We start from the raw sequence: 72,089 nt of genomic DNA on the forward strand, positions 1-72,089 counted from the left end.
GTCCCCAGGCTGTGGCAATGCCACTGGGGTGTATGTTTCTGCATGTTCCTGGATGTGTATGTGTACGTGTTTGTGTGTGGCTGGGAAGCGGGGTGTGGAGAAAACTGAGTTAAAGAAAGGAGGCAGATATACTAGGTATACTAGACACATACCAGACATACTAGGTAGGTGTGCACTCCTCCTGTGTTGGCCGCTGGATCCCAGAGTCAGTACTTCAGTTTAAAGGCCGCACACAAGCTCAGGGCTGTGAGCAAAATATTAATGACAACCTTGAGAAGTCACCCAGTTCAGTCTTCTGCCTTGAAGGACGCACTTACATCCTGAGAAAATGAGACTCTATCGTTCTATTTTTCTATTTCTTCAGAAAGGAAGATTCTGGAGGCCAATTCGTTATCAAAAACACTCAATTTCCTCTACAATACCACCGCACACAGTGCATAATAAAACGTGCTAAGTACTTACGTGCTCCAATAACGCAATTACTACTTCCTGGACTATAGATTTTCCTTCGTGCTGTGCGCTGGTTCACTGTTCTGCAGCCGTAGATGCCAGCTGTGTGACAGGGACTTGCTAATTGGCCTCTTTGGACCGCAATTCCTTCTTTTTAAAAATAAAGTTTGGATTAGAGAGTCATTATGGAGTCTTCCCCTTTTAATTTTGTACCTATGATTTCTATAGATTTAATACTAGATATTTCCCCCCCACTCCAGCCAGGCACGTCTCTGTTTTCAAAAGTACCACGCTGCCCTCATGTGGTCAGACTTGAAATGACACACATTTAAGGAAACCAGTAAGTACAATTTGTTTTAATTAATGCCAAGTGAAATCCTATACTTTAAGATAAAATTCATAAATAGTAACAAAATCAATTTGGATCACCTGTCCACTAAAAACGTCAAGGATTTACTCACTCACATGGATGCAAAATTTTCCTGTAGGAATAATAATATGTATTCTAACATGAGTTAACATGAATGAGCATTAGCTAAGAGCTAGTCAAGGTAAAATTTTACATACCTAATCTCACTTAATTTTTCAAGCATTGGCTGTTTTTATATATTATTTTTCAGGTGTGGACACTAAAACACATACGGGGAAAGTGCCAGGATATCAATAAATAAATGTAAAGGCCAGTATAAACCTGATTTTTCTGACTCAGAGCTCAAACTCTTTAGCTATCATTTTCTTACCTTGTTCAATTCTTTTATATTAACAAAAGTGCATTTTCTAATATTCCATTATAAGGAGACATGCATAAGGAAAGGGACAAAGAATTCTTGAAAATGAGGTGAGATAATATATATGAAAACTATACAAATGCAATGCCTAGTATGAAAATAGGAGCTCAAAAAAATGTTGACTTCTTTCTGAATTAAGTATCCTATTGCTAACAGAATAATACTACTTTATTTAGTAACTAATATTCACTACCAACCTATTGGGATGTGAATCAAAAAAGAGATTAAGGATCTTAAATCAACCAGTGCGTACTGATCTTCTAAACAGTTCAAACTCTATCCCTGGTAAGTGAAAAAAGATCTGTTAAGAGCTTAGGAATGAAAGAGGATTTATTTCAGGTTTATATTTTTGTTGGTTGACTGCACAAGGCAGATCAGCAGTGACTGCATTTCAAGTTGCAAAAAAAGAGCTATTTTTAGTTTAAAAATGAGAGGATGTGTCTACTCAGAGAAGCAGTAGCAGCCAAAATACCATGTTAATCTCTGGCTCTTTGGGGGCTGACCATGTGAAATTTAGGAGTGTTTCATCTCATTAGAAAATTTATCATCTGCAAATTAAAGAGATTAGATTCTAGGGTTTGATCCTAGTGATTCTAAAAAGTCTTGAGCTCGGATCATCTTCATCTTTGGTCTATTTTGTTTCATAATTCTATAGTCACATGGCAGGAGGATTTGTGTTTGCTTAGACTTTATTTATCTTTTTCAATTATTTCTCAACCACCCACCTGAGATGTGAGGTTAACAGTCTCACCTTTGCCCATAATAAGTCAATGATAGAGCATGTGCTATCAGATGTTTTTAAAGTGTCATACGGACAGAGAAAGCCAGTGACTGAATTTCACATGCCAATCTCTCTCCCCAAATTCCATGCAATACTAGTGTTGCTGGCTCTGCCATTCATGTTTCCTCTGTTTTGTTTCAAACTCCAAGAACCCTATTTCCTTAAATATCTCTAAAGGAAGAAATAAAAGCTTAAACAAAAAATGGCCAGATTTGTTGGGTCAATGAAACTATCTAAGAAGGAATTATTATGGTATTTATAAAACCTAAACAAGTTAGTCATTAGTAAGTTACCATATATCCCTGATAATAATAATAGCTAGCTTTTATGATGTATGACTACTAGTCCACTGTCGAGATTAGTAAAGGTCACTAAGATGCAGAAAAGACAAAGTAAGGCTACCATCTGCAAATATGGAATGATTTTTGCATAAGGACTTAACAATAAAGAGTGAAGTCTACAGATGTTGGCTCTGCATCTTATCCCAAAGCGAAATTTTATAGCCAAACAACCATAGCTACTATTATGAATCAACAGCTATGGCTTAAGAACTCTTGATCCATTATCTCTAATCCTCATAACACCAGAACTAGGAATTATATCTAGCTTATATAGAATGTAATTGAGGCCCAAGAAAGATAAGTAATTCCTTATGGTCACACAGACAATAAGCAAACAAGTAGAAGGGTTCACGTTTACCCAAATCCAAGGTTGTGTTTGGGGCTTCCCTGGTAACTAAGACAGTAAAGAATCTGCCTGCAATGCAGGAGACTAGGGTTCTGTCCCTGGGTTGGGAAGATCCCCTGGAGAAGGAAATGGCACCCCACTCCAGTATTCTTGCCTGCAGAATTCCACGGTCAAAGGAGCCTGGCAGGCTATAGTTCATGGTGTCGCAGACAATCGGACATGACTGAGTGAGTGACTAACACACACAGAAGGCCGTGTGTTATCCACCTTTTGTCACATGCACTCTGGTATTACCCAGGGTCTTAGCTCAAGAATTATCTTAAAGACCATAATGAACAAATATAGCATTAAAAATGGTAATCATCAGGAACAAGGTAAGGATACTCTTTCTCAGCGCTGCTTTTCAACATCATACTTGAAGTCCTATCTAACGCAATAAGACAAGAAAATTAAGGCTATCCAGATTGAAAGGGAAGACATAAACTGTCTTTGTTCACAGATGACAGATCAATCAATGTGGAAAATCTGAAAAAATCAACCAAAAAACTCCTGGAACTAGTAAGTGATCACAGCAATGTTGAAAGATGTAATGTTAATATGGTTAAGTCAATCTCTTTTATGATAACAGCAATGAACAAGTGGTACATGAAATTAAAAACATAATATCATTTATATTAGGACCCCTGAAATTAAATACTTAAGAAAAATTCAAAAATATTACAAGATCTGTATGAGTAAAACTACAAAACTCTGATGAAAGATACCAAAGAACTAAATAAATGGAAAAAACATTTCATGTTCACAGATAGAAAGACTCAATATTGTCAAGATGTCAGTTCTTCCCAGTTTAATCTGTGAATCCCAAAGTCCCAGCAAATTATTTTGTAGATACTGACAAACTGATTGTAAAGTGTATATGGAGAAGAGCTAAATCAGAGAACAGACACTAACTGACTTTAAGACTTTGTATGGAGTTACAGTAATCAAGGCATCATGGTATCAGTGAAAGAACAGACAGCTTAAAGAAATAAAATAGAAACCTCAGAAGTAGATCTATATAAATATAATCAACTGGTCTCTGACAAATAAGCAAAGGCAATACAATGGACTATCTCGACAACTAATGGTTCTATAACAGCTATACTTCCACATATAAAATAATAAACCTAGTCACAGACTTACACTTTTCGCAAAATAGAGACCTGAGTGCAAAAAGCAAACTATGAAAATTCTAAAAGATAACATAGGAGAAAACCCAGACTACCTTGGGTATGGTGATGACTTTCAAAGCACAATACCAAACTCACAACCTATGAAAGAAATAAATCATAAGCTAGACTTCATTAAAATGTAAACGTTTTGTCTATGAAAGACCATGTCAAGTGTGTGAGAAGATAAGACACAGACTGGAAGAAAATAGTTGAAAAAGATACAGCTGATAAAGATTTGCTATTCAAAATATACAAAGAACTCTTAAAACTCAATGATAAGAATATATATATATATATATATATATAAACTACCCATACAGAAAATGGGCCGAAAATCTTAACAGACACCTCACCAAAGAAGATACATAGATGGCAAGTAACACATAAAAGTATTCAATATCATATGTTGTTCAGTTCAGTTTAGTTCAGTTCAGTCACTCAGTCGTGTCCAACTCTTTGCAATCCCATTAATCCCAGCACACCAGGTCTCCCTGTCCATCACCAACTCCAGTAGTTCACTCAAACTCATGTCCATCAAGTCAGTGATGCCATCCAGCCATCTCATTCTCTGTCATCCCCTTCTCCTCCTGTCCCCAATCCCTCCCAACATCAGAGTCTTTTCTAGTGAGTCAACTCTTCGCATGAGGTTGCCAAAGTATTGGAGTTTCAGCTTTAGCATCAGTCCTTCCAGGACTGATCTCCTTTAGAATGGACTGGTTGGATCTCCTTGCAGTCCAAGGGACTCTCAAGAGTCTTCTCCAACACCACAGTTCAAAAGCATCAATTCTTCAGCACTCAGCTTTCTTCACTGTCCAACTCACATATCTACCACTACACATCTATTAGAATGAATGAAATCCAAAATACTGACATCACCAAATGCTGTCAAGGCTGTGGAGCAACAGGAACTCATATATACTAATAGTAGTAAGCAAAATGGTTCAGACACTTTGAAAGACAGCTTGACAGTTTCTTACAGAAGTAAATATTCTCTTACCATACAATACAGCAATGGCCCTTTGTAGTATTCAAATGAAATTGAAAAACTTCTGTTCACAAAAAAAAAAAACCCTGCATGTGAATGTTTAGATTGTAGAAGCCTTAGTCATAATTGCCAAAACTTGGAAGCAGCCATGATATCCTTCAGTAGGTGACTGGATAAATAAGCTATGATTTATCCAAACTAAAGAATATTATTTAGCACTAAAAAGAAATGACTTATTAAGCCTTGAAAAGACATGGAGGAAACAAATACATATTACTAAGAGAAAGTTAAGTTAATTTGAAAAGGCTGAATTATGTTATGACGCCAACTGTATGACATGCTAGAAAAGGCAAAATTATGGAGAATATAAAATGATAGGCAGTAGCCAAGGGTCAGGGGTTGGGAAAGATGAATGGGAACACAGGGGATGTTTAGGGCAGTAAAACAATTCTGTATGATTCTATAATGGTGGATACATGTCGTTACACATTCATCAAAACCCATAGAATATCCAATATCAAGAGTGAACCCCAATGGAGAAAAGTGATGAGCTAATATAGATCATTGATTATAACAAACATACTATCCAGTGGAGATCCTGGGTGGGGGAGATCATACGTGTCGGGGGAGGGACAAGAAATATATGGAAATTCACTGTGCTTTTTTGTTCAATTTTGCTCCAAACCTAAAACAACCCTAAAAATACAATTTATTGATTTGAAAAAGACAGTGATCAATTAAAAAGTCATTTAAGCTGAGTAATCCTTCAAAGCCAAGAAACTGTGCCATTCTTCAGTTAACTGCTTCGGTAGTTCGGCTGCAAGTAGTTCTCTTTTTCGTATACTTCCTGGACTATAGATTTTTCTGTGACTGTTGAGTGTAAGGCTAGATTTACAGTCAGTAAGAGCCACCCTCATTTATGCAAATTCCGCCTGAGGACAGTATTTTTTATATTTTTAATGTGTGTCCCTTCCTGTAAGTCTTCCTTTTCTCTTACATCTTATCTTTGCAGCACTGTGATTTTTGCACAGGCAATAAAAGTCAAAAGGTATGTAACTGTTTCAGGCTCCATCTAACTCCAGGGAATGGAGAAGTATTAAAACAGAAAGTACGTTAGTACTAATGACATGCAGAGAATAAAGGATACCAGAATTACTTTTCTTAGATTATAAAAAGGACACATTTCTGATATTTAAAATGGTTACATGAAAAAAGGAGTTTTAGGCTCTTGCAAAGTTCTACTGTCATGTGAAATGTATTGTTGATACCTATGAGTCCTAGGTTTTTCTGAAATTCTTAAGACTATGAAATCACCCAGAGCTTCCCAGGTGGCACTAGTGGTAAAGAACCTGCCTGAAATGCAGGAGACTTAAGAGATGGGGTTTGATCCCTGAGTCGGGAAGATCCCCTGGACCCACTCTGGTATTCTTGCCTAGAGAATCCCATGGACAGAGGAGCCTGGCAGGCTACAGTTCATACGGTTGCAAAGAGTCGGACCTGACTGAATTGACTTAGCACAGCACAGCACACATGGAATCACCTTAATTCTATGAGAAGAGAACTGCTGTTATTTTGCTATGAGCAGTTAATAATGGTTTTAAGATAAACCCATTAGCTGTCACCACAGCACATGCAGTGCAGCAAAGGTAAAGCTTTTCTCTGAACACATTTACTCAAATGTCAGCCACATAGAAATGGATTGAAGTTTCTATGGAAACCACTTGCGGTTTCAGTTGTTTCTCGGGGTATTTTATTTCATTAATTGTTTGGAGAAAGGAGATATACATTAGGGCTTTTCGCTAATGACATTTTCCCGCCTGGTTAGAAGCTGGTGGGTGGGTTTACCACCTTGTCCTTTGTTTTACCACATTTTTGGCAGCCCCTAGTTGCAGTTTCCCTGTGGCTGAGAAAATGGAATGAACTACTTCTAAAGCCTACAGATCCTACCCATCAGCAGTGACTGTGCAGACAGCATCTCTCTTCTCTGGCCTGAAAGGAAATTTAAAAGTCTGGTACCGAGAGATTTTTGTAATGTATTTTCTCATTCAGGATTTATGTAGTTTCGATTCCCTGGTGGCTCAGATAGTAAAGCACCTACCTGCAGTGCGGGAGACCCAGGTTCGACCCCTGGGTTGGGAAAATCCCTGGAGAAGGAAATGGCAACTCACTCCAGTACTCTTGCCTAAAAAATTCTATGAATGGAGGAGCCTGGTGGGCTACAGTCCATGGGGTCACAAACAGTCGGACACGACTGAGCGACTTCACCTCTATGAAATGTAGCCAATGCAGGACATCAATACAGCTTCGATTACTGTATGAACCCAGTTAGCAACAACAAAAGGGGATGCGTGGTGGGAGAGGGTTTTGTGGCATTAATAAATCTTTCAGTGCAAAATTCAAGACCGAAGCAAATAAAATATTTCAATCCAGACATTAGCTAATTAATTGGCTGGAGGAATAGAATCCCCAGCTGGGGAGAGAAAAGTTAAAAAGGAGAAAAGCAGCTCTTCAACCCAGAGGTGATACAAGGACTCGAATACACTATTGAGTGTCATGCTGTCCTGTAATCATATCAAAACACATAAAACTTGTACTAGACTACAAAAATATTAATAATAAAGAAAAGTCAACACAAAATAAAACTAAGAAAAAGAAACAACCACAAATGTTCCTTGGAATAACTGAGGGCAATGTGGGCTCTGAAATAAGAGCTAATTTACATCTCATCACAACTACTGACTACCTAGCATCTTAAATAATTTTCTTTCTCACAATGCAAGTCAGTTTCTTCATCTGTGGAGGCAGGATAGGAATTCCTACCTTGCAGAGATGTTGTAAGGATCAGAGGTGTGGGTAAGGGTCCTTCTCATCAGTATATTCATTATCTGAAACCCCGAAATCATGAGGTTAGATGTTACACAATTCCCCATATCAGGAAAAACATCACTAAAGTACTAAACTCATAAAATCAATATCCATTGAAACATTTCCCCATTTAAAACTAGCAGCTTCCTCAGTTTATGCTTGACAAACTTTAGCTGATTAAAGTTTACAAAATCTCATGCATTATAGTACTCATTCAATGAGTACTGTAATGCATCTCTTAAGAATGTTCAGAATTTAATAAAGCATTCAAAAATGAGGATGAAGGACTGGAAAGGCTGCATAGCAGAGATGAGAGCCAGACTCCGCTGATTCAAATGGGCCAGTTTTCATATGCACAACCTCAAGCAAGTACCTCAACTTTTCTGTGTCTCAGTTTCCCATGTACACAGCAGAAATAATGATAATACCATCTCCTACAAGGGTTTGTATGAGGATTCAATAAAGGTAATACTTGTAAAGTACTTAGAATAATGCTTAGAATATCAAAAACATGGGTTTTTATTAAGAAAACATAAAAGCAAACAAAACAATTCCATAGCAAAGTCATTTTATTTATTTTTATTTTTTAATTGAAATATAGCTGCTTCACAATATGGTGATAATTTCTACTGTACAGCTCAGATTCAGTTATGGATATATATATATAATTTTTTCATATTTTTCCTGTATGGTTTATCACAGAATATTGAATATAGCTCCCTGTCCTACACAGAGGACCTTGCTGTTTGTCCATCCTATACATAATAGCTTGCATATGCTAATCCCAACCTCTCAATCCATCTCCCCCCCCACCCCTCCCCTTTGGCAACTGCAAATCTGTTCTCTGTGGCTATGAGCCTGTTTCTCTTTCTTGGATAAGTTCATCTGTGTCATATTTTTGATTCCACACACAAACGATATCATATGATATTTGTCTTTGTATAGCTTACTTCACTTACATAAGCAATCTCCAGGCCCATCCATGTTGTTGCAAACGGTGTTATTTCCTTCTTTGTTATGGCTGAGTGATATTACATTGTATATGTGTACCACAGCTTCTTGATCCATTCCTCTGTCAATGCACATTTGGTTGCCTCGATGTCTCAGCTATTGTAAATTGTGCTGCATAGCAAAATCATTTTAAAATAAAATGATTATAAGCTAAAGAAAGAAAACCCAGAAGATTTATGACAAGATAGTAGAAATAATAAATAACGATTTGACTATCACAGAACTTGAGAAGCATTTGTGAAGCAGGCAAAGAGCTGGATTATTGTCATGATTATTGTCATATACACACAGGTGACCATGTGGGCTGTAGGACCACTTGTATCCAGATGGGGCCTTGGCAGCTGGTTTCCCAGACACACCAGTGGGCCCAGCTCCTGGTGTTCACAGCCTGTGTCCTCTCTGCCCCCAACCTTGGACCAGGCTTGGTCTGTGTAACCCTGGGCAGCAGCATGCTGTGCGACTTCAAGGTCAGGTCCCTGAAGACACTGCTGCATCATCTTAGTCACTCCCTTGCCTGTTCTCCCCACACCTCCAATCCTCACTCTGGAGGAAAACAGCTTGCAGGCCCCATGGAGCCCTGGGGAGAGTCCAACTGGTGGGGACCTGAGGCTTTTGTCCAAAAGCCTGAGGACATCTGAGAACTCCTACCAACAGTGATGTGAGCTTGAAATCTCAACCCCAGCCCTGGAAGCTTTCAGACAACCACAGCTGCTCTCAACAGCTTGTCTGTGTCCACTAGGGAAAAAAGGCACAACCAAAAAGTTGAGAATTATGTTTTATTTGGCAGACATTCTGATGATGTAAGCCTGTTACCACCTTCTCAGATCACTCTGAGGGACTTCTTCAAAGAGGCAAGGGAGAATCCAGGGTATATAGGAGTTTTTACAACAAAGATCAGGTAGTAGGAACTTCAAAAGATTACTGTTCATCAAAGAAAACGAGATATCTCAAGTTAAGGAATTCAGAGCTTTTCTATGTTTGGGAAGATACAAGAGTCTGGGCTGACTGAAATCATTCCTCTGATGTACACCTCAGCTGTCTGGAGCCAGTGTCCTGTGTTTTCTCATCCTGAGTCTCCCTGGGGTGCTTCAATGCAGGTTGACTGCAGGACTGACTGCTGGATGGTAGGTACCCTCTTTCCATCCTGTGTTTCCTTAGGATTCACTGTCAGGGTGGCTGTAATGTGAAGGCTTGAAGGTGGCAATACCTTTGCTTAGTGATATGGCAGGCTTCTTCATTGACATCTGCAACCCCATGAGAGAGCCTGAGCCCAAAACACCCATTTAGGTCCCTCTTAGCCTCTTGCTCTACAGAGACTGTATGAGATCATAAAGATTAGCACTCTAAGCTACTAAGTTTGGGGTCACTGTTGTGTAGCAACAACTAACACAGAAGCGAAGGAAGTGCTATGTGCTATTCTGCAAAATTAATGAGAAAAATTACCTCCCACATAGATGCAATTGATAGTGTTTATTCTAAAAATTAGCAAGCCTTTGACTGCGTGGATCACAACAAACTGTGGAAAATTCTGAAAGAGATGGGAATACCAGAGCACCTGACCTGCCCCCTGAGAAATTTGTATGCAGGTCAAGAAGCAACAGTTAGAACTGGACATGGAGCAACAGACTGGTTCCAAATTGGGAAAGGAGTATGTCAAGGCTGTATACTGTCACCCAGCTTATTTGATTTATATGCAGAGTATATCATGCAAGATGCCAGGCTGGATGAAGCACAAGTTGGAATCAAGATTGCCAGGAGACATATCAATAACCTCAGATATGCAGATGACACATCCCTTATGGAAGAAAATGAAGAACTAAAGAGCCTCTTGATAAAAGTGAGAGAGGAGAATGAAAAGGTTGGCTTAAAACTCAACATTCAAAAAACTAAGATCATGGCATCCACTCCCATCACTACATGGCAAATACTTGTGGGAACAATGGAAACAGTGACAGACTTTATTTTCTTGGGCTCCAAAATCACCGCAGATGGTGACCTCAGCTGTGAAACTAAAAGACACTTGCTCCTTGGAAGCAAAGCTATGGCAAACCTAGACAGCATATTAAAAAGTAGAAATATGTATACTTGTATACTCATTGCTTTCCCTTTTTATGTAAAGTCTACTACATTTAAGGCCTCAGTGGATAATGTTTTCCATATCCCGTAGGTTTTAAGACTGTATTTTTGTTATCTTTCTGTAATGATGTGGTTTTTAAATGCCATGTACTCAGTGAGTGATATAAACACATTGTAAATTTCAGTTTTTTAATAAAAAATTTTGAAAAAAATAAAAAGTAGAGATATTACTTTGCCAACAAAGGTCTATCTGGTCATAGCTATGGTTTTTCCAGTAGTCATGTATGGATGTGAGAGTTGGACTATAAAGAAAGCTGAGCCTGGAAGAATTGATGCTTTTTGAACTGTGGTGTTGGAGAATGACTCTTGAGAGTCCCTTGGACAGCAAAGAGATCCAACCAGTCAATCCTAAAGGAAATCAATCCTGAATATTCATTGGAAGGACTGATATTGAAGCTGAAACTCCAATACTTTGGCCACCTTATACAAAGAACTGACTTACTTGAAAAGACCCTGATAGCTGGGAAAGATTGAAGGCAGGAGGAGAAGGGGACCACAGAGGATAAGATAGTTGGATGGCATCACTGACTCAATGGACATGAGTCTGAGCAAGCTCGGAAGTTGGTGATAAATAGGGATGCCTGGCATGCTGCAATCCATGGGATTGCAAAGAGTCAGTCACAACTGAGTGACTGAACTGAACTGAATGTGCAACCTTCAGTTTTCAAGATAAAAGCTTTTTCAATCACTTTTCAAAAAACCATTTGATAAGTAACTTTGATTCCCCTTTAACCCACAGAGACTTACACAGTCTGAGAGTTTCTTGCTCCTCATCTTCTGCTCTCCCCACTTTCTCTCCTCTCCATTCACGCTGTCTTTGATGTTTTGGCAAAGTGCAGTCACTGTCCCACCTCAAGGATGGGCACTGACAATTCCTTCCATCTGTTTCTCTTCCCCCAGATTCAGGAGCATCTCACTGTTACTCCTTAGTCTCTTGCTCAGGGAAGTTCATCCCAAACATCTTACTGAAAGTTGCAGCCCCACTTGCTAACACTTCTGACTCTCTGTATCCCATTTCATTGCCTTGTAACACATTTTACTGGTTTTTATGTGTATCTTTGTTCACACTGTTAACATATATTATTAACAATTTTCCATCAGAGAATAGCATGACTCACTGTACTAGGTAAAAACTAAAGATGTAAATCAGAGAGTGAGCCTAAAAAGTCTAAGAGGGCTGACCATGACATCAATTCAGAAGACTCCTGAAAGTCATTTAGAAAAGATTATAGCAGAAAGACCCAGCAAGCTGCCTGTGTGGGTGTGTGGCCTGGGTAACCACATAGGACCCTGTAGTCATCCTTGGTTTAATGTTCTACTGTTGCCATCCTAAAGTCCTTACTAACATTCTCTTTACATGGGACCCTGCAAATCACATAGCTGCCCTGAAGCCAGAGAAGACAATATTTCTCACTACTGAAACCAAAAGTGGTCCAGCTGCTCACTGCTCAAAAGTCATTAAGGAGGCTAGGCTGGTGAAAAGGAAAATTTGCTTTTGGATTCTGGCAACCTTTAGGGAGGGCGCATGCCTGTCCAAAGGCTACCCCACCCCCCAACCTACCCCCCACACACATACACCGAGTCAGGGGGCAAGAAATTTTATGGATGGAGGGAGGGGGCTACATGTAGAAACAGCACAGTTAGCTCTGACCATCATCTTGAAGTTGGTCATTGGAGGTCTGACCAGGGTCATCTTGTTTGTTTTAGGTACAGTTAATCTTCAGTTCCAGGGTCAGTTTGTTTCCATTTCTTCAGGACAGTTCTCAGAACTCTGGCAGCTACTGTCATGGCTACAGACTGGTCATCACGCAGTTAACTTCTCTCACCTGGTAGGGATTTCAATATCTATGAGACAGCTCACAGGCTATGGCTCAGAATATTATCTAAAGCCCTTGAGAAGGAACAAAATGTCCTTGACTTTGCTTACTGACTGAACTATTATTGCTTTGTCCTGTCAGACTGTTTTCCTTTGGGTCTGCATTTTCCCACTTCTCTGATTAAACTTCTTGGCTAAAGTTTCTTCACAGATAAAGGCAGACAGAGGTCATGAGGAACAGGAACCACAGGGCCCTGCTCTGTTTCAGTACTATTCACTGCACAAGGAAATGAGCAGAGATAGAATGACCAGGAAAGTATGAATTTTCCCTGGAGAAGATACCCCAGCCTTCTCCCCATGTCACTCCTGAGTTAGGGGAGTGGAGAAACAGCAGCAAGTTTGGTACACTGCTGTTCCAAACAGGAACCCTGATGCCACCAGCACAGGCCCATGAGATGGTTTGAAAAGCGGAATCAGCACCCACCCCAGAACTCCTGCATTACAATTTGCATTCAATGTGCACTTTAAATTTGAGAAACAAATCTGTGCCCTTCCAAAAGCCATCCAGGACACCAATGACAATGCACGTTACAAGTGGCCTGGTCTCCTTGTTACTACTGAATTCAGGTCGCAGCTGCTCACAGCTCAAAAGCCAAGAGGCAAGTGTGAACAGAAAGTAAAGGTGCTTTAATCAGAAAAGCCGGCAATCTGGGGAGGAGGTGGATTCATGTCCTGAGACGAACTCCAAAGATTTTGAGCAGTCATGGTATATTTTCAAGGGAAAAAATGGATGGGAGCAGAGAGTCTCAGTGAGTCAGGGAAGCAGGAGGGTGGGTTCTGCGTGGTCCTCCATAGCTGCAGGCTGGCTGACTCTTCAGATGTTATCTTGCCTGTGTGATCCACCAGCAGGACTGCTCAGGGGGCTGTTCTGGGTAAAAGGGAGCCATTCTTTAGCTGATGAATTCTTCATTCTTACTCTTTTTATCTAGAAGAATCAACACGTCAGGCCAGACATGGTGTGCATTCACGAGAGCATAAGTCAGGAGTTAGTATCAATGCCTAGGGATCTCATTCCTACAATTAGGTTTTTAAGGTTTGAAGGCATAGAAATGGGCAAAAATTAAAAAGAGCAAAAGAGCCACTTTCATCCTTAAAAGGGATCTTCCACCTTCACCAGAAAATCCTTAACCTGAAATGCTGCCAGATTAGGATGTTAACTGATTTGAACATTACTTGTGTTGTGTCTGTGGTCCATTCTCTAGGATTAAGTTGCTATGAAGTGAAATGATTTGAAAAGATAAATAAAAGAGAGAAGAAAACATGAAGAATGGGTTACTAAGAACTAAGCTGAACAGGGGAAAGCAGTGTAATGATGATAAGAGGGGGAAAGCTACTTTAAAAACAAAATTGCTATTAAACCAAGCGCTTAAAACGCGCTGAGCATCTTACAAAGCGTTTGGAATACTTTATTTAAATCTCAACACAAACATAAGAAGTGCTACCTTCAGAAACTGATTTCCAAAGATTGAACTGGCTATGATCTAAATCATCAAAACGTGGTGTATTATTTTCACAACTGTGTGTTTTGATGCGCAATTATAATCACCTGCTGAAGGAATGTCTGCGTAAATTCACAAGCATTTTGGAATTGGGTTCCTAAAGTCAGGGCCCATCACAGAGAAACAGAATCAAGGTCCTTTGGATTCCACTGTTGCCTGCATCCTTACATCTGAGATAGAGGGAAAAGAAAACAGATAAAACTTGCACTTGACGCAGGAAGTGCAGGTCACACAGCTGTCTGCACGGTCACACTTCCTTGTGAAGAGGCTCTTTTCTAGCAGAAGTGAGACTACCCCAGGGCACGTGGTCCTGGGCAGGTGCTCGCACTGAAAATAACTTAAACCCTGTAGTTTGCAGCCTGCCTGACATCCGGGCTCAGAGCCGCCAGGGCCGAGGGGGCGTCACCGTCTCAGCCCCGCGCCCCGCCCCGGATCGGCCGGCGGGGCGGAGCTCTGGACCGAAGAGGAAGCGCGGGATGGAGCTGCGGCGCCTCTGGCTGCTCTGCTGCTGCTGCTGCTGCTGGGGCCCCTGCGCCGCCCTGACCCCGCCGCTCGGCCGCCACCCGGCCGCCGCCTTCCGGGTACCGCGCGCGCCGGCGGATCCCTCCCCGCGCTTCCAGGCCCGGGCTGGGCGGGGCGGAGGGGCCGCGCGAGCCCCTGGCTTCCACCCCCGGGGTCGCCGGCCCCTTCCGGTCCCGGGGCGGAGGGCGGAGCGCGTGAGCTCCGCACGCTGGAGTCGGCCGTGTTTTCCAGCCCGGGGCTCGGCTGGGCTGCTCCGAGGTGCCCCTCGAGCCAATCCCGGCGGGTTACCTGCCCCGTCCTTTCCCGGGGCGGGAGGTGGGGCTGGCGCACCTGAGCGCCACACCGGGGCGGGGGAGTGTCTCAAGTCCAGTCCTGTCCTGGGGCTGAGGGGCCACGCGAGTGCCACCCGCGGGGGTCGCTTACCCTGTCTAGTCCCCGGGCTGGGAGAGGGGGCACCTGAGCTCCACCGCGAGCACGCCCTGCCTGTCCCCGGGCTGAGCCGGATGGAGGGACCACGCGAGCACCCCTAGAGAATAGCTGCGCCGTCCTTTTCAGGGGTGGGGGCGAGGGGGGTGGTACTCGAGCTCCATCCCCGGGGGATCGCCTAAACTCAGTCCGGTGACGCCCCCGGGTTCCAGACCCGGACTCCGTCCCAGGGTTTCTCAGGGCATGCTGACCCATAGATTGGCCCTCCAGGAAGGATGTGTGCCTGAGGGTTTATATGATACGTCCCAGGTTGCCCACTGATTTTGTCCAAGGTGGTCATAATTGAAAGGCATAGCCCCCGGGCGTTCTCTCAGCCTCCCCAGACTGTGCATTTCAGGGACTGGAACCAGAATTAGGCGGAAGAAACCTGGCCGTTTTCCGAAGGGGGACACTGATCACCTCCTCCTCAAATCAGAATTTTAACGGCAAAGAGCTAGCTTTCAGAACTCAGGGAATCCTGCCCAGTTTATCATTTTCCTGAACCCGGGCTCCTTGAACTAGCGCACACCCTACAAGTTCACCTGACTTGGTGGAGACTGATTTAGAGAAGGGTGTAGTGTTTAATTTCAGATTATTTTGAAAAGGCTTCATAATCTCAGATTGCACCCCAGCGTTAAAACTCAGGAGCACACCAGTTAGCTATCAATAAGGTTTTTCCTGAAACCAAGGAAGCTTCAAGAGAGAATGATTTAGAGTGGACCTCTGTGTGTTGTATTAATAATATCTGATACTATCTAATAGTTTTAAATTGTGAGAGGTCATTATCATGGTTTAATTTTGCTGTGAAAGAAAGTTCATTCCTAATCGGGAAGTATGAAGTCAGTAATCCTGCTGCTTATTGGAGTTGTATTTATTCTTTTTCCTGGTATTTTCTTGAGGTTTGCCAGGGATTCTGAGGCTGTGCTCCCTTCTACCCCTCCTGCTGGTCTTGAAGCCGCAGTGTGTGGGAAGTGCCAACCTCACCTGAGTCTATTTGTATTTTTGCCCAAACTAAGATACATATTTTTTATCTCCTACTTACTGCTCTAGCTTTCAAAACCGGAAGCTTGAGAACAAAGTTTTTGTGCTGCATTCTCTTCCTGCCCTGAGCTTAGTGACCTGTGATGGTGAAGTAAACCCCTTCGGGGGAAAATAATCAGTCCTAACTATCCTGGTGATGTGTTCATTGACTGAAGAAATAAAAGCACTGCCGTACTCCTCAAAAATATGTTTGAGGATTGGAATCACAAGGAGGCCAGAGTAATGAATATATCTTAAATATGTGTTATTTGTATAATTTATAAATACATGTGCATTTGTTCATATTATATAGTTACTCATACTAGAGGCCCTACCCAGACAATGGCAGCTAGGAAATACAGCTAGCTCGTGTCAGAAGTACAAGATTGCTTGTTGGAAGATAGAATTTCTGTTTTAGGTGGAGGAGGGCAGAGTGATATTCTCAGCGCATTTTAAAAATCTTGAGTGGAGAGAGCCTGAAAAATTGCCAAACCTGCCCCTCGTGGGACTTGACTTCATGAGATGTTGGTGACTCCTTTCCACACTTGCTGGAAACTGTGTTTGAACATTGATGGCTGTTTGAACCTGGGGCAGACTGAACATGAGCAGGTAGAAAGGGCCTTGCTTGAGCGTTAGGAAGTCTCCCTCTGCCCCAACAAGAGGGACTAATGTGTTGTGACTGATGCACGGTATAACTCTGGAAAACTTTACTCCTTAAAATTATGTCAGATTAGGAGTTGGTTAAGTTGAAATTCTCTGTTTACCTATCTGGGGTGAATCACGTACAGATTCTAGAAAATTCCCTGACTCCATAATCAAGTTAATTCTTTTTAAATGTTTAAAAATTAAAATAGAGTTATAAAGTACTCTCTGTGTTGTGCTGCTGCTGCTGCTAAGTCGCTTCAGTCATGTCCGACTGTGCGACCCCATAGACAGCGGCCCACCAGTCTCCCCTGTCCCTGGGATTCTCCAGGCAAGAACACTCTCTGTGTTGTGCTAGGGAGAACCAATAGGTTTTAGGGTGAAAAGTAAACAAATATGGAGGGCCAGGAGCTGTAGTTTTTGGCTCTTTATATCTTATTTAGGGAGACCAAAGAGGTCTCATGTCTACAAAGGCATTGATGCACAGTGGCTCCTGAAACAGCGTGGAAAGATATTCAGGGAACTGTTGACACAGTTGGAGAAAGGGTCTAGTTGATTCGTAATTTTTTCACGGTCTTCGGTTCATGGTGAAAGGTTTTGTCATCCCTGCCTTACCTGTTTTCCTAAATTCACTGCAAATATTCCATGAGTGGAAGTTGGGTGGCATCTGTGATCCTTGCTCACAAACTTATTCAGTTACTGTTGGGTGAAGACCAGACCCCTCCTGGGATGATTACGGGATGCCTCTCAGGATAACTGACCAGGAAAAGGGGAAACAGCACTCACCCCCGACCTTTTCACTCCGTAGAAGCTTCTGGTGCTCAGGAAGCCCCTGCTCTTGTTTCGGCCTGTTCCTCATGCTGGAACCCAGCTGTGCACTGACCTTTACTCATGCTCCCTATTTGACCAAGAGCAGCTGGTCTCCTGACCACTTGGGGCTACAAACCCATTAAGGGAATTAATGATAGTTATATGTACTCACTTCAGAATAATGTTTATATGCCAGTGCACATACAATTTTGCCTAAAATTTCAGAAGCTTGACGTTTAAAATGCTTACCTTAATGGTACATGTGCCAGTTTTTAAAAAATTATGCATACTTGGAGGCATGTTTCTTTAAATATAAATAGATCGTTTTATGGTGAATGATCCTAAAGAATGAGCCACAGACGTTTGCTATTAACAGCCCCTGAAGATCTGGATTATTTCCTCCAAATAAACTTTATCCAGAACACTTTAAACCACAATTTTCATCTAACTGAAACATTAAGAGGTGAAATTGATGTAAGAGACTCTTGCTCAGGTGGTAATTTCTAATAGTTCTAGCTTAATGCATATACTGCCAAAAATAAAATATACCAGAAACTTGAAATCTTGGGTCAAAATTTATTCATTCATTTGTTCATCTGTCTATCTATTTATCTAGTACTTTAACATTTACTATGTATAATGTAGGCTTCCCTGGTGGCTCAAATGGTAAAGTGTCTGCCCACAGTGCAGGAGACCCGGGTTTGATCCCTGGATTGGGAGGATCCCCTGGAGAAGGAAATGGCAACACACTCGAGTATTCTTGCCTGGAGAATCCCATGGAGAGAGGACCCTAGTAGGCTACAGGCCATGGAGTTGCAAAGAGTCGGACATGACTGACACGTGTAATGTGCTGACTTTAAAAAAAAGCACAATGTGAGAGTTGCAAGTTAAGTTTTGTTTGGGGCAAAATGAGAACTATAGCACGTTAGACTGCATCTTAGATAGCTCTGAGAATCTGCTCTGAAGAGGTAGCAGGGGAGTTCAGTAAATGTGTAATTTTAGTGAAAAGGGAGTACATGCAATCAAGCACGTATTTTTTGCAGAAGGTTTCTGCTGATCATGAGGAGCAGATGTCATCATGTAGGAGATGCAAGAATTGGGCTCATAAAATCATGAAGATAGCTGTCTGAAGAGCTTTCCTGCCAACTTTTCCTTGAGCACAGGGCACGTCATTTCTGATCTTCACACAAAACTTCTTTCAGGGGGTATTGAAGGTCAGCAGCTGCAATGGCACATGATTTAATCCTTGTAGAGGAAGATGGCAAGCACCTGTGGCAGGTGCCAATTTGTAGTTGATAATGAGGTGGTCTAGGTTTTCTGATTGATTCAGTGGGGAATAAGACGCAAATGGATTCTGTTAGAAGTTGGCCTCTGGTCAAATGAGGCATTTCATCAATTCCTTCTGTCAGATTGATCAAGTTTCATTTCATTCACTGCTGAGAGTCCTTATGAAAGGATTATGAATTATGTCAAGTGCTTTTTCCTCATCTGTTGAAAATATCATATGGTTTTCCTGTTTTTATTCCATGAGTAGGGTGTATTATGTTGATTGATATTCAGATACTAAACCAATGTCTCTCTTAATGAACCTCACTTGGTCATGATCTATTGTCTTATAAATTTTTTAATTTGATTTGCTGTTTGTTTTTTTTTAAGGATTTTACATCTATAGTCATGAGGACTATTGGTGTATATTTCTCTTGCCATGAGGTGTTTCTGTCTGGTTTTGGAATCAGGCCTTATATAACCAGTTGCAAGGGGTTCCCATGAATGTGTGTGTACAATTGGTATTGGCATTTCTTCTTTAGTTATATGGAATTCACCAGTGAAGTCATCTGGGCCTGGAGTTTTCTTTGTTGGATGATTTTCAGTTAGGAATTTAATGACTTTAGTTGATAAAAAGTTGTTCAAATTCTCTATTTTTGTTGTATCCAGATTTGGTGATTTTCCTTGGGGGTTGTCCATTTTGCATAGGTTATCAAACTTGTTGGCCTCAAGTGCTCAAAATATGATTCTTCTAGTGCCTGAAGCATCTTTGTGGCCCTTCTTTCATTCCCAATAGTGGTGATTTATGTGTCTTCTCTTTCTTCTTTTTTCTCTATCACAGGAGTCAGAACTGAGAAAGTGCAGGGGAGGGGCTCAGGGAGAGCATTTGACTAGAACAGAGCTATTAGCTGAGAGAAGGGAGAGAGAGGGCCTGGGGGATGTGCCCTGGACACCTTGCAGGCCAGGGCAGGGTCAGGAAGCCGTGGGGATGCATTAATCACAAACCAACCTGCAGGGGAGCCCCTTCCCCTAGTAGGACACCTGAGTGCTTGGTCGTGGGCCAGGTTGTGGGAACCTGGGCTTTCTCGCTGCAGTCTGTCTGAGAGGCCCACCCTCGTGGCTGCCATGTACTTTCCTGTGCGTCCGTAAAGGTCCTACACCCTCAGGATCTCCATCATCCCTCCAACTCACAGTGAAGTCCAGGAGATGCCTTTAGGACCAAGTAACCCTCTGAACTGCTCAGCAGTTTACAGTCACTGGCTTATCTTTGTCACACACTCGCTTTGTAGTTCAGTTCTATTTTTAGATGTATACATCTTCTTCCCAAATTATATTCAAAGCCTTGCTTCATCAAGATTATCTTTTGAATGCCTGAAACTCGATAACTGTTGATAATTTCATAGATTAGCAATCCTTCCACGTATGCTCAGTAAGGAAAATACGATCATGATAAATCCCAGGAATAATTTGCTTAAAAATAATCAGCTTATGCCATTTGCAGCAACAGGAGTGACCCTAGAGATTATCATACTAAGTGAAGAAAGTCAGACATTGAAAGACAAATACCCATATCACTTATACGTGAAACCTAAAAAATGGTACAAATAAACTTATATATAACCAGAAATAGACTCACAGACATAGGAACCAAATTTATGGTTTCCAAAGGGTAATGGGGTTGGGGGAGGTGTAAATTAGGAATTTTGAATTAATGATATACACTACTATATAAAATTGATAACCAAAAAGGTCCTACTGTATAGCACAGGGAACTATATTCATTATAATGTAATAACCCATAATGGAAAACAATCTGAAAAATAATTATATATACATGTGTAAAAAAAGTAGCTTAGAGCTATGAAGGGCATGATGTATATAAAATATGATTATGCGTCATTCAACAAAAAATGCTAATTAAGCATCTGTTGTGTGCCAGACATGTGCTCAGTGAGGCGGAAACAGAGATGAATAAGACAGACCAGCCTGGCCCTCATTTTGCTTATAGGTTTATGAGAGAGACACACAATAAACATAAAAGTGAACAAGCAAGTTTAGAGTAGCTGAAGTTAGAAACTTAATGAATGGTGGTCTCCTGAAGTTGTATTTACTCCACAGAGTTGGTTAGTACTAGCAAATTGAAGCTTGTTTGTGTAAAAGATGAGCCTAACATACTTATCACAAAATTCAAAGTGGAGGAATCTGTAAACAAGAATCTAATTTTCTCTTCAGACAGACAAACCGAGTCATCTTCCTGAGACATTTCCAGGATTGAATCTCTTTCCCAAAGCCTTTTACCCAAATGAAATAGAGATCTCTGTAAAGCTCAGATAGAACCACACTGATTTATCCATTAGTTATTTATCCCTTTTTTCATGCTTCATTCATTTTGCTAAGACAAAGATAAAGATCACATAAATACCTACTGGTTACAATTCCTACTAGTGTCTGGTATTTATTTGCAATTTATTTTCTTTTTTCCACTATATTAAATAAGCATATTTAGTGCTTTCAAAATGCTTGGTAAAGAGGAATTATAAATGGATGAGACATTCCTTTCCCAGCCTCAGAAATTATTCCTGAAGTCAGATAGTATTTTTAGTACAAAACATTTATAAATCTAATCTGTTATCTTAGATAACCTTTCATTGTGATCCACAGGAAATAAATCATGCTTTTACTTTTGCATCTGAAAACTATTTCTAAGTCAGTTATATGGACATTGCTCCAGAAAGTTAACATAGGTGATAGAAATTAGTATTTTTTCTTCTTCTAGGAAAGTCTTAATAGACAGCGATACTTGAATTCTTTATTTCCTCAAGAAAACTCCACTGCCATCTATGGAATAAACCAGTTTTCATACTTGTTTCCTGAAGAGTTTAAAGGTATGAGCTCTGGGGTTATTAGCTGATTAGTTTCCTGATTTTAATTTTTTTCCTTAATTTTTGAGAATCTTCAGTTGTGAAGCTAGTAAACTGAATAATAGTTAACGTTGGTTAAATGCTTAAAAGTGTCAAGCAAGTACCTGGTGCTGACAGTTGGAGAAATAAGTTCATGGCCACTTTCTTCTAATAATCACTTAAGAACAAAATACTATAAATGCAGACATTTTCCTGTGGCTCTGAGAAATAGCACCTCATCCCTCCTCCAGTTTTCTATGCTATTTCTGTTCGAGACCCCCCCTGGTTATGATAAAAGAGATGATGTCAATTATACTCATTTTTTATTGACTTGCTTCTGTCAGACTATTTCATGTGACAACCCGGCCCTGTTGGAAGAATTCTCATCTTTTATAGCTTTTATCTGCTCCATTGCAATTATGGAGAAGAATAAAAGGCAGACTTTATCAGAAGCTCCACTGTTTCTGTTGCAACATCCCTCTGAAAGGAATCCTGTAATATAATGTTAGCTGTCCTTTCATCTTGTGTGCGTCCTCAGCTATTTATTTAAGAAGCAGCCCTTCCAGATTTCCCCGATTTCCTGCAGAAGAGTACACGTCCATCTCCAACCTGTCTTTGCCGTTAAGATTTGACTGGAGGAATAAGCATGTCGTCACCAAAGTGAGAAACCAGAAGGCGGTATGTCTTAGGTTTTTTTTTTTTTTCTTTTTAATCACTTTAGGATGGGAGTCACTTTGGGGGTCAAGTTGAATCAAACTTGTGATGGAACCATCCTTTCAGTAGGTAAATTCACACCTCAGTCATCACAAAATGATGAGAACAGGAGACCACCCCCAGCCCCGGAGGGAGGAGATGCTGTGAGGACTAGCTTCACTTGGGAGCTGAGCTCTGCGGGTGTCCCTCCCTGCCTGCCTGGACCCCCATTCGGCACAGACTCGGGGCTGCTGCCCAGTGTCACGGTTCCCAGGACTCTGCAGAACAGTGGGTGGAAGGCTGAAGGACATGAACTTGACCAAGTTAAGTAGCTCCAAAGGGAAACAACTTGAAATCAGGCGCCTGGTCCCTCAGTGCTTCCTGAACTCTTGGGTCCATCCCTTGAGCTCCCTCAGAGACCCTGCCCCCAGCCCCACCCCTGCAGAATCACACACGTTTTATCTGTGGTCCAAAGCTGTCAGATCTGCTTTGATATGACATAGACATTCCTGGAAATTACCAACTGTGCAAAATCATAAAATGAAAATGAAAGGGATTGTAGGAGAAATGAGGTTAAGACTCCGCACTGAAAATTCATGACACATTAAAGAAAAAGAAAAGGAACAAGAAAGTAGTAAAAGTAACAGCACAGTTTTACCTGTGTCAAATGATAAACGTGTAAGTCCTGCAGTAAATGCAACCATTTACCACCATGTGATATCACTTATATGTGGAACCTAAAATATGACACAAATGAACTTATCTACGAAACAGAAACAGACTCACAACACACAGAACAGACTTCCTCTTGCCAGGCAGGAGGGGTGTAAGGGGATGCAGTGAGAGTTTGGGGTTAGCACATGCAAACTATTACATATAAAATGGATAAACAACTAAATCCTACTGTACAACACAGGAAACTATATTCCATATCCTGTGATAAACCAGAATGGAAAAGAATATGAAAAAAAATGTGTGTGTGTTTATATATAATTGACTCACTTTGCTATACAGCAGAAATTAATACAACATGTAAATCAACTATACTCAATGAAAAGATAAATTTTAAAACTTCAGCCATTTACCTTGCAGAAGTCCTGAGTGTGCCTATAAAGATTATCTGGAATCAGAGGGAAATCAGAACCCCAGATGCTGGTGGGGGTACTCATAGCCCACAATGAGCCATTTTCCTGGCAGACATTAGAGGACAGGTGTATGTGCCCTGCACCCCTGCCTGGCACAGGGATGTCAACTTACCAGGAAAAGTTGATCCCTACAGGGGTGCGGTCTCAGTTTGTCTGCAGTGGGAACCTCAACAGGTCATTCAGTGTCCTCTTGTAAGGCCAGCATTTTGGATCCAACAGTTCCCCAGTGACCATCTCATTAAGAAGAGCTCCTTTTGTTTCTCAGATTCTGTATTTGTTGTTGTGGATTGAAATTACCACCATATCATGTGCTTTATTACTGGATTCTAATGAAGAGTGATACAGTCTGAAACCCAGTCTACCCAGGAAGCGCTTACGGTGTCTTAAAGTAGAACTTTTATTTAGGAATCTTTGTACTAAAGGAAAGATGTTTTGCAGCAGCCACCACCCTCTTGGGGCAGGTGGGTGACCTGAAGCAACCTGCATTACCTTTCTCAAGGGGTGCAGAGCCTGCAGTAGCATCCCTTAGTGAATGCTGTACTCTCCACATGCCCTGGAGTTAGAGATGTAGATGAGGCCACATGAGATCTCTCAGAACTTCACTCCACAAGGACCACCAGCTGCCCTTCCTCTCTTTCCTGCAGCACCTGGTCCCAGGATTATGGCGGTTCCACCCAGTTTCAAATCCCACTCACATCTCTGCCTTTCCTGCGATTCTTCTTTCTTATGTGAAAGTCTTGATTCCATTCCCTTTCATTCCTTTGTTCTAGTTTATCCAATAAAAGCAAGTTAAGAGACCCAGAGTCAGAAAGATTGTTATCAAGTATTTCAACGAGGAACGAGTACTGTGGGTTCCTATAATTGGGACATTACCTCTGTGTTCATAATCCTGATGGGCTAACATGTCATTCATCCAGATCCTGTGCTGATCTGTTAATGAGAACAAATATGCACCATGCACCCCTGTTCTGCTCACCTTTTCCCTACCTTCTGCCCTTGGAGGGGAGGTGTTGGAGGGCAGAGCAGAGTGTCAAGGGAGAAGCACACACCCACTTTTTCATAGTTTTTCCATGATGGTTTATCACAGGATATTGAATATAGGTCCATGTACTATATAGTAGGAATTTATTGTTTATCCATCCTATAAGTAATATTTTGCATCTGTTAATCCCAAGTTCCCTGTCCACCCCTCCCCCACTCTCTCCCCCTTGGCAACTACAAATCGGTTACCTATGTTTGTGCTGACTTGTTTTTTCAAAAAGAACATCAGTCCAAGTGTTTTCCTAATCTCTAAAGTTCACTTTTATTTTGCAATGTCTAACTTGCAATCGTGATACTACCAATTTACCTTTAATGAATAGTAGGTTTTTATGCTTATAAGAGAATTTAATTGAAAATCAGCAGGATTGGCATTTATATTCTGTGGGCCTCCAGATTCTGCTCACATGATTTGATCATTTGTGTTGTCAGAGATGTTGATAGACATGATTTGCACATTGTTAGATAACAAATATCATTCTATCTCTGTTTCTATCTTCATTCTGTCTCAGTGTGGCGGATGCTGGGCCTTCAGCGTGGTAGGTGCAGTGGAGTCTGTGTGTGCGATAAAAGGGCAGCCCTTGGAGGTGCTGAGTGTTCAGCAGGTGATAGACTGTTCTTACAGCAACTACGGCTGCAACGGAGGATCCCCACTCAACGCTTTGTACTGGCTCAATAAGGTGAGTGGCTCTGCAATCTTTTAAGCTGCTTGTTTACTGTGCATTCAATCTGTCATTTACTAAATAATATTTTCATGTTTGGAAATGTAGCTAACCAGAGCTTGAATTAATCCAAAGATTTCCCGTATATCTGACTAGGTATATCTAGAAACGGGGTCTTTAGGAGGGTATTGAGGCTAAATGAGGTCATAAGGGGCTTCCTTGATGGCTTAGCACTGAAGAATCCTCCTGCAATGCAGGAGACACAGGAGATGTGGGTTCGATACATAGGTTGGGAAGATCCCCTGGAGGAGGAAATGACAAGCCACTCCAGTGTTCTTGCCTGGAGAATCCCATGGACAGGAACCTGGCGGGCCACGGTCCATAGCATCTCAGAGTTGGACACGACTGAAACAATTTAGCACGCACACATGAGATCAGCCTGGGGCCCTAATTCGATAGGACTGTGACCGAAGAAGAGAATGAAGAGGGCAGGGTCTCTGTCTCCCGTGTGAGGAAACGGCGAGAAGGTGGCCGTCTGTACCTCAAAGAGAAGGTTCTCACCAGACACTGACCCTGCTGGCTCCTTGACCTTGAACTTCCAGTGTCCACAACCGTGTGAAAATAAATGTCAGTTGTTTAAGCCCTCCACCCCAAAAAATAAGAATTGCTTCTGTGTAGGTCAGCCATCAAAAGAGAAACCAAAGTGTGAAAAATCTTATCTGAAAACTGTGTTCAGAAAATGTTTACTCCCTAATATTACTTAGTAAATGTTTTTTTTGAAGATGACCCATAAAGATGACAGTGTATAATTATTCATTTCCATAGAACTTCTGAATGCCCAGGTTAAATGGGGATTAGAGGTCAGCTGGTTGGGTGCCTCTGTGTAGATGCAGAACTGAACCCTGGGAGGTGAGACCCTGTTGCCAGGTCAGTAGCTGAAATGGGCAGCACCCTGGTCCTCTCCCCACCTCCCACCCATCCCCAGCACACACCCTGTGACACTGTCCTGGTCCAGCAGCAGTGGCATGAAGCCAGCGATAAAGGTGCTGTTGTGTACTGTGAAAAGCTGTCAAGACAGAGTTCCCAAAGTTGAGCATCCCTTTCTTCTTCGTTCGCTGTGTCTGAAGTCACTGCCAGATGAATGGCACAGAGAGCAGCAATGGAAGAATGCTTGTGAGCATAACGCATGACCTCAAAGGCGTGATAACCTGGAGCCAGAGCTGTAGAAGGAAGATGTTTATACTCTTGAAGCTTCAGGAGAAAGATGACCAGACTTTATTATCAGATCAGTGGAGGTTCCAGGAATAGGAGATATAGAGAAAACAGGAGCAAAAGACAAAGACAAATAGAGTTTAATTACCTAGGCTGTCCATAAAAAACACTTAAAGTTTTAACTTAAGATTTTCATAACTCAAAGAATACCCAGATAATGAACTGTGACCAAGTTGAATCTTAGACTCCTTGTAGTAAGTTCTGTTTGATCTTTGACACAACCGTGTGACATAGATTATGTTGGATGATTATTTTCTTTCAGCTGCAAGTCAAGCTGGTGAGAGATTCAGAATACCCATTTCAAGCCCAGAATGGCCTCTGCCGTTACTTTTCTGACTCACATTCTGGATCTTCAATCAAAGGTTATTCTGCGTATGACTTCAGGTAAATGTCTCCTTCTCTTGTGGTTTTCTCTATGTTTCTTAAGTTATTATATATTGACTACTTGGAATTAATAAATTAAAATAATTTGGCTAAGGTGACAGATTGGTCTACTACTTACTGAATATAAAAGCATCTCTGGGTCTAGATGGCATGTCCCCATGGAATCTGAAAGAAAAATCGTGAGTGACTCTGGATCCTTGAACAAAGAGGAAACCAAACACCAGCATCCATGTGTCTGAGAACGGGCTGACCGTCCGCTCAGTTCCTGGCTGCCGGAGCAGCTGTCACCTGACAGCTCAGTCCCCAAGGGCAGGATGCACAGAATCGTGATAAACGGGCAGGGTCCCTGAGCACAGTGGTCCCCACCTCCCTTGAGGGTAAAGGTCACTTACTTTCTAAATGAGCAAGTGAGCCCCTATGCTGCCAGCTCCTGGAGAGTCTAAGGTGAGTGTGTGCACAGGACCCTCCTGAGGTTCACAGTGTGAGCAGAGAGAACTCAAGGCATCCCTTGTCACAGGGAGCAGATTGAGAAAGTTAGGAAGAAATACAAGAATAATGGGCAGCAGTCTGCTTCAGAGAAAGAGAGACAAAGTGAAGGTGACTGCAAGATTCATCTGTCCTTGGATCAGAGGGTAGAGGCCGCTGTGAAAACCCACCCCCCATCACACAGAATATTAACTCTGAGAACATGGCACCAAGCTAACCACATTAGACTCTCTCTGCAAGGACACCTGCCTTTGATTGATTTATTCATTCATATATTTACTGAACCCTGTTTCAGGTTCTGGGAGTTCAGTGAATACAGCAGACAAAAGCTCTGCCCTCTGGACTATATTTTAGTGATATAGACAAGCAGTAAACCAAAGAAATAAAAATATGAATGGTCTGCTAGATGAAATAGCTTTAAAGAGAACTAAACAGCCATGAGGTGAAGAGAAAACAACAGGGGTGGGGGTTGCAGTCTCAGGATGGAAGCCCAGGAAGGGGTTCCTGGAGGAGGTAACATTTAGGGAAGACTTAACCCTGTAGGTACCTGGGAAAACACATATCCTGGCAGAAGGGATTGTATATGCAAAGGCCCTGTGGTAGACACAGGTCTGGCATAGCTGTAGAGCAGTGAGGAAGCCACTGTGACTGTCCTGTCATGTCATGTTGTGTCATGTCATGGAGAGACACACTAGACTGTAGGGGATGATGTGACAGAGGTCCTCAGGAGATGATCTTAGATGTCTTAGATGGGATGGAGAATAAAGCCCCACAGCGTGTATTGAGGGATATTTGTGAGGATAAGAGAGGAGAATGTCAGGGAGGACTCTAGGATTTTTGCCGTGAAAGACTGAAAGAATGGAACTTCCAGGCATGAATTTGGAAAGTCTAAGACAGAACTAGAGAACAGCAGGTCCACGTGAGACAGACACACAGAAAGTAATCCCAGAAAGCTGGGAGGACTAGGGTGTGAAGCAGAACCGGAGAGCCGAGTGTCCTCAGGAGACAAGTTAGTCCTGGGGGTAACCTGGCCCTCAGTCCTACCGGGACCTCCGGAAATGGGCAGACTATGCATGTCAGAAATGATGCCCCACCCATGTTAGTGTACATCATCTCCTGGGAGTTTCCCCTGACCTCTATTTTTACCATCATGCTCTCTTAGTTTTTTCGTATTTCTAGTCAACACCAGCTCAGATCATAGCTATCAGCCAAAAAGTTCACAAAATTGTCTTCTAACTCTGAAAATATATATTTACATATAAAACCCTTCTGAATCCAAAAGGCGTTGCTGCTGCTGCTAAGTCACTTCAGTCGTGTCCGACTCTGTGTGACCCCATAGACGGAAGCCCACCAGGCTCCCCCGTCCCTGGGATTCTCCAGGCAAGAACACTGGAGTGGGTTGCCATTTCCTTCTTCAATGTGTGAAAGTGGAAAGTGAAAAGTAAAAGTGAAGTCGCTCAGTCATGTCCGACCCTTAGCGACCCCATGGACTGCAGCCTACCAGGCTCCTCCATCCATGGGATTTTCTAGGCAAGAGTACTGGAGTGGCTTGCCATTGCCTTCTCCCCAAAAGGCGTAATCTAGCCTTAAAGCAGAATGATTATTCATACACAGGCTGCATCCTGCATTTTTGCTCATCAGACCTCAGGAAAAACATTTCAGAAGCCAAACTAGAATATGAACATGACTAAATAAATAAAAAGGGAAAGAACCTATCACGTGTAACTATGGACAGAAAAACTAGGATTCCATAGGGAAGATGAAGTATAAATCCATGTGCTCATCAAGGGTCTGTAACAGGTAAGACTCGCCCTAATCACCAAATCTTTGTGACAGTAATGTTTAGGAGAATTCTTAAAGACTGCAGGATTTGTGTCTTACTGATCTGCGAAAGTAATAGTAAGCTCATGGAACAAAGTTTGATAATATGATAGTAGTTCCATATTGGGCTAAAATGGAAATAAAGAAATTTTTTGGAATATATTGTAACTTGTGTCTAGCCCACACCTTTCTGAAAGATGAGTGACCACAGTTCTGGGGCTAAATGGAGCCTTTCCCTGGAGCCTTTCCCTGCTGGTCTAGACCACAGGTTCCCTCCTACTTCCTGTTTTTCAGCAACTATGAAATCTTTTTCCTGGTCTTCCCTCAAGTGGAGATCATAACTAAACTGTTTCCATGACCCCATAGTGTTCACTACCTTCTGCAATTCCCTCAAACTTCTCTTTTTCATCCTTCTCCTTCCCTCACACCATCTCTGTAAAATGATCTTTGATTTTACTGGAATAACTTACTGGATAGCTTTTGTTATCTCTAAAAGGTGGAGGCAGTTGTCTTCTGGTTAATATGAAGATTATCATGTTTGTCACTGTTGCATTAAAAAACATTCCGCAAATTTAAATAAAATAGACATTATACACTAAAACCTGTGCTGAAGAAAACTAGTTTATTAGATAACTTAGAAACAAGGGAAGGACACAATGTTTACTATAAACCTAGGGTATAATTTATGGGTTAAGTAGGCTATGAAGTCTATGCCTATAATTGTATCTTTATGTTGATTCTGAAGGTGGGTGTGGTGGCTGTGGCATGAAGCTGGGATTTGAACCAACTCTGTGGAACCGCAAAGCCCATACCCTGCATGTTCTCTTCCCGGATTTTATAATTTTGTCTCTCTTTAATGAATACCAATTATTTTTACAGCAACAAAAATTAGAAATGCCTGTAAATCTCCAAAAACTTTGTCTCCATAACAGATGATGTGAGTGATTGTTTAGAATGAACTTGTGGTTTCTATTTCAGCAAATCCCACTGGTAGGCACTCATATTGGAGAAGGAAATGGCAACCCACTCCAGTGTTCTTGCCTGGAGAATCCCAGGGACGGGGAAGCCTAGTGGGCTTCTGTCTATGGGGTCACACAGAGTCGGACACGACTGAAGTGACTTAGCAGCAACAGCAGCAGCAGGCACTCATATTTTTCCCTCATCTTTGGACACAATATCCCCTTGATCGAAACTGGTCTCCAGCTGGCAGGACGAGGGCTTATCTACTCTTTCCAGCCACTAATCCACCATGCTTTGCTACAGCAATAAACTATCAAACGCTATCTTAATGGGCTGAAATATCGGTAACTTGGTTTCAGCGTCCTGCACCCACAAAGCTGACCTTTAAAAATACAATTAATGGTTCAATTATGTACTTTTAAGATTGATGAAGGCTACATGTTATGTAACATCAGACTTTATCAATACGGGTCCAGGTGGGAAGGCAGAACTGCGTGCCCTGCTGTCTTCCCAGTTCAGCCCTAGTTCTCCTGGCATCTTGACATCCCTCCTGCCCTTTAACTACACTCCCCAGCCCCCACATTTTTGGGTAACTCTTTTCTGTCATTTTCTTTATTTGATATTCACTAACCTAGGCTGTCTGTTCTCTTGATTTTTACTTGGTATGGCAGAGGTGATGAGATATCACCACATCCAGGCTTTCCACTCTCCTTATTAAGAGAGTCCCTATATTTTAGCTTAGTACTTTTTGTCAGCCAGCTATAAAATTTAATTTCCCATCTTCCTTAAAACTAACCTTGGCCGTAGGACTGACATCTAGCCAATGAGACCTATGCAGATGTGTGCAGAATGTGTGATCACTTCTGGGATCTCAACAGGGACTTAGCACCTCCCCTTTCTACTTCTTACTGTCTGAAATATGAGTGAAATGGCTGGCACTCTAGCAACCTTCTTAGATAGTGAAGTGATCTTGGGAATGGAAGCCTCATATAAGAACCTAGATCCTGGTATCCTGGAGCCCCATAGCACTCCTGGACTGCCAGTCTTCCAGACTTATTACAGCCTCCATTGTTTAGAACTTGATAATTGCCACCAAACCTACTCCTTGCCATATACAGATTAAATATATCACTTTTGTAAGATATTTTTACCTTGGAAACTAAACTTCTTAATCAGGTGTTTGTTTTTTTTTTTCTTTTGATAGTGGCCAAGAAGACAAAATGGCAAAAGCACTTCTTGCCTTGGGACCTCTGATAGTGGTGGTAGATGCCATGAGCTGGCAAGATTACCTGGGAGGTATTATACAGCATCACTGCTCCAGTGGAGAATCAAATCACGCTGTCCTTGTAACGGGCTTTGATAAAACAGGTGAGTGCTGGTGAGATGTGATTGATAGCTTTGCAGCTTGAACTCCAGCTTGACATGTGATTCCATCCTTTAAAATGCTGAACGTTGGTCCTCTTTCATCTAAGTTCTCATGAGCTTTACAATTTTGCCCTAAACTTCCAGGTATACACACCCTGCAGATGCTCTGGTCAGTTTTTGGTAGATGCCGTGTTAAAATGACACTAAATTCTTGATCTAAATATTGGACATTCTCCATCTGCAATGTTTAGGATAATTTCTGGGAAAAGAGAAGTGCTTATTATTTTATCATACTTACCTAACAGTTCTTTTCCTTTCCTTTTTTCAAATTGCTTGGAAATGTGTATATATGTGTGTTTTCATTTTATGCAGTAAATGTAACAAGCAAAATGAATTCAAACCCCTTTTCCATAGATTGCAGTGTGACACTGGGACAGTTCAGTTTACTTGGCTAGTGTGCTAGCATTTTGTTAGTTTTTTTGTTGTCTATTTGTTTTCTTAAAACCACTCTACTTTTCAGGAAGTATTCAGTCATGTCTGACTCTTTGAGACTGCATGGACTATAGCCCACCAGGCTCCTCTGTCCATGAGATTTCCCAGGCAAGAATAATGGAGTGGGTTGCCATTTCCTCCTCCAGGGGATCTTCCTGGTTCAGGGATCGAACCCATGTCTCCTACATCTCCTGCACTGGCAGGCAGCTTCTTTACTACTGTGCCACCTAAGCTTTAAATGAACATTCTTTCACCACAGCTGTGTTCTCCAGGATCTGATTTATATTTTGTAGGAAGTATCCCATACTGGATTGTACGGAACTCCTGGGGAACTTCATGGGGCATCGATGGCTATGTCCGTGTGAAAATGGGAGGAAATGTTTGCGGTGAGTCTTGAACTGATATTGAAAATTCCTGGCTCAATGTCAAGAACGAGACTGAACAGATTAAACTGATAAGCCTGTCCCATCCATAGTATGCATCCAGGGTTCTCAAACAACTGTTACAGTAATAGTGGTCATCCTTCAACTAATTGATAAAAATAAAATAGTATTTTTTTAAGCAAGACACTACTGCACATATTCATGTTTCTAAGAGGGACTGTAGTAAAAGCCAATGTAATGAACAGAACATTATAAGATATAGCAATAATTTACCAAAGTTAACTACTTCCAAAAACCAACTTAAGAAGCTGAACTTCTCCAAAAATTTCCAAATTTGCTTTTTATAACTATATGACTGTCCATTATTTTATGTATTATAATGCCTACCGTAGGATAATCAAGAATCACTTTTTCTTTGTATCAAACTGAGTGAAAATCTGAGCACTAGTGTTGTTTCAGATTTAATATACCTCTTGCAACCTATAAAATTCTAGCAAAAAATTCTATTCCCTGGAATTGAGAGGCTTAAGAAAATACCAGACACACTCTTTTGTTGAACAATAACATTTTTGTTAAAGAAAAACAAACTAAAGTTGCTATTTAAGTATTTTAAGTGTATTCTAAAAATCTATATTCAAACCCTATTCTAAAACTTTTGATCTGGAAAATCAAGTTTCTGAATTGAGTTGATTCAAACTATATTGTGTATGAGAGCAGTTATTTAATTTCTCATTAGTTCTAACAAATATACAACTTTTTAAAAGTTGTGGTACGCCCCAGGTTTTGATATTTATGATAAAATGATAGAGTCGTTTTCAGATGTTTTTATAATTGATTTGGCATTGCTACTGAAGTTAATAAACTATTAAACAGTGGTCTATTGCCCGTAGCTGGAGCACAGTTCTCTAGTTCAAAGTGCAGTATTTGCACAGAGAAATTAGAGCAATGAAACAAATATGCTGATTTAAGCCAATCCTCTTGAATAGGACCAAATAGAGTTTTTAGCGAAGGAACAGTTTACTGAGGTTCTTACAATAAATTCTGAGTTTAAGAAAAAAGAGAGAGAGAGTTATGGAAAATTTTGAGAGCATATTTTTTTTTTGCTTCTTCTTTTATATATATATGTAAATATATATGTTATATGTTACTTTGGCTGTGCTGGGTCTTCTATTCAGCCTGCGGGCTTTGTCTTGCTGTGGCACGTGGTGGCTTCTCTAGTTGCAGAGCGCGGGCTCCAGAGCAGACTGGCTCGGTAGTTGCGACATGCACGCTCAGTTGCTCCACAGCATATGGGATCTTGGCTTCCCAACCAAGGATTGAACCGAAACTCTTGGCATTGCAAGGGCATATTCTTAACCACTGAACCACCAGGGAAGTCCCTGAGAGCTTATATTTTGATTCAACCTAGTGACAACAGCTCCATTGTTCCACTAACTGGTAACTGGAGCATTGCAGCCAGAGCACCAGACCCCAGCCACACCTCTCCTTTCAGCATCCCTGAGGGGCTTTGCAGGTAGAAGGCTGATGTGGTTCCTGAACCCTTGCTAGCTCCAGTTTATCTCTGACTGTGGAGTGCAGTGCCTGCATCTGGGCTGAGGGGCGGCTGCTGTTAAAGCTCTAGAAGGAGAGTTGCAGGAACATGATTCAGACACTGGTTCATCTTCACCTCGATCACAACTCTGTTCCCGGCCCCCACTTCTCCCAGCCCCCAACTACAAAGGGTGGTTGGGATCGTTTCTTTCTGTTCCCTAATTAAGTCTGCACACCCTGCCTGGCTAGTCATTATATAGGAGCCCACATCCTTTCTGAAAGTATTTCCTGAAAATTAAATCCTCGATAGGATCACATTACTCTCATGAACAACCACAGAAGGCAGGTAGCAATTCTGTGGCCCCAAGAAATTTTAGAGACACAGCTAATCAAAGACAAATCCAGTTTTTAAATAGGATGTTTCATCACTTCCACCATGGCATTGTGATCTGTGCTCTTTCATGCTAAGGAAACATAGCACACTTGTGACCTATTGAAATTTTGTTAAAATTCAAGTCTTAGAATTTAAAGGTTTTAAGTTATATTTAAAATAATCCTATAAATTATTGTATTGCCTCTAAAGTATATATGAGTGCATTCCATATTTCAGATACATTCATCTGTTCAGTTAATAAGATGTTTTGAGTTTTTTTAATAGTGTCTTGAAATAAAAACATTAAGCATCTCTGCTGATATTTGCTTTTGAGGTTGCCATGTTTATATGGACAGGTAACTAGAACCACTAAGCTGTTTTCTTAGTGGATATTAACTTTCTGAACCCAAATCAAAACTGTTTTAATATTTAAAAGACATGTAGTGCTCACTTCAGTGGGAATTTGCTGTATCACTCAGGGAACTCAACCCAGGGCTCTGTAAAAACCTAGAGCCATGGGAGGTGGGAGGAATGTTCAAGAGGGAAGGGACATATGTAGACCTAGGCTGATTCAGGTTGATGTATGGAAGAAACCAGCACAATATTGTAAAGCAATTATCCTTCCATTAAAAATAAATTTAAATTTAAAAAATTAGTGATGAAGGGTTAAATCATAGTGGTCCATAATAAACTCATTGTCCATAATAAACTCATTGTCACGTTAGTAAAAAAAAATAAAAAACATGTAAAGAAAAAACAGAGTAGTACTGATGATTTCCTTTTTTTCTTAGGTATTGCAGATTCTGTTTCGGCTGTATTCGTGTAACATGTTTGCCAGATTGGGAGTCGAATACGAAACTGAAGGTTCATCATGAGATCTGACACTTCATTCTTGGCGTTTCATCATTATGCTTTTGCAGCTTCCCACAAAGACAGGTTCTGGGACCTGATGATGTTGAAACTAAGCTATGAAAATTCTCTTAGAGAGAGGTGGACTGCCCAAGCCAGAAGGAAGAAGACCAGCACCACGGCTGGGAGGAAGATTGGGAACAGTTTCCTCCTGGGAGGAAGGTCGGATTAGGAAGTGTTTTAGGTCTCTTCATTCTGAACAGCTGTTATCTGGTTTTGTTTGATTGTTGTTTCTGTTTGTCATTTGTTTTTAATGACATATTTCCAACAGGATTAAAGAGAGGATAAGCAGTCCTTTTCCTTTATGGGATACAGTCACCAGCTTCAGCTGCCCCTGCACCCAAGAACTGCATGTGCCTGTCAGAGAGGTATTCCCAGCCTCCCAGAGGGAATTTCATAAGAGTTGTGAAATGCCAGTTGCTTTACCCCCCAAAATGGTGCTCACCCCTTGACCTGTGCAGAGGTCATGTGGAAAGAACCAAAAAGACAATCACTTTTTAAGACAAACAATTGATTGAAACTGAAGTAACCCATATGGCAACCATGTAATGGGAAAACCTCAAGCAGCCTTGCATGAAAGAAGAATTGTTATTTGTGAATTTTCACTATCAGTAGGATTTCAGTGCATTTTTTTTTAATGTGGACCATTTTTAATATCTTCCTTGAGTTGTTACAATATTGTTTCTGTTTTATGTTTTGATTTTCTGGCCTCATGGCATGCAGACACCAGGGATCAAACCTGCACCCCCTGCTTTGGAAACACCAAGTCTCAACCACAGGACCACCAGGGACGTCCCTCCAGCACATTTTATTTCCTCCGTGGTTCTCCCTGGATTGAGGAGCAGTTGGCCTTCCTATATTTTCTCACATTTTCTCTTACTCTCAACTGTGAAACTTTAAATCTTCCTCATGGTCTGGCTTCCCTGGCTAAAGAAGTCTCATTTTTTACCTTCTATTTCTATTTTATAACCATTTATTTGACTCCAGTTGTCTCTAAGGCTTTATCCATGTCAGGACTTCACCTGTCTGCTCCTCTGTCATGTGGAGGCACCACTCCTTTCAAAGTTCAGTCTCAGTAATTTGAGACTGTATTAGCAAAAATGTGAGCTCCCCAGCCTCTGTTTTTCCAGTTTTCTGCTTGTTTTTTGGAGACTCCCATCCTAGCTACTTTTCTGTGCATCCTTTGGTCTTTCAGCTCATCCCTGGTTCTTGAGGTCATCTCCTCTCTTGCTAAGTCAGTGTGGCTGTGTAAGAACCTCAGAGCGTGAAAACTGCTCTTCTGATTGAATATAAGTACAATCGTATCGTAGGAGTTAATACAACTGCATCAAATACTACATATTTAAGCATTTTCTCTGTAAGATTCATGGTCACTTTCCAGTCTCAATAGAAGCAAAATTGTAAAGGTAGCAACAACCACTGAAAACAATTGAGACATCCTATTTTTTTTCTCTCATGGTTGGCCTTTATCAGTCTCCTTATTAGAAAAAGAACATCCACAACAGGACACTATTTCTCTTCCTTACACCAGCCAGAAGCAATTTCAAACAAATATGTGTTGACTCAGGTTTAGAAGTGCTTCAGAATGAAAATTGATATTTTGACTAATATTGTGAATATCCAGCTGTACCAGAAAGGAATATGTCTTGATTGACCTAGTTTGTGATGATGTACTAATTCTTGTAAAATGTAAATGATTTTCTGATACTCTTTTACAAATGATAGTTTTAATTACAGAATGATGCATACTTTTCAGCTCTTTTGGATTTTTATAAAATTAATAATGAAACAACCTATATTTGACTCTGAGTTAAGAAGACTCTGTCCTTGTGTATGGCCTACACTTTGTGAACACAGTGTTAATGTGTTTTATATTCACACAGGAGTTTCCTCATCTCTGAATCCATATATTGATTTTTTAATTTTCTCTATAGACATGTTGGGCTTCCCAGATGGTGCTAGTGGTAAAGAACCGTCCTGTCAATGGAGGAGACATAAAGACATGGGTTCAATCCCTAGGTCAGGAAGATTCCCTGGAGGAGGGCATGGCAACCCACTCCACTATTCTTGCCTGGAGAATCCCATGTACAGAAGAGCCTGGTGGGCTACAGTCCATAGGGTTGCAAAGAATCAGCCATGACTGGAGCGATTTAGCATGCATGCACATAGATACCTTAAGTGCAGTGTCTGCAAACCATCTCCTTTCCCTCCTTAGGAAAAAGCAAAACACACAAACAAAAAAACTCCCCACACCCCTTAGAGTCTCTGTTTTTGGTAACATCATGAGCATTATATAATGACCCAATCAATAAAAATGAGGGAAATTTTGGGTGTTCTACTAGTTCGGCTATACCTGATCCATCACCTGATCACCTGCCACTTCTCCATTTCCTCTCTCCATCCTTCCTTCAGTGCATATTCTTTAGCATCTCTCATCCCCACTGCCCAGGAGTTGACCCACTAAGTCCGTGTCCTTTAATCCAAGGCTTCTCAAGTGTGGTCCCCAGACCAGGAGTCACCTGAGGATGGGAAACTCTTTCATCAGTGCCCCCAGGTGTTTGTGATGGACGGGATGCTACTCCATCTACTCTGTTCCTGGGTTGACAGTTCTAAAAGACACCACAATCATGTTATCCCCGCTCCCTATTTTAACCTTTTAAGGGTCTCTCTCCATGCCTAAAAGATCACACATCAACCTTTCTAAAAGAGATTTCGCAAAGAAGCCACTTGCTGTTTGTAGCTCACAGTAAATGGTGCTGCTGGATTCGTGGTCTCCAAGGAGAAGATTTAACTCTGGTACCAACAACAGTCTCAGTCACTCAGAACTTTGTGTAGATTTTATTAAAGTAACAGGGATAAAGAAAGCTTCCAGCAAGAGCCGCTGGAAGGGGGCAGGAGAGTACCTGCCTCAGTAGTTTAAGCGGGACCTTATATACTTTTCAACTACCTGCTGAGAATACCTCAAGGTTGCAAGAGTTCACCAGACCCTTTTCCAAGGCATACATCCTGAGATAACTTTGGCACAAGATTAGCCAAGGAGAAGGGTTCCCTGCAATGTCTCCAGGCGAGATACACTGTTGTTGTGTAATCAGGGGTTCAAGTCTTAAGAAACAGGTTCCCAGGCAAGATCAGTTACAATTATAATTATTAACATAGAGCCTAAGAAAAGCATTTCAATGAGTAAGACATTGTGCTGTGTGATCATTAGTTCCTGACCTAAAGAAAGGCCAGTTCTCAGGCAATATACATTGTTGCACAAGGCTTAAGGAAAGCATGAGTGAGACGTTCACCTCTTCCTTAAAGGGCCTTGGACTGCCTGCCTAAGCTTTAACACTTTCATTCCCCCCTTTTTCTTTTAGGAGAATATGGTTATCAGGGATAGGGATGGAGAAATCATCCCATAACTTCTTCCTGCTGGTAAGGGGTGCAGACCCTAAATGGTTGAGACAAAATATTCTCCTTACCCTCATATTGCGGGTCTCTAATTCAAGGGCCCTAAGTAATAGCTAGAGAAGCCAGTGTAAACTATAGGAGCATGAACAATCATTTGTAACTTAAATCCCTCAAGCCACTTATATACAAATTTCACTATACAGTTACAGGTATAAGGAGAAAACAGGAAGAATAAGATGATTACAGTTTTTCCAGTCAAGATAGTTTTCCACCAAGGAGGGTTTGTAAACCAAGATTGTATCTGTGACCAAAGTGGAACATCAGGGGAGTCCATTCTGAAGAGTGACCAGAATCTCTGCATCACCGTTACTTTGTCTGGAAAGCCTTTGTATCCTTTAGAAAGAACAAACTAGACAAGTAGATGAAAAGGCAGAGACCAAAAATCAGTAAAAGAATTATTATAATCAGCAGTCCAAGCAAGAGTCAACAAATCAGGTTACATTTGGTAGTAACTTTGATCATGGTCTAGAGAGAGTCAATACTTGGGCTGCCCTGTTTATAAGACTGGAGCCATTCGGTGTGTTCATTTACATTTTGAAGGTAGGTATAATAAACCTAGTTGGAAGCAGTTGAAAGAGTGACAACCTGAAACTTAGGAGACAAAATAAATATTACCATTTCTTTTTAGAAGAATGAGGCTGAACCCCTATGTAGACAACGGTCTTAGGGAGACTGAGAGCTAGGTAACAGTTGCCTAAGTTTGTCCAAGCAGGCTTTAGCCTCTTATTGTGGTATTAACATATCAGCCAAAGTAGTTGTCACCACTGACAATTTTAGCATTTTTCTAGGTATGAGAAGATTCAAAAATTTGGACTTAAGAAAATCTTTACCTGAAAATATCTAACTGTCTGAAGGCCTGTTTTGTCCATTTTTCCAGAGCACAGAGTGAGTGCCTAATTTCTGATTTCTACCCTGAGTTCCATTCAGGGGATATTGAATGTTAGTAGCTGTAGTGTCCATGATGCAATCTTTGTAGAGGCAGACAGCAAGTGCCACTGTCCAGTCACAGGGCCCCTTTATGGCCATGAGTTAGACCATGGTTTGGTGGGGGGAATATCATGACCACCTTGTCCCACGGTGCTGAGAAGGCTCATTCCCAGATCTGTCGAAGATTTCACTGACAGGTCACTCAATGTGCTGTTACTGGACTAGGTCCTGTGAGGAGCAAAAGTCTCCAGACTGCACCTGTCTCACTAGTCTCTTGGTCCAGGGAAATACTCCCTGTTGTTACTTCTTCTCATAAACAGAGTCACACCATTATAATTATGGATTTCACATGGAACTGTATACTATCATATCAGTGGCTCAGTCACATACTCCACAGTGTAAGGGACAACACTTCTTGAAACAGGCAATACAGAAAACAATATAGTTAGCAGTAATAGTAAGTCATAAGTAAGAACTTAAATCAAGAACTACTGTTAGGTGTAGCCCAGGGACATCTTCCAGGTCATCTGACTTAGTTTGTTAAATGACTGTAGCTTGTTGTTAATCTCCTGGTGGTAGGCCCTGGAGCATCTGATCTTTATTCAAAGACTGATTACTGAGATAAGGTTTAGAAACAAACTCAGAGTATCCTTTTTAATAAAACCTCTTAATATGTAACATAACCACAAAGAACTATCTCAGAAGTTAGTCTTAGTAAACACAAGTGTGTGTTAGTGCCTGACTCTTTGCAACCCCATGGACTATAGCCCACCAGGCTCCTCTGTCCATGGGGTTTTCCAGGCAAGGATACTGGATTGGGTTGCCATTTCCTTCTCCAGGGGATCTTCCTGAACCAGGGATCGAACCCGGGTCTCCTGCAGTGCAGGGAGATTCTTTACCATCTGAGCTATGAGGGAACAAAACTAGAACTTAATATTTAGTGAAACATAATAGATGCCATAGGCCTGACATCAGTTGGGTAGATTTTTCTTTTAGAGCTCCCCAGTATACTTTGAGATTTGTGTATATGTCAGGAGAGAGGTTTGTTTGTTTGTTTACCTTAATGAGGCTGTTCAGAACCCAAGTGTCTCCAGTTTCTGGAGGGACGAGACAGAGAGAAAACAAAAATGTTTTAATTTTACCCACAGGGATAAATCACTAAATTGTTTTAAACCATCAGTAACTTAAGGAGAAGAACTTCTTTATATCTGAAAACAAAGATTAGAAACCTATAATATGTCAGACAAAAAGTCATAAAAATTTTGTAATATTTAGCAGCGTATTCAATTTCATGTAACCAACCCCTTTGTTCTGCTGTCCTTACTCAATGACCGAGGACATCAGTGAAAACGATAGTCCCCAAGAAGCTCGTGAAGTTTTTTGCCAATATCTTTACGACCTGGCCAGCAAAGTGGGTGCCCCAATCATTGGAGATTGTAGAAAACATATTTTAAACATTTTTATTCAGTGTGAAATATTACCCCTGAAGCCAGGAAAGGCTTTATCTTATCAAATAAAAGTGAGGTTTCTCAGAGAGCCAGGAAAAGTCAAGCAGCTGTCTTGGATTTCCCATAACCCCAACTGTTTGGTTTATAGCCATGATTTATCCATTTTATATGCCCTATGAGGGGTTAATTTTTATAGAAGCAGAATGAGATTTGTCTATGTGTGCCATAGTCTGTTATCAAAAACCACATTCCAGGAAAACTTTGTTAACAGGAAGAGAAAACCAAAGTCCAGAGTGGTACCAGCTTTAATTTACTGTGAAACAATAGTCATTCACTTAGAGTAACAATACAAGATTTCAAAGGCAGTTTAATGTCTTAAGAAACTTGTATCATGCACAAAACTCTCTTCCACTTGCCGCAAAACTTTTTGACACTTTCTGTATTCATCACTTTATTTGCCCATTCAGAGGACAGCCACCTGAAGTTTGGATTTACTTCCTTTTACCTTAATAGAATATAATTCCATTCCTTATACTTTTTTTTATTGAAAACACACGTCCTACTTTCTTTCAGCAACCATGAACTGTACTTTATATCATCATTTTGTAGGTAGGTAAATATAAATCGCCCAAGGCTATATCATTTCAAAAGTATCTTCACACTGTCTATGTTAATTAGATCAATAAACATACATAAATACCAGGTAGCAATTCAATAGGGAATATTTCCCAGTTCACACAAGCCTGAAATTCATTTTAGTTTAATTTCTTGAATTTAGAATTGTTTGATATGTATGCACTTACTTCTCTTTAAGCCAATCAAATAGAGCTCATTCACCAATTAGCCTTTAGCAATGTTGTCAAGGATGGAAATACACACTGAGACACACATAAATCTGGACAGACAGAAACCTCACAGTTTTCCACTTGAAATTTCAAATGTCTCTTTGCTTTTTTTCCCTTGGCCTGAAATTCTACCAATTTGCTTATGGCTAGAATCCCAGACAGAGTGGGCTGTGTATCTCAAGGGCATGATAAGAGTTAACTTCAGGTTTTTTCCCAGGTGTGTTTTTGTTTCTCAGGCAGGATCAGAGCTCCAAAAAAAAAAGCATTTTAACAAGCCAGCTTTTTCCTAAGAACCAGTTTTGTAATTTCAAAAGATTTCATTTTAACCAGTTTTCTCTGGGGTCTAAAGAATATCATGGCCATTCAGTGTCAAAAATGTCATCTCTCCTTTGTAGTCATAGTTTCATAGCTAAACTTTAAACCAGTGTTTAAAGTTGTTCTAGTTGGCTAGAACATGTTCTAGTTGGCTCTCATAACAGGGATAGACTTGAAACTGATAAGATGTTGTCCAGGCAGGGGGTGTCTCTCTGGGGAGGTGAGGTCTTCTCTTAAAGAAAGCCTGTGTATAAGGGACTTTTTAGTCTCCAGGGATCAAATTTATCCCAGTTTTTTAAGATACAAATCAAAGGGGTGGTTCTGGAACTGTTAGCTCCCATCTGTAAGAGAGAAAAAAGGGCACCCAGTGTCGCGGTTTTTTTCTATGGGAGGCATCCCTCCTTGCTCTAGATGGGGGTGGAGACAGGTCTTCCACCTAAGCTTCCCTTCCTGGCCGGAGTTAATCTGTCTCTTACCAACGCAGGTGTGTCATTACCGTCCCTCCCCATTCTACCACCAAGGTGGGGTGGAGATGCACCAGGGGTAGACCTGATGGAATCCTAGATTGATATCCAGTTCCTCACCATTAGAACCTTGGCTTGATTTTTTGCTCCTCTTCTGATGCCACCTAGGGTGATATGTGATAGCAAAAGAGGTGGTGAAGGGCTGGCCAGCAAGGAAAAAGTGATTTTTGTCCTTGAGCTATTAGGGCCAATCCTTCCAGTTCATTTCCACAGATTCCACAGAAAGAGTATCTAAGGAGTTGAGACAAAAGCCACCAGAGAGCATACTCTGGTCTGCTAAAAGCCAACCTTACCAAAGGAAGAAGTCCATTGCACTTCCAATCTGACCAGATCCTAGGATTCCCAACCTGCGTCCTCAGAAATCTCATAGTCACCAGCAGTGTCTCCATCCATATGGACTGGAGGCACAGCCATGACAAGAACTCACTTTCAGGTCGCTGACCCCCGAGGCAGGCAGCTCAAACAGCACTTATCCTGAGAGATGTTCCTGGAGCCAGAACTCCACCCAGCTCTTGAACATACTCCTGTCTGCAGTGCATGAAAAGACAACCCAGGTGTAACTTTTGGCTTCTAACAAGCGTAGGTGCTTTGTGACTGTCAATCCAAATTTGGGGTCTAATTGTACATAGTATCAGTATGGGTTGCAAATCCCTTGAAAGTCTGTGATTCAACAGATTAGGTTAGTAGTTTCAATTCCCCAGGCAGTCATGAAATGATCAGAGAGACAAGGAAAAGCTGACCGGGGAAAAGAAGTTCGGTTCGTATGCTTCTGAGTTAGTAAAGTAGAGACTTTACAGTAAAAGAGAAAAAGAGTCCCATCTCTGAGCATTCTTACTTTGTCTTAAAGATCCCAGACAAGCCCGCAAGATGATAGCTTATGGTAAATGGTGCTGCCGGATGCATGGTCTCTGAGGGAGAAGACTTAACTCCGGGACCAAAGACCATCTTCAGTCACTCAGAGCTTTGTGTAGATTTTATTAAAGTAACAAGTAGAGGGAAAGCTTCTAGCAAAAGGTGCTGGAAGCGGGCAGGCGAGTACGTGCCTCAGTAGTTTAAGCGGGACCTTATATACTTCTCAACTAGTTGCTAAGAGTAGATGAAAAGAATACCTCAAGGTTGTCCGAGTTCCACCAGACAGGCATATATCCCAAGGCATATATCCTGAGATAACTTTGGTACAAGATTAGCCAGGGAGAACAGGTTCAGGGCAACCTCTCTGGGTGAGATATACTGTTGCTGTGCAATCAGGGATACAAGTCTTGAGAAACAGGTTCCCAGGCAAGATCTGTTACAATTATAATCATTAACATAGGGCCTAAGAAAAGCATTTACATGAGTAATACATTGTGCTGTGTGATCATTTGTTCCAGACCTAAATATGTATCTCAGGCAAGACACATTGTAGCATGAGCAAGACTGTTCACCTCCTTAAAGGGCCTTGGACTGCCTGCCTAAGCTTTAACTCTTTCACTGGCTTCTCAGCCTCACCAGCTACTATTCCACAGGGGTGTGTGCTGTGGTCCAGCTCTGACAAGCTGCTGGGCATTCACCCAGTGAGGCCAAAAGCAGAGCAATGAAATCGTCACGTATTTAGTAGAAGTCATAATGAAAAACCATCAAGATGTTCCTGGATGTGATTTCACTGGGATCTCAGAGTGAATACTAAATTGATTTCTTGATTTACTTAAGAATTACTAAATGCATTGTAGACACTAGAAGCAAGTTTAAATAGGACATTATAAGTGGTTTTGGAGTAGGAAATGGCAACCTACTCCAGTGTCCTTGCCTGGAAAATTCCATGGACAGAGGAGGCTGGCGGGCTACAGTCCACGGGGACGCACAGAGTCGGACACGACTGAGTACACACACATAGTACATAAGTGGTCTTGACATTTACATAAGAATTAGTGATACATCATTTGAAAAAATCCCTTCCAGCTGTATAACCTAGCACACCAAGAAACGAGATAAAAATAATTAAATAAGATTACTTATTAAAAGAATAAGTCTTGACAAATAACATTTATTTTCAAACTTCCAAGGCATCTTGGTGACAGAACATCCATTAACATATTTCTTCATTGCTTCTTGAGAAAAAGCAAAAATTGTAAACTTTATCCCCATTAAACAGATAGGAAACTGGGGATTAACCTCGTTGTGTCAAAATAGGTAATTAATAGATGCATTTACTGTCAAACTTAAGGGACTACCACCTGCCACCATGCTATTTGTCTTTGGATTTTTCAGCTTAACCACCATCAGGTACTACATATGTATACACACACACATACAGGCAAAAGCAATTATATGTAATTTAGAGAGAAACTAGACAGTATGATTCTTATAAGAAAACGTTGCAATTGAGACCAAAAAATAGTTCAGTTCCATCAAGAACCTGCTTCTTACAGAGATAATCACCCTAGGTCAAGGTTACTCTACATCCCAAATATTTTTATAATATTTTCATAACAGAAATTCCACTAAGTATTGCCAGGCCATGCTAGAAAGAGAAGAAAGGAACTGATCTAAACGGATCCAAACTGATCTAAACTCTGGGTCTCACACTTTTCATGACAAGTGAACTTGGTCATTTCTTAGTTTATCTGTCTCCTGTCTTCTGGAAAGAATACCCCTGGGCACCTCAATTCTGCCGTGCCTTAGGGTGCGGTCTGCCTCCCAGACCATGAGGCTTGGGGCTGGGAAGAGCACTTTTCCCTCTGGGAGTCTAGAGGTGCTGAAGCATGGATGCAGCCTAAGGACAGAACTGGTCCACAGCAGGGAAGAGCAAGGCCAATCCCTACTGAAAATGAGAGGTGAAACCGAGTTTCCCCCAGGTGCCAGGAACTGAGGTCTCCCGGGCCCGCATCCATCCCTAGGGGCTCCAAGCTTCCCAAGCTTTTCTCACATATAGGATCTCCTGGAGTAACTGCCCAGTGAACCCCTCGAAGTAAGTTTCAGATAGATTTCTGCCCTTGGCCACCAAGAGTCCTAACAAATGCAATCAATGTTTCTGAAAGAATATATGTCAAAAAACAGTTTTAATACTTGCAAAAATGTTTTGACTGAACACCTCTTTGTACAGAATGACACATTTTATTGCATAAAGTATTTGAAACAGCTGAAGTTTACAAGCTTACAATGTTTGAAATGAGATAACCATTACATTACATGGTTACATTAAGATAAGTACTAGGACATTGTTTTTAACAGGAAAACACACTATGTACAATGTTATAATTTAACTGAATTTATCTTAATGTTTAGTCTGTTATCACAAACGAGGTGATAAAATTATTTCTAGGTTTGAATCAGTGCTACAGTGCTATATGTTTAATATATGCTATATATATATATATGTAAGTAATATATTACATTAGGACTCTGTACAGTCATGAAAATTCATAGAAAATTTTTAAAATGCAGACTGAGAAAGCAATATTCTTCATAGATTTTTGCAGATGATTTTAATCTGATTCACTGCTGAAGTAAGAGCTGTCACAGTATTCAGCCGTGTAAAAGGAACTTATGAATGACTGGGTTCATCTTCGGAATCCACTGTCGGGGAACCAGATATGTTGAGAGATTAAATAAATCTACAAATACCTTGTACCTGTCACTGTAAAAACACATATATACAGATGTTTTAGAATTATTGATATGAAAGATTTTTTAAATTTTCAAATAATGACATTTTGCCATAAATAAATTTCTATATTCTAGCATATTATATATGTAATGTGTTGTAAATATCAAGTAGTGTTAGTATTAAGATTGCTTCATTTTTATTCCATATCCAAAGTTTATGTCCATAAAACAATATTACGTGTTTCAGTGATGTGGACCACACTAGGCCAGAACAAAACCTAGAGTTATTACTGTCATGCTACCTTCATAAAGATAAGGATGTGTTCCTGTTTCTGACTTTTAAAGGGTGGGATGCAAAATAATAAATTGAAAGCAAACAAAATTCCCAGTTGTTCATTGGAAAATATTTACCACCTGTAAAGTAGCTGCCAAGTAACAGACATGAGTGCATTGATATATTGAAACACCATCTTAGATTATATAATAAATGTCTGTAAGAATGGTTTTCACTTTTAAAATTGCTTTTTTGTTAGCCAACTATTTTCACTTGCATTTCACTTGCAGAAGAACATTTGTCTTTAAAGGGAGGAGGGAGGTGGGAGGGGGTTCAGGAGGGGGAACTTATGTAAACCCGGGGCGAATTCATGTCAATGTATGGCAAAACCAACCAATATAATATTGTAAAATAAAAAAAATTAAATTAAATTAAAAAATAAAATTTGGGTTCATATTTTGCTGTCATTTGCAACTCATGTGACCTTGGTCAAGTTTTCAAAAGCTTAGTGCTTTGGTTTCCAATTCATAAAATAAAAACCACAATCCCTTCCTCTCACCAGAGCCTTGTGATGATTTAATGAGAAAGTGACACACTAGGAAGGTGGTTTGTGTTCACTATTCCCACCACCACTGATGGGTGTGCTCATTTTCTATGATCATTTATGGTTTCATGCTCACAGAATTTATTTCCAGGAAAGTAGAAAATGTGTAATGATTATAAAAATTCAAACTAATAAATTTTTAGAATCATTCAATCTAACTTTTATTCCTGGGAAAATGAAGATGTATAAAAATAATGAAAACTGAAACTGTGCATTTTATAATTTAGTCAATCAGGTGATAAGATTAGGGATGAAAATAGGTGAATTACAAAGAATTTCAGGGTCACTTTGCTGTACAGCAGAAATTAACACAACATTGTAAATCAACGATACTTCAAGAAAAAATTTTTTTTTAAGAATTTTAGAGATTAAATGTGAACACCTCATTTATTCTTGAGCTAATTCTCCTTTCCCAAGGGGCCATATAAGTTTTCCAGTTTTCAGATGTGTCTATCTATCTATCTGTCTATCTATGTATAACATTGGGAATGCTAAATAAGAAAATGAATGTCCTTGAAATCTCTCTAGCATGTTTTGAGTGCTCAGTAAATGTTACCCTCTTTCCTTGTAAATAATGTGAAACGGGCACTCTGGAGACATGGAAGTGATTTTTAATACTATAAAAGTCATTTCAGTAAACAAGCTGTGTCATTCATCTGGCCAAGAGGACATTGGTGACATTAATGATACCTGTTTTAGTCTAGCCCAAACCTGAGGGAGAATGAGTTGAAAACACTTCTCCTTGGGTTAACTTGGCTCCCTCCCTCACAGGTGATGAAAATATTGGTACCATTCCCCCTCTCATCCCAGGATCCAATTGATGACCATCCAGAAATAAGGATGTTTATAATGATGTCCAAAAGCTCCTGGAGGAATTCCTTAATTTAAGGATAAATGTGTTTCCAGCAGTTCAGACAGGAGCAAGTATAAGTGACTTGCCTAGATAAAGCACATCTCCGTGGAGAAACAGGCGCTGGTGGCCCCGCGGAGGTGAGGGGGCCGCCGGCTTACCTCACGGTGGAGCGCAGGTACTGGTACCCAGAGGACCCGCCGGTGCCCGCCTTGCTGCCGAGCATCCTGTGCACCATGCATACGTGGTTATCTAGGTGAACACACACATTAGCTCCAGGGCGCTGAGGAGGAGGGGTCAGTACAATTATTGCCTTTGAGAAAAGTCTCCCCTTTATCATTCCCAATAGGAGCTTCGCGTGTGAGCCGATGCGGCACAAGCGGAGGTTGCCTGGCGCTCCGCCTGGTCTGGGCTGCGCGGTGCATCCATTCTTTCCTCGTATTAGCTCTTGGATGCCAGGGCGTGGGGTGGGGCACACTGTGACTTTTGTGAGCCCTTGTTCCTACAACCTTCATGGGGCCCTTCCTCCATTAAAATAAAACTACTGGCATATACTTTCAAATTATATTGACCCAAAGAGAATACATTGCTATTATAAATTAAAACATTTTCTTTGACCTAAAGTTTACTTTTTCCTTCTGATGATCCCTGGTGGCTCAGACGGTAAAGCGTCTGCCTGCAAGGAGGGAGACCCAGGTTCGATCCCTGGGTTGGGAAGATCCCCTGGAGAAGGAAATGGCAACCCACTCCAATCCTCTTGCCTGGAAAATTCCATGTACTGAGGAGCCTGGTAGAGACCACGGGGTTGCAAAGAGTCAGACACGACTGAGCGACTTCACTTTTTTTCCTGATGATCAAACACATTTTCCTGGACCCCCAAAGGACACGTGAGCCCTGAAAACTGCCTGCCATGTGCATTGGGTGGGTGTCCCTCAGAGAAATTGCTGAGCTGTTTTCTCACAGAGTAGCCCAACCCCCCAGCACACAAATACATGCACAAGTGGAGGACAGAGGGGCAATGGGGGCTTGAAGGGGAGCAGGGTTGTGGGTCAGGTTGGGGGGAAGGGCTTACATCTCCACTTGGTCATGAGTGAGTCCACATCCATGAGGAAAGTCAGCAGCTGGAAAGGGACCTGGAACCTGGGCTCTTCCCTAGGGAACAAAACCACCATCATCATCTGGACCATAAACATGTCCAGCCAAGTCCAGTGTGTCAGAACGAACACATACTCTACAACCTGTAGGGCCCCAAACCAACATCCCCTTTGCCTCCAGGGAGCTGTGACAGCTTGGATCACCCTCCCAGGCTTAGGGGATAACACAATTCATCTTGCAGTGTGTGTTTAAAGATTCTAGAACATTCCTTGAAGTACATGAAATAACCAGAGTCACATCTCACCCCCATTCTCATAAAAAGCAGACACAGACACCATCTCAGGTTTTCTAGCCAATAATAGTCAGAAACTTCTTCCAGACAAGAATATTAAACTGTGAAAACAAAGACTGCCTGTTAAAACTTCCTCTAATACATATATAAATATATGTAAATAAAAGTATATATATGTATATTTTATATATATTTTAAATTGATATATATAATTTTATTTATATATATATATTTTTTTTTCCATTTTCATCACCTTTGTCAACTCTCTCGGTGTATTTTCTGCAGAGGATACATAAGCCTGAATGGCATATATTTACTAAGAATTAAGGAAAACAGTCAAAAGTGTTTTCTATGCTGCTGCTATTCTGAAAAATAGGTGAGAGAGGATTAAAAAACTAAATGAATTCAAGTAAGATACGCAGTAAACATAGATTTTTTTTTTCTTTATACCAGTGTGGCATCTATTGCTCTGACACATTCAATTTATGAAACACAAAGACGGGCCTCAGACATGGTGGGCGGTGATGACAATTAGACTTGAAATTGCAGAGCAAACAGAACAGCAATTTACACGGTGCTTCTACTTCATTTTTTTTTTTTTTCATTTTATAAAACAGGAATAACAATGTCGTTAAATGACAGAACCGATTTCATGGCTAAGATTCTGAGACAGATTCAACTTCGGGTCCTTAGGACACAATGTCACAGAATTTAATGAAAAGGATATTTGATTAACTTGTGTGTGTGTGTTTTAACCCATGACAGGGATAACACTGGACTCTTACTATTTAAAATAAAGAAAAACCTCATGAAACTTCACAATTATTTTCTAAGCTTTTCCCCAAATCTAAATGACTTTTTAAAAACTATGATTGCAATGCATAAGCTTTATACTGGATACATTAACTATATCTACTCCTCAACTTTTTGCTTCAAATTATCTTCTTTTGATTTGTTTTTACCTGTAAAAATATATCATCAATGCCCCCTGAAGTGCTTTGTATGACAGCCGTCTTTCTCCTGCAAGACATGGAACAAGTTTTAACTTAATAGGGAATTTAAGGCACTCATGTTAATTTGGCATCATCACCTTAAGTAATTGTTCATGTTATTAGAAAATACTGTGAATGTTAGTTAAATATTTAATCCCTTAGCTTGAATTTGGAAAACTATCATTTAAAACATTATTTTAGCATTAAATTTTAAAAGACAAAATAATGCATACATGTATATACACACACACTTTAAATTGTCAAAACTTTTAAATAGACAGAGTTAGAAATCATGCAATAAACAGCCACAGACAAAAGGACATGCCTTTTTTCCTCTAAATACTTAGTTCCTGTATCATTTCTAAATATCTCCTTGAAAATAATGCAACTAAATTATAGAATTATAAAGTTTATTAAATATATTTTGTCACTTTCAAAAAGGAAAAAATTGATAAAGATAACTTGCAAGATAAATTTTAAAATTCCTTACTTCTATGAATGGAAATACCAATGTCCATTTTATCCCCTCAAAGTAGGGTTTGGTATTTTGGTCTCACAGTCTTATGTTCCAGGGGAAGGATCCTCTGAATAGAAATGCCTACCTTTACTAAGGAGATGCTCATGACGTTTCTCATCAAATAAGGACAGTAATACCTCTTTCTGCTTCTGAAATTCAGCTATTTGTTCCTCCTTTTCCTCTGACTCTTCCTTAGCCTGTGGGAGAAAAGCTGCATTAATATTCCCAAGAGAAAATAAATTCTTATTTTAGAAAATACTGCTTGTGAGAAATAGACTAGCCCAGGTGCAGAAAAGGTGTCCCTAGGATATGCACTGTATCATCTAAGACTATAGCTTGGAAATTATGAGCCAGGCCCTCCCTCATGCCCACTGCCCTTTTGTTTACATTTAAATGATTTGCTAAACTCAAATATTCTTTTCATAAATGTCATGATAAATGAACTCGGGCAAAACTGGAGTGACTATGAGTGGTCAATAATGTCTAATTTTAGACAATTATTTGATACAGGGAATAAATTAATTTCACTTAGGAAAAGGGAAGAATTCCTAGTCAAAGAAACTACTAATTCTACTGAAATTATATCTTCAGTGCAGTATTCTATAAATACAATTCCTTAGATATTTTCCAGTGTTATATTTTAATTCATTTGATATTTATTGATTTGTTTAAGGAAATTTGCATTTTCCTGCCTTCAACACATGCTCTACTTAGAACTCAATTACTTGAAGCAAAAATCAGTTACTCCAGCTGACTTCCATTTACCAGATCAAACATATCATGTAGTCAGAATGTGTGTGCCTTCTATGGCCAGTGGACTATTAATTTATTCAGCAAAAGTGAGGCTAGTGATAGAGAAAAAAATGTGAGCAAAAACCGAGTCCCCTGATCTCTATCTGGTGGGACTGAAACACTGAAAACTTGTTAAATTACAATCATACAACTAGGTTCATCTGTACCATTCCTCCACATATATGCATTAATATAGTTTATTTTTCCTCTTTTTGACTTACTTCACTCTGTACGACAGACTCTAGGTGCATCCACTTCTCTCCAAATTACCTAATTTTGTTCCTTTTTTATGGCTGATTAATACTCTATTTTATAAATGTACCACATCTTCATCCATTCTAGTTGATAGACATTTAGGTTGTTGCCAGATTGTGGCTGTTATAAACAGTGCAGGGCAGGAATAGAGATGAACATGTAGAGAACAGATTTGTGGACATGGAGGGTTGGAAACAGAGGGCAAGAGAGCAAGATAACTTGGGAGATTGGGATCATATATACACTATGCATGTTTGTGTTCAGTCGCTCAGTCATGTCTGACTCTTTTGTGACCTCATGGACTGTAGCCTCTGCCCATGGGATTTTCCAGGCAAGAATACTGGAGTGGGTTGCCATTTTCACCTCCAGGGAATCTTCCAGACCCAAGGATCAAACCCACCTCTCTTGCATCTCCTGCAGAGGCAGGTGGATTCTTTACCACTGTGCCACCTGGGAAGCCCTATATATACACTACTATAAGATAGATAGCTAGTGGGAAGCTGCTGTATAGCACAGGGAGCTCAGATTGGTGCTCTGTGATGACTTAGAGGGGTGCAATGGGGGAGTTGGAGTCTCAAGACAGACAGGATGTATGTATACATATGGCTGATTCACTTTGTTTTACAGCAGAAACTAATACAACATTGTAAGACAACTATACCTCAAACTTTCAGAAAAAATGAAAAATGTCTATTTGTCTCATCTCCTCAAAATCTTACCTACAATAAGCTCCTTCATTTATTTTTTATTACACATCAATAAAATGAAATCACTCATGTAATATATTCCAAGCAGATGCACATGTAGAAGAATATAAGGAAAATGAAAGACTAAGAGAAAATAAAATTAAAATAAAATCCCCAAAACTTCTTCTGTAGTAAACTTATGTTTACTTATGGTTTCACAAATACCTGAATCTTTGTGAATTCTTCTTCCAAACCTTTGACAATGTTCTTTTCAAGCTCTCCCCAGAAGTTAAATCCATGCGGCTCTAAACCTGGGGTTCTTTCCAGCCATGCCTGAAGTAAATATTTTTCAAGTGAATACATTGTAAAATTTAAAATATGTAAAATGTTTTGTAATAAACATCTATGAACTTGAAATATAAAGTTTTCCTGGTTTTGAGGGAAATGTCAATACATCCTTAATCATTTTCAATTTCATTTTCAATACATCCTTTCCTTTCAATTTCTGCAGTCAAATGCTCTACCACTGAGCTATATCCCCTCTCCCCTTCAATTTCTTCATTTATAAAACAGCAGTGTTTTTATCTCCTAATCTAGAAGGCAATCATATTAAAAATTTACTTTTTATTAACAAATTATTACAGAAATCCCAATTTTGTTCTATAAATCTATGAACATATGTATATGTTGTTTTAATGAGGTATACTGGTTTATTCTCAAAATAGTTTATGTCTTAGGAGCTGAAGGAATCATAACATATATAATTTGATTTGCTCTAAATGCAAGGACACTGTGTACTAAGCAACTTTGAAATCGGCTAGCTACTCAATCATTTCAAGATTCCACAGGATTTTTAATCTAGAAATAAAAACGAGTCCATGCATCTCTGTGAGCTCTATGTAGCCTATTCTTGGTTTTGATTTTAACTTTGTGATTCTTTTTCTATAGCCATTAAGTGGCATTAATAGTATACTAACCTAAACCTGTATTTACAATGCCCAGGGGATTAGTGAGCAGAGCATAAACTGCTAAAAGAAAAAGTTTAATTTGCAAAATAAAAGCCTTTGTCCAGGAAATCAAGACTGTACAATCCTTATTTAATAATTTTCTTGCACAGAAACTAATAATTCCTCAGGACCACGTACAGACCCACAGAGAATTAGATATGACTAGGGGAAATTCTGAAGGACAGAACTTTAGTGATGAACCTTAGTGATGTAGTTTAATTAAGAAACATACTCAACTTGTGGAACTTTTCAATTATGGAATATTTTAAAGTAAAGCTTATTAAATAAATAACCATACCCAATTTAAAAATCAGCTAATCCAATACTAGTTGCTTAGCAGGAATGTTTAAAAGGATTGTTTTAATAAGATATGAAAGTGAAGTCGCTCAGTCATGTCCGACTCTTTGCGACCCCATGGACTGTAGCGTACCAGGCTCCTCTGTCCATGGGATTTTCCAGACAATAGTACTGGAGTGGGTTGCCATTTCCTTCTCCAAGGGATCTTCCCAACCCAGGGATCGAACCCAGGCCTCCCGCATTGTGGACAGACGCTTTTCCGTCTGAGCCACCATATTAACATATCATTGACTATAGAAATATCTCTGAAGTTCTCAAGAGCGTTCTTAATATTTTAATTAGTAGAATTTACCAGTTGAAGTATTTTTATAAATCCATTCTTCTCTTATTTACAACAAATGCAACCCAATTTCGGTAGGAGTTTTGAAGTCCGGATCTCGCAGAAGCTCAGTGAACGGCTGAGCGAGGCGTCACGTTCGCGCACGCACCTCCACCAGCTGCAGCAGCGTCCTTTCCTGCTCGGACTTCAGCAGAAGCTCGTTGTCCTTCCCTCTGAAGTTGTCGCGGTAGTGTCTTCTGTTGTAAGGGACCCTCAAGCTCTGCAGAACCCCTATCTTGTTTTCTAACAGGCGGAACTGCAGACTCTGGAAGCCGGACGCCGAGGATAAGTACTCTCTTTGAGAACAGGTCCCGGGAGAGAAGAGCAGGGGAAGATGTACATTGTAAATCGCTGTAACACTGGCTTCTTGGGGAGGGGGGAAGGTGGTGGTCATGTGACTCTGAAGGTGTCGCCAGGCACAGACACACAACAGCCCAGGGCTGAACCCATGACTTGGACTTGATCCAAATCAGGACAACGAACTCCTAGCCATCATCCTCTCCGCAGACTGATGTTTGTATAGTTTGTGAAAGGTCGTATGTGTACCAATGTGTATTTATATCTGTGTATGTGTGTTCACATGTGTACTTATGTATACACATGCATGCATGCACATGCATATGTGTATACTAATTTTTTTCCTAAGATAAAGTCAGATGAACATTGAGCAATACTTCTTATTCAGTAGTGCTAAAAGTCCCTTTGTAAATTTTCTTCCGTTTCTCCTTAAAGTTCAATTCTCAAAGTTCAGCACTGCGAGACTCTACAAGTGAAATGAATGGGGTGTTGCCTAGCACAAAACAGGGCATCACAAAATGTGATTACTCCCACCAGGCACAACCCTCACATCCCATAAATGTTCTCCCTATAACTGGTACTAAGACTTCAATTCGTTAAGTATATACTAAAAGGAATTCCACTTCTTTTCATTGATTACCAACTATGTAGAAGACACTGTTTCTGCACCCCATGCTCTTAAAATTTCTTCTCAAATCTTAGTTATGAAAAATGTTTTCTTATAAAATTTATAGTTTGACTGCTAAACATTCCATAATAACCTAAGTGGGAAAAGAATCTGAAAAAGAATAGATACATGTACATGTATAACTGAATCACTTTGCTGAACACCTGAACCTAACACAACATTGTTTTAACTGTAGTCTAATATAAAATAAAATTTTAAGACACATAAAAAATAAAATTTATAGTTCAATCCATAACTTATGCTGTCAGTTTTGGTGACATGCTTCTTTATATATCATTCCTGTTTCTCTTGTACTTTTGGTTTTTAATCATTTAAATTTAGTTATGTGTATTATATCAGCCTTTTAAGCCAGTTTGCTAAGCTATCTAAAATCCATTTGGAATAAAACCAGGGTACACATGATGAATTTAATTTAATGAATCCCGTTATGTTCATATGCAAAAGGAAGAGATGAAATATTTTCAATAGCCACTCAAATGCTTCGAGATGATGGCTCACAAGTGCTCACAGTGATAGAGTGTCAGTCGGACCAACTCCTTAACGCCACACAAAACAGCAGGCACGTTCTCTCTAGCCCATCAGAAGGGAAGGGTAACCCCTGCATGCTGGCCAAGCCACGTGCACACCTGAAGTCGTTGAAGTCCAAGGCTGTCATGGTCTCCAGGACAGAAAACTGCTGGACCAAGAGTTTGAGGATCACCCCTACTCGGTGCATTCGGGTGACCACCTTCAGCATATTCCTCTCATCCCTGACCTGGGAGTTAAGAGACAAGACACTGAGTAAACAACCCTCAATTCTGGGACAGACTAAATAGAGCATAAGTGACAATGCACTGGCACCCCACTCCAGTACTCTTGTCTGGAAAATCCCATGGACCGAGGAGCCTGATGGGCTGCAGTCCATGGGGTCGCACAGAGTCGAACACGACTGAAGAGACTGAGCAGTAGCAGCAGCAGACAATGCACTCCTGTGGATGTTATCTCTACTTTAAAGAGGAACATTTGCATTAAAATGTGCCTTGCTGCTGCTGCTGCAAAATCACTTCAGTCGTGTCTGACTCTGTGTGACCCCATAGACGGAAGCCCACTAGGCTCCCCCGTCCGTGGGATTCTCCAGGCAAGAACACTGGAGTGGGTTGCCATTTCCTTCTCCAAAATGTGCCTTAGGTAGATGCTAAACTAATGGCAACTCAGAATTGTTAGCAAGGAGTATCTGCAACATTAAAATCATTTTTTTCTTTAAAACTAGAAAAATTCTATGGAAGGACAATTTAACTAAATTCTGGAACACAACTCCCACTGATTTCAAAACAAATGTCTCTCTTAGTTTTGCTCTGAGGAATAAAGGTTAGAAGAACATGGAGACTTGTGGGTTAGGATTAAGCAGACACTTAGGTTCCTCTGTTCTGTCCCAAGGGCAGGAGTTGCCATGGAGATGGATGGGGATGAAGTTCACTGTCTGAGGATGGATGTTCTATCCTTCCCAGCCCCCTGGGCACAGGGGCTCTGAGCTAGAGAACACAAGGCTGTGCCCTGTGTCCTCCAAGGATGGAGGAAGGTACATGTGGGAGAAGTGGGCTGGGAGGGAAGCTGCGAGAACATCACCAGGATTCTGACTCTTCCTTCTCCCACTCTGCTCCTCCTCATCCTCCTCTGGTTCATCCTCCTCATCTTGTCTGTTCTCTTTCCCTGTCTCCACCTCTCCTCCTGTCTCACCTCCCTCATGATTGCTCCTATCTTCCCATAGCAAACATTCATTAGAAATACAATTCTGGTAGCTATTGATTAAAGAATCTACATTAGCTGTCCTGGCAATCCACCGTCATTTGTAACAACTTGTTGCAGGGGGGAAAAATTGATTTCCAAACAAGGGACTTGAAAATAAAATTTGAAAGGAATCTTAAAGCAAGGGCATGGTGATAATTACACTGGAAGAACACTACTAAACTCTCTACACTGCTGCTGCTGCTAAGTCACTTCAGTCGTGTCCGACTCTGTGCAACCCCATAGATGGTAGCCCACCAGGCTCCCCCGTCCCTGGGATTCTCCAGGCAAGAACACTGGAGTGGGTTGCCATTTCCTTCTCCAATGCATGAAAGTGAAAAGTGAAAGTAAAGTCACTCAGTCATGTTCGACTCTTAGCGACCCCATGGACTGCAGCCTACCAGGCTCCTCCATCCATGGGATTTTCCAGGCAAGAGTACTGGAGTGGGGTGCCATCACCTTCTCCAAAACTCTCTACACTAGAAACTTTTTTTCCCCTTAAATACTAATTCCACCATTTGTTGTTAAACTTTTCCCATTAATAATATTTTCTACACTCTCAAAGAAAAGTATGAAAGCAATATTGTGACATAGCAACTCACATGGCCATTCTGAAAGATCTCACGAACAGAATCTAATTCCCACAGGATCTGCTTAAACCAGAGTTCATAAGCTGCAAGGAAAAGATCATCATCAGTCGGGAGCCTTTTGACCATAATTATATGAAAGGCAAGGCTAACACATCGAAAGAAAAATAAAAATGTAATTTAAATGTCTATAAATGCCAACATAGCCCTATGTTATGCTACAAACATGTATTAGTGATCAAGTTAAAATAGCCTCCTTTTAATGAATATTTTAATATGTCAGGTATGTTATCTATATGCTTTATGTTATTTTTGAACTGATTTCTTTCAACAAAATATTGTAAATGTCTGTTGGGATACAGCAAATAATCTTATCTTCCCATGTGGAAGCTGGAGGTGTGTGGAGAAGCAGAAGTAATACTGAATATCTATAAAGTGAGATATTAATATTCATGAACCTAATGAATGGGCTTCCCTGATGGCTCAGACAGAAAAGAATCTGCCTGCAATACAAAAGTTTGATCCCTGCAATATGGCTTCGATCCCTGGGTCGGGAAGTTTCTGTGGAGAAGGAACTGGCTACCCATTCCAGTATTCTTGCCTGGATAATCCCATGGACAGAGGAGCCTGGTGGGCTACAGTCCATAAGGTCGCAAAAGTTGGACACCACTGAGCAACTAAGCATGCACGCACGCAACCTGATGAGTTTGACAACATTTTTGTTTCTAAAGATTTAGACTTTACAGGGAGGACAAGTTATGAACAGGCATATTCATCGGTTTCCCTCAGCTCCTGGCATAATGTCTGAGATAAGATAAACACTGGGTGATTATTTTATAAGTTGATAAATTAAACAGCAAACACAGTCATTAGGGGAACATGGAAATGAATCATTTTAATGATTGCTCATGCATTCTGTTTGGGCAAAGGCTGTGCTTCTGTACTAATGAAGGGAATAAAATTATACCTTTAAATTAGAGCTAAGAAGACTTTAGAAATCTAATTTCCATCTTTAGACAAAAAAAGCAAATCAAATATTTTTTGATCAGTTTATTTATCAGTTTTTCAAGTTTAACTCTGGGTAGCAGGTCCCATGACCTGCTGAACTTGTGTTCTGATGGAAGGAAAGTTTCTCCATCAAATGATGCAAGCTACCATTTACTATGAGCTCATTGCATGCTGTACCTTGAACTAAGTGTGTAACACACCTTATCTCATGTCATCCTCACAGGAGTTCTATGAATGAGAAGATGTAATCATTCTTCCCATTGTACAGATGAGGAAATGGAGAGAATTACTGGTCCAGAAACCTGACTGAGGTTGCATCATCTTTAATGCTGGAGATGGGATTCAAAATAGATTTCTGATTCTAGATGTATGCTGACCTGCTATCATTCTGCCCTCACTGATTTTGTCTTGGTATAAGCCACCAACAGAATGTCAACGTAAAAAACAGAAGTAACACATTAAGCCAATTATTTTCCTTTTTTTTTTTTCTCAAAGGAGTTGATTATATTAGCCAGTCAGTGAAGAAAACAATCATTTGATGAAAAGACGGACAGAATTGATAAGACAAAGAAACATCTAGAAATGCAGCACTGATCAGCATGAGACATAGGCCATGATCAACCAGAGGACAATATTATGACACAAAGGATTTAGAGTAAATCTTAATGTTTGGGGGTAACAGACTTCTGTAAGACACATATTTGTGAAATCTTGCACACAATTCAAAAAGTTCCGAGACTTCCTAAACTTCCAAAGTCATGGACTCCTACGTTAAATAACCACTAGCCAGAGGTTAGAAGTCTGGAGAGAATAAATACACATTTTAGATAAAATTTATATTTCTGTTTAGTACCAGATTTCTGTTGGACATGTAAAGTTACAGTAAATGTGAGTTATCTATTTCTTGTAAATAGCTCTGAGTTGGCAAGCAGTGACATCTTAACTTTCCGATTCTTTGTCAATTCCAAGAGACAAAAAGTCTCTTTGGATTAAGGACAAAGTCCTACCTGATCCAATAAGTAGTGAGGTAACAGAAGACTGTAATAAATCCCAGAAGGAGGACCTATAATCATTTATCTGACAGCGAAGTATTTGCAAGCATCCTAACAAATGTAATCCTTTACTCTTCCACCATTCTACAGTTAAAAGCATTGTAACTTTCCTCATTACTAATGGGAAACTACTATGAATAGTTACTGTTCAACTCTGTGTGCGACTTACCTTGATGAGTTATGATAAAAAGATGTTCATCATGGATTTTATTTCCTTTTATTTCACTTTGAAGCTCCTGTGCATTCAAAACTTTTTCCAACTTCAAACAAAAAAATAGAAAAACTGATTTTGTAGAAACTTCTATTTACATGATGAATAAGTTACAGTTAGGATCTAATGTACACAATAGTGATTGTAGTTAATGACAATGTATCGTATACTAGATCTTAAGTGTTCTTACCACAAAAAAAAGAAAGGTGATTATGTGACATGATGCAGGCACTAGTTAATGCTCTGGTAGTAATCACTATGCCATATCTAAGTGTAATCAAATCAATATGTGGGCACCTTAAACTTATGTGACGTTGTATGTCAATTATATCTCAATAAAACTGGAAAAAGGGAGTGCAAAAAGACTGATATTGAAATTACAAAACTTGATTTTTACCAACTTTAATAAATAGAATATGATACTGTAAAAAAAAGTCTCTCAAATACTCAGAAACCAATCTACTTTCTTTTAAACAATTAATGTCTCTTCACAAGGACTGAGTTGAATTTTATGAGTTTTATTCCTTTCAGAAGAAATTATATTTGTGTATGTGTGTGTGCTGTCATGTCTGACTCTTTGTGACCAAATGGACTGTAGCCCACCAGGCTCCTCTGTCCATGGGATTATCCAGGCAAGAATTCTGGAGTGGTTTGCCATGCCCTCCTCCAAAGGATCTTCCCGACCCAGGGTTTGAATCCGAGTCTCTAGAGTCTCCTGCATTGGCAGGTGAATTCTTTGCCACTGTGCCACTGGGGAAGCCCAGGAATCTATCCTAATACATACTATTACCCTCACTGAGAAATTACCCTTCCATCTCTTGAAGCCAAGCTCTATAACTTGTTTAGCCTACTGTGTGTCTGCTGTTCTTTTATTCTCCTAAAGAATCCATTCTAAGAAGGTCTTAATGTTGTCTATCAGCTTATCCTTAGAAACCCATCAACAAAGTCATCAAGGACTCTAATCATTTCACATCTTAAAAATAATCTCTAGCAACTTCCCTGGTGGTCCAGTGGTTGGGACTCCATGCTTCCACTCAAGAGGTGACGGTTTAATCCCTGGTCAGGGAACTAAGTTCCCACATGCCAAGTCACCAAAAAAAAAAAAAGATAAAATAATGTTCAAATACCTCTTTGTAACACCCTTCTTTCATCTAAACATATGTCTTCAACATTTCCACTTTACAATAAACAATTTAAAAGAGAAACTGTCTGGCTCCATTTGCAATTCTAGGCTGGGATTTAGTAACCAGGTCTCATGTGAACAGGTCATGCAATGCCAGCCAGTTATGTATGCTTTCTCTGCCGTTATTGTACTTTTGTTGGGCAGGTGAATCTTCACACACAAGTCTTTAGAATTTTCTAACAAAAATATATGTTTGAAAAAGAATACATTTGTATAAAAGGAGATATCTTTAGATCCATAAAACTATTTGGTGACTGAGAATCTTTATGACCCCATGGACTATACGATCCATGGAATTCTCCAAGCAAGAATACTGGAGCGGATAGTCATTCCCTTCTCCAGGGACTTTTCCCAACAGAGGGATCAAACCCAGGTCTCCCATATTGCAGGCAGATTCTTTGCCAGCTGAGCCACCAGGGAAGCCCAAGAATACTGGAGTAGGGAGCCTATCCCTTCTCTAGTGGATGTTCCTGACTCAGGAATCGAACCAGGGTCTACTGCATTGCAGGCAGATTCTTTACCAGCTGAGCTACCAGGGAAGCCCAACTGCAAAAACAAACACAAAACAATCCCCAAACATGAAAATGTCACATAGCTGAGTTTAGAGCCTAAAAATGAAAGATAATCCCTGTAAGGACCATGCCACTTACTTGCAGGTAGTTCCCATAGATAAGCCCTCCTTTACTGGCTCTATTCACACCAGCCTGTGATTTGTCTTCTTCACTGCCTTGTGCAGAGAGTGGTTTAAAAGCATATCTGCAGGTGAAAGAAATGAAAGGGTAAAAAATAGAGCTTGAGAAAGCACAGTACCGAATAATAGGAGCGACGAGAATTCTCTCATTCCTAACTTTTCAAAGTAGGTGATTAAACAGTGGAAGAAGGCTGACAGTTTTCACCCTTGTTCTTGAAATTCTGAAATTACTGTTCATATTTGACATTCCTAAAAGCTTAACCATACTCAGGATAGAGGTAAATACTCACCCAAAGTTGTTTCCTAAAAAGGGGCACCCACTCATGGTGAAGATACACTGTCAGGGAAGCCCAGAGCTCTGACTGTGGCTGGATGATGAAGCTGACCTCCCCAAATGGTCCACAGCTGCCTTTTATGTACCCTGCCCACCCTGCCCCAGCCAATCAGCCCCTTTGCATCTCCTAGTGGGACTTCTGTTTCAGCTGGTACAGAATCTGAACTTTGGCAGACTGTAGAGTGAACTTATGTTTGGGGCAGTTTGTTTGCTATAGACCTGAGTATTCTGCCAACAGTATTTGACTTGCTAAGTTCTGCTTTCATATCCAAAGTAACAAGCAGTAAATAAATCAATGAGAGGCAAAGTTTAAAACCCTGAAGATTTAACTATTCTATTCTGACAACACATTTGCATAGTGTTAGAATGTATAAGAGGATGAGCTTGTTAAAAAACAAATATTTATCCTCTTGTTCTTAGATTTGGATATTGTTACAACTCTAAAGCCAAAGACAGACCTTGAGTGTCTCTGGAGAAAGAAATTCATTATTCAACAGAGGCAGGATTCACGCTTAAACCCCAATTTCAGCCCCTCTTCAAAGTTTTCCTGGTCTGAATCTCATTTAATAATTAGTAGCAGTCAGGCTGCTGTACTGTATTAGAACTTAAATGCATATTATTAATTTACTGACACTTGGGCATACTGACTACAGGGCACTGGGAGTCAACCCACTTTGTCTGCAGATAATTTGAAAACAGTAATAACATAACTGAAGTTCCAAAGCATGTCCATGAGAAAGTATTCTTTCCAAAAAAATATTATTGATTGGTCTAAGTTCTAACTGTTGCTTTGAGGTCCATGGAGCCAGAGCAGAAACTTCATCCTCCCTTTCCACCACTGCAAAGCACGAAGAACCACACAGAGAAGGCTTTTCCTATTTATCTCAATGGTCAGTTTATGTCTAATTCACCAGAGTCATTAGAGGCCAAAAGCCTCATTTCCAGTCTTGGCCCTACCACTGACTAATTTGTGATACGGGAAAATTAACATGTATATGTATCAACTTCATCCAAAGAAATGAAGATGTTTAAAATTGACTGGAGCTTCAAAGATCTTGAAAGTGAAAGTCATTTAGTCGTGTCCAACTCTTTGTGACTGCATGGAATTCTCCAGGCCAGAATACTGGAGTGGGTAGTTGTTCCCTTCTCCAGGGGATCTTCCCAGCCCAGGGATCGAACTTGGGTCTCCTTCATTGCAGGTGGATTCTTTACCAGCTGAGCTACCAGGGAAGCAAAATTCTCATTTTATGACTACAATAAATTGTAAGATTAATGCAGTTTTACAGAAGGATAAACAGCATGAAAATGTTGTAAGAACTTGAAAATCATGTAAGCCACATCCTTGACCCCCGTATCCCCTTGGGGTTTTTACAGATATACAGGTGTGTGTATGTGCTCAGTCACCTCAGTTGTGTCTGTCTCTTTGCAATCCCATGGTCTGTAGCCCGCCAGCCTCCTCTGTCCATGAGATTTCCCAAGCAAGAGTACTGGAGTGGGTTACATTCCTTTCTCCAGGGGATCTTCCTGACCCATGACTCTAACCTACCTCACCTGTGTCTCCTTCACTGCAGGCAGATTTTTTATCCACAGAGTCACCTGTGAGTGAAAGTCAATCAGTTGTATCCGACTCTTTGTGACCCCATGGACTATACAGTCCATGGACTTCTCCTGGCAAGAATACTGGAGTGGGTAGCCTTTTCCTTCTCCAGGGGATCTTCCCAACCAAGGGATTGAACCCAAGTCTCCTGCATTGCAAGCAGACTCTTTACCAGTGGAGCCACAAGGGAAGCCCGTTGAGCCACCTGGGAAACGCTTTTTACAGATACATCTGCAATTGCTTATTCCCAGACCAGGGGTTTGTCAGCAGGAGAGACAGAAATAGGTCCTCGTATCCTGGCCTGGAGTGTTTGGAAGCAGAGACTATTTAATAGCTCCTCCTTCTCCACCTGGTTGTTTAACTAGCTATGAGTTTACAAAGAATACAGCTAAATAATTTATTCTATTTTCTCTAAGGTTGAGAAGTGTTCTCCACATACTGGTCCCTATACTAGTGGAAGAAATAAGGAAACTTCTTTCACTATGAATTAGAAAAATTAGATATTTTAGAAGCAAGAAAGTTTCTTCTTTTTTAAAATAAGATTCCACTTGGATCTTGTGTGTGTGTGTGCGTGTGTGTGAGTCACTCAGTCACGTCCAACTCTTTGTGACCCCATGGACTGTAGCCCACCAGATTCCTCTGTCCATAGGATTCTCTAGGCAAGAATACTGGAGTGGATAGCCATTTTTTTTCTCCAAGGGATCTTCCCAAGCCAGGGATCAAACCTGGGTCTCCTGCATTGCAGGCAGATTGTTTACCATCTGAGCCACCAGGAAAGCCCTCAGATCTTCTAAGTAGGGTTAATTCAGTTACTTGTTGTTCAACATGAGAACTGATTATTCAAAGATGTGAATTCAGTGCATCAGAGAACACATGTTAACCTAAGGACAGTAACTACAATAACGATCCCTCATACACAAATATTCGTATTTAATTTTTCAATAGAAAGTATAATGCAATTTTAGGACTGCTTGTATTCTGGCCAGCATCTTGTTAATATTTACATGTTGCCACTTGGAAATCAATCTGTCAGTCTGATGCTTACCTCATAGTGAAAATATTTTATTCATGATCAGATTTAAAACTTCTATAATCAATATAGTACTTATTGCTCCAAATATATTTTATGTACTGGATAGTTTATACAGACCTTGTAGAAAGATGAAGCAGAAATAGATGTTTTTCTGGAACTCTCTTGCTTTCTCCATGATCCAGCGGATGTTGGCAATTTCATCTCTGGTGCCTCTGCCTTTTCTAAAAGCTGCTTGAACATCTGGAAGTTCACAGTTCACATATTGCTGAAGCCTGGCTTGGAGAATTATGAGCATGACTTTACTAGCGTGTGAGATGAGTGCAATTGTGTGGTGGTTTGAGCATTCTTTGGCATTCCCTTTCTTTGGGATCGTGATGAAGACTGACCTTTTCCAGTCCTGTGGCCACTGCTGAGTTTTCCAAATTTGCTGGCATATTGAGTGCAGCACTTTCACAGCATCATCTTTCAGGATTTGAAATAGCTCAATTGGAATTCCATCACCTCCACTAGCTTTGTTCATAGTGATGCTTTCTAAGGCCCACTTGACTTCACATTCCAAGATGTCTGGCTCCAGGTGAGTGACATTACTTTGCCAACCAAGGTCCGTCTAGTCAAGGCTATGGTTTTGCCCGTGGTCATGTATGGATGTGAGAGTTGGACTGTGAAGAAAGCTGATCGCCAAAGAATTGATGCTTTTGAACTATGGTGCTGGAGAAGACTCTTGAGAGTCCCTTGGACTGCAAGGAGATCCAAACAGTCCATTCTAAAGGAGATCAATCCTGGGTGTTCATTGGAAGGACTGATGCTAAAGCTGAAACTCCAATACTTTGGCCACCTCATGCAGCGAGCTGACTCACTGGAAAAGAGTCTGATGCTAGGAGGGATTAGGGGTGGGAGAAGACGGGGACGACAGAGAATGAGATGGCTGTATGGCATCACTGACTCGATGGACATGAGTTTAAGCGAACTCCGGGAGTTGGTGATGGATAGGGAGGCCTGGTGTGCTGTGATTCATGTAGTCGCAAAGAGTCGGACACGACTGAGCGACTGAACTGAACTGAACTGTAGAAAGATAATTTTAACTCCAAGAAATCTCATGGTGAGAATTTCAGACATCAAAGAAGGTGAAAAGAGAAGACAGACTTATGGGAACAGACTATGTTTCATGGTAGTCTTCCAAACTCATCATGTGTTCTCACACACGTAACTCTCTGCACCCATGAATTTCAGAAGGAAACACTGGACACAAAGCTGGCTGATGACCATGCTCAGAAGACAAGAATAATGGAAGGAAGCCCTACAAATCACCCATCTGTTTATAGGTAAAAATACTGAAAACCTGGGGAGCAAAATAACCTTGTCCCCAGGTATGTCCTAAAAGGATTCTCCTGGTAGCTCAGCTGGTAAAGAATACACCTATAATGTGGGAGACCTGGTTTTGATCCCTGGGTTTGGAAGATTCCCTGGAGGAGGGCATGGCAACCCACTGGAGTATTCTTGCTTGGAGAATCCCATGGATGGAGGAGCCTGGCGAACTGCAGTCCACAGGGTCTCAAAGAGACACAAGTGAGTGTCTAAGCACAACACAGCACAGCCCAGCACAGTGTCCTAAAAATATTAAAAGTATATAAAAAATGAACTGTTAAAAACCAATGTCTCTGGTTCTTTCATTGGTCTAAGATTAGGTAAAGAAAGGGAACCTATGAGATGGAGCAAAGAAAAGAATTGGCAAGAACTGGTGTTGGGCTCAATTTAGAAAGTGAAGGGAATTTGTTTTATTCCTTCAGCCATTGCAGTTTTGATCTGTAATCTGCTGTGGAATGTCCCATTTCCTTCTTTCACTTAGAACTGGGACAACCCCCACAACCCTACTCCACAGACCACCTGTTTCCATTTTTCTTGCTCAACAGTTAAAGATGGTGGCAGACAAGGAAACGGGGAGTCAAGAATGGAAGTTCTCATGGATAAATGACCCAGCATTCTATTTTCAGAAGATAATTCTGAAAAGTACCCTGCACCCATTTCAAAACATCCGCAAGGGAACCTCAACTTATCTACCTCCATAGGGAATCTTGGTTTTGGCTTTTCCTCCTTCCCTGCCTGTCTCACCTCCCCCACTCCTCACTACCTCCTCCTGGGACCAGTTTCCTTATAAACTCCCTCTGCTCAAGCCCTGGCCTCAGGCACTTCTTTCGAGAAAACCGAAGCAATATGGAGAACTCTTATTCATCATAAGATGCAGAACATTTAGGAACTGAGTAGTTACCTTTTTGTTTGTCAAAATCATTTTCCTTTCCAACCAAAGAAAATTCTATAAACATAGCAGCCATTCCACAATCCATTTTCATTGATTTATTTGGTGTGACAAATCGCCACTTGTTATATGAAGTAGTCTTTCATTGGTTGTTCTTGTATTGTTATTGTTGATGTTTTGCTTTAGTCCCATAGATGGGAGTCTCAAGAGAATTAAAATGCATTTTAGCTGATATTTAAATTTAGTCACACAAGTAGGAACTATGCAAAGTCTATTTGATAAAACTTGGAAAAACTATCAATAAGTAAATTTTTCTCAGTTGTAATTATGATGACAGACCCAAGAATAAAACAGAAAAGATACTATTAGAACACCAATTTAAAGAGACGGGGTACTCAAGTTGCTAATCATGGACCAGTTAAGGAACTATTTCTTCCCTCTGTGTGGATTTAAGATGACTGTGACCACCTAGAAGAGAGCACCAGCAAAACATCCTCTGACATAAATCGTAGCGATGTTTTTTTGGATTGGTCTCCCAAGGCAATAGAAATGAAAATAAACAAATAGGACCTAATCAAACTTACAAGCTGTTGTGCAGCAAGGAAAATGATTAAAAAATGAAAAGATAACCTATGGAATGAGAGAAAATATTTGGGTTTAATCTCCAAAATATACAAATAGCTCATATAACTCAACAACAAAAAACGAAAAATTCAATCAAAAAATGGGCCGAAGACCTTAATAGACATTTCTCTGAAGAAGACATACAGACAGCCAGGAGGCATAGAAAAAGATGCTGAACACCACCAACTTTTAGAGAAATACAAATCACAACTACAGTGAGGTACCACCTCACACCAGTCAGAATAGCTGTCATTATAAAGGCTAAAATAGCAAATGCTGAAGAGGGTATAGAGAGAGGGGAACACTCCTGCACTATTGGTGGGATTGCAAATTGGTACAACCACCATAAAAAACAGTAGGGAGATTCCTTAGAAAACTAAAAATAGAATTTCCGTATGATCCAGCAAACTCACTCCTTGGAATTTACCCAGACAAAACTATAATTCCAAAAAATGCATGCATCCTTGCATTCATAGCAGCACTGCTCACAGCAGCCAAAACATGGAAACAACATAAATGTCCATCAACAGAGGAATGGATAAAGAAGATATATATACATATATAAATATATATGAATACTACTCAGCCACAAAAAAGAATGAAATAATGGAAATATTGCAGTAACATGAATTCAACCAGAGATTATCATACTAAGTGAACCAAGTCAGACAGAGAAAGACAAATACCATATAATTTCATATATGTGTAATCTAACATATGGCACAAATGAACCTATCTACAAAACAGAAACAGACTCACAGTCATGGAGATCAGACTTGTGGTTATCAAGAGGAGCAAGAGGGAAAAGGAGGGTCTGGGAGTTTGGGCTTGATAGATGCAAACTATTACATTTGAAATGGACAGACAAGGTCCTAATGTATAGCATAGGGAACTGTATTCAGTATCCTTTGATAAACCATATAGGAAAATAATATTAAAAAAGAATGCATATATATATATATATATGTATGTATGTATAACTGAGTCACTTTGCTGTACAGCAGAGATTGGCACAAGACTGTAAATCAATAATATGTCAATTAAAATATATATTTATATTTTTTTGTAATCCCATATATGAACATGTTAATCACTCTGTTGGGTCTGACTCTTTGCAATCCCATGGACTATAACTCACCAGGATCTTCTGTCCGTGGAATTCTCCAGCCAAGAATACTGGAGTGGGTAGCCATTTCCTCCTCCAGGGGATCTTCCCAACCCAGGGATCAAACCTGGGTCTCCTGCCCCACAGGCAGGTTCTTTACAGTCTGAGTCATCAGGGAAGCCCTATCCTATGTGTATATATATATCATAAAAAATATAGTTTCAGGCCTCACAAAGATCAGTCAACCTATTTTCCTAGAATAATCACCAGATGGACATAAGGGATTCCCAACATTTAACTGCCCGTGATATATGTATGTTCAACCCAATTATTTGTACAAAAAGTAGTTGTTTATGATGGTAAATAAAATATAAAATTAAGTTGGTAATATTTTTAAAAAGGATGCAATTAATGTTTCTACCTTCCCTTTCCATCACCCTTTGTTCAGGAGAGTCAAAAGCCAATTTAAAAACTTAGCTATTTAGCAGAGAAGGAGCCTATTGATAGTATTTACAAAGGAGGGGCTTAATATGGTTAACCTTAGAAGAAAGTCAATGAGCTTTGTTTTCAAATTAGGAATCTTGGGAACCATGACTTGTATATTTAGAGCAAATATTTACACATAGGCAGGTAAGTACATCAACAACTTGCTAAGCACCTGCTCAGTAAAAGTTGTTCAGGTGCAGTTAACCATCTTCTGTGTGTTTTTAATTCTGAGTTCAAAGTTTAAATCAGTCACTCCCAAATAATTGGCCAATATGTGTAAAATGATGTCCAGGAATGGAGAGAAAATTCAGTAGAGAGAAAATTCAGTAAAAAGAAAGAGAAAATAACTGTGTAGTTTTTGTAATGTCCATTACGCACCAAACACTGTGCTAGGGCTGTACAAAGGTTCACACGTTTTTGGTCCTCTGAGAACTGACACTGCACAGGCTGGTGGTTGACAGAGCCAAAGTATAACCCAGACTCTCACTCTAAGTCCATGCTCTCTCTCCTACATAAGCCTGTCTTGTGTTTCCCAGCTGGTAGACTTCAGTAACATCCTAGGAGATAACAGGTCCTGGCACAGAGCTCTAGAAACCCTTGTAATTTCTTAAGTGATTAGAGGGTTGGGAGGGGACTTCCCTGGTGGTCCAGTGGTTAAGACTTTACCTTCTAGTATAGGGGACACAAGTTCGATCCCAGGTCAGGGAGCTAAGATCCCACATGCCTTGAAGCCAAAAAAAACAAAACCTAAAACAGAACCAATATTGTAACACATTCAATACAGACTTTAAAAATGGTCCATGTCAAAGGGTGCTGGGAACATCTTTTGTTCTAATATTTGGCCCCCGGCCCCGACACAGCTCCTGAAAGCCCTGTTATTTGCTGGATGGCAGGAGTGTCTTTTGTTCTAATAAGGCAACTCTGGGTGGGTCCTGGCTGAGGAACTGTCACTGGAAAGAATAAGCCGTAATTAGATGCTTGGGGTTTTCAGCCCCACCCCCACAATTCTCTTGTGAAGAGAGCATGGCTGAGAATGGGCTTAAAGACGGATTTTGCCGATGTGATGGAGCCTCCACACATACCCCATAGTATGGCATCCAGAGAGGCTGCAGGCGGGTGACTGAGGGGAGGTGCTGCGAAAGTGGGGGACACTCAGAGGGCACGAGGGCTCCGCACCCCTCCCCACACACAGTGCCCGACACGCCTCTTCATTTGGCTGTTCATCTGTGTTTTTAAACAAACTGGCAAATATAATAAGTGTGTCTCTGAGTTCTGTGAACTGCTCCAGCGAGTAATTGAACCTAAGGAGGGGGTCATAAGAGTCTCCAATTTGTAGCCAAATCAGACAGAAGTTGTGGGTGACCAGAGGAACTATGATTGCAATTGGTGTCTGAGGGGTGGGGAGCAGTCCTGTGGGGCTGAGTCTCAACCTGGGGAATCTGATGTGATCTCCAGGTAGACAAAGTTAGAATCCAGTTAGTCATAGGACAAACGCCTACTGGTGTCCAGCTTTCCTTTTCCTTCCCTTTGGATGCCTTCTATCCTTGCCCCTCTCATGATTTTTGTGGGGAGCTCTTGCTGGTCTCTGCACCCGTTGCTCTGGGGCAGAGACTCTGCCTGTGAGGGCCACCCTCTGCAGCAGCCCTGTCTGGGGAAACAGCCCGGCCCCTGGCTGGTTGCCTCCCTTCTGCTTAGTCTTCAGGTTAATTTGCTGCTCACCCTTTTTCTGCCCTAATGCCACATCCAAGTTGCGGTTTTAAGTATGCATTGGTATAGCACCAGTTCTCAGTAATTCCAGAGGGAAAAAGAGAACTGTTTGGTGTGGGGGAAAAAACTGTACACAGTTGGTGACAGGAAGTAAACTGCTTTGTGAAAAGTAAAGGACACACAACAGTTGAAACACTGAGATTTTTTCTTTTTACATACCTTTACTGATTCTCCACTTTATCAAGGATCAGTTCCCATGTTTCTCATTTCTGTAAATCTAGGAATATCTTTAGTTATTTTATACTATAAATAAATCAGTTTTCATGATAATGATTTGTTGATTTGACTTTGATTTTAACCTTGATTTTATTAATATTACATGATAAAATTGCAGTATCCAGAGTCTGACCTGTAAGGCAAGTTTATTAGTGTCTCCAGGAAGTAAGCCATGCTGTTTTCTTTCACTAGTTCCAAATTTGCTTCAAGGCTTGAGTGTGTTTAAACAGCCAAATTAAAAGTAATGCATCCAAACTGAATAGGATAAATTATCATTAGGACACCCAAAGATTTATAGCTCTGGTGTAAAAACTCATGTGTAGTATTTTCTACACAGAATTTTTATCTCATAAAATCCTAGGTATTTAAAATACAGCCTGGGTTTCAGAAGTTAAAATCACTTATTTTATCATCTGTCCAACAGAAAATCCTTTAGAACAGTGTACCAAAATAGAAATAATCTTAAGTGTTAACTTAAACTACTTTATTATAAGTTTATTTAAAATTATACTAAAAATTCATTCAATCTGAATAGTGAGCATGGTGACTATGCTATAAACAGTGTTCTAAGCTCAAGGGTTAAAGTGATGAGCAGGACAGAAAATATTACATAATATGTAATATTACA

The 72,089-nt window shown here is 40.5% G+C and overlaps 2 protein-coding genes and 1 long non-coding RNA gene across 3 annotated transcripts in view; 1 reads left to right on the top strand and 2 right to left on the bottom strand.

Moving 5' to 3' along the window:
- The window catches only part of LOC148774863 (uncharacterized), a 3,151-nt gene extending 2,575 nt beyond the window's left edge, over positions 1-576 (bottom strand). Inside the window, exons 1-2 of the long non-coding RNA XR_016035277.1 lie at positions 463-576; positions 153-244 (exon numbers count right to left, since the gene is read on the bottom strand). This is a non-coding gene — a long non-coding RNA (uncharacterized LOC148774863). The remainder of the gene's footprint in view (positions 1-152; positions 245-462) is intronic.
- A 14,137-nt stretch (positions 577-14,713) lies between these two features.
- On the top strand, positions 14,714-37,321 carry CTSO (cathepsin O). Its single transcript, XM_055405302.2, has 8 exons — positions 14,714-14,870; positions 21,791-21,899; positions 22,453-22,592; positions 25,303-25,470; positions 26,987-27,108; positions 31,580-31,743; positions 32,526-32,618; positions 35,310-37,321. The coding sequence occupies exons 1-8, from the start codon at positions 14,766-14,768 to the stop codon at positions 35,342-35,344; spliced, it is 936 nt and encodes a 311-aa protein (XP_055261277.2). The 5' UTR covers positions 14,714-14,765; the 3' UTR covers positions 35,345-37,321.
- A 7,906-nt stretch (positions 37,322-45,227) lies between these two features.
- Positions 45,228-72,089, bottom strand: part of TDO2 (tryptophan 2,3-dioxygenase) — a 40,970-nt gene continuing 14,108 nt past the window's right edge. The window contains 12 exon segments of the mRNA XM_088827855.1: positions 45,228-46,454; positions 46,456-46,555; positions 48,414-48,504; positions 49,325-49,404; positions 50,602-50,659; positions 51,234-51,345; positions 53,107-53,214; positions 54,674-54,860; positions 56,176-56,303; positions 57,916-57,986; positions 60,130-60,220; positions 62,005-62,110. Of these exon segments, the coding sequence (XP_088683981.1) occupies positions 46,404-46,454; positions 46,456-46,555; positions 48,414-48,504; positions 49,325-49,404; positions 50,602-50,659; positions 51,234-51,345; positions 53,107-53,214; positions 54,674-54,860; positions 56,176-56,303; positions 57,916-57,986; positions 60,130-60,220; positions 62,005-62,110 (1,183 nt within the window). The 3' untranslated portion in view covers positions 45,228-46,403.

The sequence above is a fragment of the Moschus berezovskii genome, chromosome 19, assembly GCF_049115385.1.
Source record: "Moschus berezovskii isolate FMDL1 chromosome 19, NW_MosBer_1.0, whole genome shotgun sequence".
NCBI lineage: Eukaryota > Metazoa > Chordata > Mammalia > Artiodactyla > Moschidae > Moschus > Moschus berezovskii.

What these genes read in the sequence shown, in the direction of transcription:
- CTSO (XM_055405302.2), top strand. Translation starts at nt 14,766, where the DNA reads ATGGAGCTGCGGCGCCTCTGGCTGCTCTGCTGCTGCTGCTGCTGCTGG. An exon ending in TATTCTGCGTATGACTTCAG is followed by an intron (nt 27,109 to 31,579) that starts GTAAATGTCTCC and finishes TTCTTTTGATAG; the next exon opens with TGGCCAAGAAGACAAAATGG. An exon ending in AACGGGCTTTGATAAAACAG is followed by an intron (nt 31,744 to 32,525) that starts GTGAGTGCTGGT and finishes TATATTTTGTAG; the next exon opens with GAAGTATCCCATACTGGATT.